The 72,089-nt window shown below is 36.4% G+C and overlaps 3 protein-coding genes and 2 long non-coding RNA genes across 18 annotated transcripts in view; 2 read left to right on the top strand and 3 right to left on the bottom strand.

Moving 5' to 3' along the window:
- Positions 1-1,523, bottom strand: part of LOC130461999 (uncharacterized) — a 2,034-nt gene extending 511 nt beyond the window's left edge. The window contains exons 1-6 of one of the 2 annotated variants that reach the window (XR_008922091.1): positions 1,352-1,523; positions 1,028-1,090; positions 769-912; positions 635-677; positions 222-350; positions 37-105 (exon numbers count right to left, since the gene is read on the bottom strand). This is a non-coding gene — a long non-coding RNA (uncharacterized lncRNA). The remainder of the gene's footprint in view (positions 1-36; positions 106-221; positions 351-634; positions 678-768; positions 913-1,027; positions 1,091-1,351) is intronic. The other variant, XR_008922090.1, reaches the window with a different exon arrangement.
- Positions 1,524-21,854: 20,331 nt separating this feature from the next.
- LOC130460784 (uncharacterized) lies at positions 21,855-23,520 on the top strand. The gene is made up of 2 exons (XR_008920899.1): positions 21,855-21,900; positions 22,853-23,520. It is a non-coding gene; the product is annotated as an uncharacterized lncRNA (long non-coding RNA).
- A 7,453-nt stretch (positions 23,521-30,973) lies between these two features.
- LOC110777790 (transcription factor EMB1444) lies at positions 30,974-39,444 on the bottom strand. Of its 13 annotated transcripts, XM_056828213.1 has the most exons (12): positions 39,078-39,428; positions 36,580-37,000; positions 36,446-36,488; positions 35,689-35,901; positions 35,471-35,558; positions 35,343-35,387; positions 35,103-35,162; positions 33,825-34,856; positions 33,625-33,729; positions 33,189-33,275; positions 31,354-31,476; positions 30,974-31,245 (listed from the first exon to the last, which is right to left on the bottom strand). In XM_056828213.1, coding segments are annotated over exons 2-12 (1,893 nt in total). In that variant the 5' UTR covers positions 36,581-37,000; positions 39,078-39,428; the 3' UTR covers positions 30,974-31,149. The 13 variants fall into 13 exon arrangements, 7 of the variants coding, with proteins under 7 accessions (XP_056684191.1, XP_056684189.1, XP_056684188.1 ...); XM_056828211.1 differs by lacking the exon at positions 36,446-36,488 and having other exon boundaries at positions 39,078-39,427; XM_056828210.1 differs by lacking the exon at positions 36,446-36,488 and having other exon boundaries at positions 36,580-36,913; positions 39,078-39,427.
- An 8,577-nt stretch (positions 39,445-48,021) lies between these two features.
- On the bottom strand, positions 48,022-58,760 carry LOC130461322 (uncharacterized). Its single transcript, XM_056829372.1, has 2 exons — positions 58,200-58,760; positions 48,022-53,886 (listed from the first exon to the last, which is right to left on the bottom strand). The coding sequence occupies exons 1-2, from the start codon at positions 58,758-58,760 to the stop codon at positions 48,022-48,024; spliced, it is 6,426 nt and encodes a 2,141-aa protein (XP_056685350.1).
- Positions 58,761-70,975: 12,215 nt separating this feature from the next.
- The window catches only part of LOC110777789 (squamosa promoter-binding-like protein 13A), a 4,544-nt gene continuing 3,430 nt past the window's right edge, over positions 70,976-72,089 (top strand). The window contains exon 1 of the mRNA XM_021982376.2: positions 70,976-72,089. This exon is cut by the window's right edge and continues 236 nt beyond it. Coding sequence (XP_021838068.1) covers positions 71,670-72,089 — 420 coding nt within the window. The 5' untranslated portion in view covers positions 70,976-71,669.

The following is a 72,089-nucleotide window of genomic DNA, read 5'->3' as shown; positions in this document are numbered from 1 at the left end:
TCAAGGATGAAGAGAAAGAGGGGGAGAGAGACCTACAACGTTCTCACGCTCTCCTAGCTCAATGTGGAAATTCCGGCTCGGCTGAACGAACAAATTCTCTCCCCTCTAAAATTCAGAAATGTAAACGAAAGAGTGACTGGCAATAAAGACTATGAATCGCATTTGATTATAAAAAAAAGGAATGCAGGTCGATTCTATCACATTAAGACAGCATTATTCACCTATGTCGTACCAGACATTCTATCTACAGATTGATGAACTGATTGGAGATCCCTTGTCTTAATATGCTTACGACTTGCATGAGAGTCATCCTCCAACTCTTCAACTCTCCGCTTTGCACCCACCACCATCTTCACACACAAAATTCCACAATAAGAAGTCAAAAACATAAATTAAACTCCAAAAAAACACTCTTTATTTCAAAAACAAAACTGAAATGCAAACCAAAGAATCAGATTGCATATCCAAATAAAAGGGGGAAATTAATCAATCAGAAACTTTTGAAAGGATCACGCAATTGGACCATTATCATATCCCCTTTTACTTGAATTAATCAATTAGAAAATTGAAATCAAATTGAAAATTAAATAAAGAATGGAAGGGTAAATTGCGATTGGAATTGTAAAATACTCACAATTATTGATTTGGAAACTTCTACTTTCTAGATCTGTGCAGAGCTGCCACGAAGACATAGACAATCAAACTGTTGAAATTTACAACAGAAATAACCCCAAATTAATAACAAAAAACAAAATTTAAGAAATTTACCTTGGTTCTATAATTTCTGGCGGTTTCATTAGGGTCCATATTCAACGAAGCTGTTAGAGAAGCTATAGTATAGGTAGCTTGCATAAGCTCTCCATACTACGCCCAATTTGGAAGCCTCGTTGGAAATATTGGGGTATTGATTTGCTGGTACAGAGTTTTTAAGCATGCAAATGCAATATAAAGTTAATGTCATGTCATAACTTGAAGTCTAAAACATATAACCAAAGAGAACACCAACAACAAAATATGATTTTCAAACCTGGTTTTCTGAGATGGCCTTCAATAGAGCGCCCCTCTCCTTCTATAATCATGTCAAATTAGCCTGAAAAATTCACAAATTTCAAGCCAGAATCCGAAATTCAATTAAATCAACAACTCAATTAAATCCGAAATTCTAAAATCAACAACTTCAATCATTCCAATTACATCCATTCCCCACAGCAGCAAGAAGCTAATTAAACTTAATTAATCTCAAATTCCAACCAAAAAATATTCAATTAATCACTCCATAGTCACCAAATCCGAAGAAGCAACAAAACTGGTGCAAAATCGAGGAAGAGAAAGAAGGGGGAGAGATACATACAACTTACATATCCCATTGATTACACGGTCAACTATACACATTGCACATTGATTAAAAGGGTAATGATTTTGGGGGAAATATAAGATGTAAACAGAGAATTAAAGGAACAGAAAGCTCTTGGAAATCAAACAATCTTAAATCCCAGAAATGCCAAAGGCAACACCAACTTAAACATTATAATTTCCACCTTCAATACAGTATAAATCTAAGAAATGCCAACGAAAACACCAGCTTAAACATTCAGGCATTCAGCTATACATAGAAACAATGCAAAACCTTTATGTAAACCGCCCAAAACATATTATAGTCTAACAAAAAACAAAAACTTAATTACAGTACAAAATTAGAAAGAAGACAACTACAACTACGGAAACGAAAGGTTAGGGAGAGAACAAACCTGTTATTTAGAAATTTTGACAGCCACATGAGTAATTATCACTCAAAATCCCATGATGAACAATTCCATACCCACCTTCACCTATCAGATTCTCATCACCAAACCCATTTGTACCTTCTTCCAACTCTCTTAACGTGTAACAATGTCCCCAACCCAAATGCGATACCTCCGGACCCGAGAACCCGTTTTGCTCCCCGCTCCCATAAGACGATGATGTGAATGCTATGATGCCCAATCAGACCTCCTCAATTTGTGACCAAACCACCGCCTTCTGGTTCGACGCAGTACCCGTTACCAAGGCCCAGTCGGACCCTCCTCAATTTGTGACCAAACCACCCCCTTCTGGTTCGATGCAGTACTGGATTACACACAAAACTTAAAAAATTTGGATTAAAACGCAAAATTTGAGATCCTTTACTGAAGGGAGGAAGAGAAATGAAGATTTGAGAGGAGATAATGTGAGACAGTGAGAGTGATGAAACGGCGGAGGAAGTAGTGAGGGGGAGACAGAGAACGACGAAGGGTTTGAGGGTAAGAGATAGAGGGTGTTTTAGTATTTTCCAAAGGGGACACGAAAAGTGTTGTTACCAAAACGCCCTCAGCTGTTCCTTTATGTAATAGAGATCCGTTTGAAATATCGGGTGGTTTTTAAAAAAATTGGAATATTGGGTTGTATGGGTATAAGTGTGATGATTGGGTGTAAGAGAAATGATTGTGTGTAAGTGATTGGAATAAACGAAGGAGAGAGAAAACAATAAATAATTAGTGTAAATGGGAGATACTTTATTATTATTAATAAAATAAATCAGATTTTCTCACCACGAATTTGTTTACCGGAATTCGAACAACGATCAACAAAAAATAATCAAGAAAATTCGAAAATTCAACCTGGAAAATTCAAACAAAAAAATAAACAAAAAAATCAACAAAATTCAACCCATAAATTCGAACAAAAATTCAAACCCAGAAATTCAAACAAAAAAATCAAGAATTCAACCCAGAAATTCAACCTAGAAAATCAACAAAAAAATCAACAAAATTCAAGAAATCAACCCAAAAAATCAACAAAAAAAATCAACAAAATTCAAGAAATCAACCCAAAAAATCAATCCAAAAATCAACAAATTCGAACCAAATTCGAACCCGAAAATCAACCAAAAAATAAAAAATCAACAAATTCGAACAAAATCAACCAACAGAAAATCGACAAATTCGAACCATAAAAATCAACAAAATAAAATAAAAATCGACAATTTTACCATGAATCCAAGATTTTGAAGATTTAGAGGTCAAATTCGACCATGAAAACTCTAGATCTAAAATTTTTATGGTCGAATTTCACCATCTAAAGCCTTAATATAGAGTGTTTTTTTCCAGAGATGGTGGTGGAGGCACAAAGGCGGAGAAGGTGTGGTGGTGGTGGTGGTTCCGGCGGAGATCTAGAGAAATGAAGAACATTGTTCTTCTTAAAAGAGGTTTTGGAAGGAGAGAGAGTGAAAAAATTGAGGGAGGAGAGAAATGAAATCAGAAGAGGGAGCGAGGGGAGGGAGGGGAGACGTGAAATCAGAAGAGGGAGGGAGGAGAGAGAGTGAAAGTGATGGGTTTATAGGGGTGGGGAAGTGGGATATAGGGAAGAGGATATTAATTTAATAATGGGGTTGGGAAAATAAATTAATTTAATATTAGGGGTTGGGAAATTTAAGTGTAATATGGGTAGAATCTTTATGTATTTTGGTAATTAGATAGAAATGTGATGGTATATTGGGAAAAAAAGTGTGGCAAAAAATAAAATAGATTCTAAATGGGTAGAACAAAAAGAAACGCTTAAGATGAAAACGGATACAACAAATAGGATCGGAGGGAGTATATAAAATTTTCTTTTAAAAAAAAAATCTTGGGAGGTGGGGGATGCCCCTACCCACCACCCCTATGATCTTTTCTTCCATAAATAGTATACAAACATTTTTTTTAAAAAAAATCTTTAGGGGGGTGGGGGGGGGGGGGCTGCCCCTACCTGCCACCCCTACTCCTTAGCTATGTTGCTGTTTGAAGCTTCTTTATGAGCGGATAAAGTACATTTTCTTCACTTCCTTTATTTTATTTTTACATTTTCTTAAACAATTATGGGTTTCAAGATAGTTGACTTGCGCGTGTCCTAGGTGAGCACTTCGTAACTTTAGAGTGTCGAGTATCAATTACATATTGGAATTGATCATGGGTTGGGCCGGACCAGGCTTTTGAAACGTACATAAATCTTTACCCTATTATAGTCCCCGAACCCGCTATTTTGGGCCAAGAATAATGACTTTTTTTTGGTCCTAGCCAAAATTTGAACCAAAATTCAATTTTGGGACGGTTAAAAATTGTATCAGAAATGCACTTCACAATTACAAAAAGTTGTTTTCCTTTTGGGTGTACCAACAATTATAGACACTTTTGTAGGCATTAAGGCCCCGTTTAGTTCACCCTATTTCTCTTTATCTCATATGATCTGAACTACTCTGATCTGAACTTATTTTTTCTGATCTGATATAAACTTATTTTTTCTGATATGACCTGAACTGATCTGATTTTTCATAATTGAGATTTAAATAAAAACTACAATTATTAACATTAAATGATTTACATGTAAAATAAATTTTATTCAAATTTATAATAATTGTTATTGTAAATTCAACATTATTTATTTGACTTTAATTAGTCACTATATAACTATTCCATATATTAGATAGGCGTGGATATGATGTATAGATCGGTTCTAATTTGGACATGATCTGGACATATCAGTTTACAGTTGGACATGATCTAGACATATCCGGTTCTAATATGGACATAATGGTCCTAACTGAAGGAAATAGTGCCCTTGGTCCAAGTATGCATTCAATGTTAAAGTCTAATAAATGCGGTTCAGTATTAATTAACAAGTTAATAATTCAGTGAGATCAAGTGAGCTGAATGCCTAGCTAGAGGCCGCTTCAGTTCAAGTGGAATTAATGATATTAACCCACAGCTTACTCTTGACTGAACCCGTAGGGTCACACAAATAGTACGTAAACGGATCAAGTATTTAATGGCATTAAATACTCCATCTATGGATATTCAGAATCGACGGATCTTGGTTTCAGTGGGAGCTGAGATCGTCACAAGCAAGAAATGAATACTCCGGAAACGATGATATTGCCGGAAACGGAAATATGGATCGTATCGGAAATATAAATATTATCCAAGTCGTAGATGTTTCCGAAAACGGAAACATGGTACGTATCGAAAAATATTAATGGAAATGGAAATATTGCCGGAATCGGAAATATTGCCGGAAACGGAAATATTGTCAGAATCGGAAATATTATCTGAATCGGAAAATAATTCCGGAAACGGAAATATTAAATATTTGTTCGAAACGGAAATTAATTCTGGAATCGGAAATATTAAATATTGTTCGTATCGGAAATGAATTCCGGAACCGGGAATTTAATCGGAAGCGCATCGTACGAATAAGCATCGGACGAGGCCTGCCGGACGAAGGCCCAGCACGAAGCCGGGCCATCGCCCAGCAAGCCAGCGCGCCACAAACGCCCCAAGCCAAGGCAGCGCCCAGGCCCACCGCAAGGCAGGCCCAGCGCGCGCCAAGGCCACGGTAGCGTGTGGGCCTCGTGGCATGGGCTGCGAGCTCGCAGGCCGCGCGCGCATAGGCGCCCCTCGTAGGCTGCCGTGCGTGTGTCTGTTTGTGTTCATACACGAATCCTAAATCTATTAGGATTTGATATATGATTAAATTCCTAATCCTAAAAGGATAAATTAATTAATTAGAATTCTAATAGGATTCTAGTTTAATTAATTCGTATCCTAGTAGGATTCCAGTTCCCTTTCCATACCTCTATAAATAAGAGCCTAGGATCATAATTTATAGAAAAAATTGAAGTATTCTAAAGGTAAGATTTTGAAGAAAAATCAGCCACTCTCTTGCCCCTAACCAGCCGAAAAATCTATACTACCTTAAGGGCGATTCTAGTTGGTCAAGCTTAAGGCGGATCCGGACGTGTTGTGGACTATCTACGGAGGGACGGCACTTGGAGTCCTAAAGACTTATTCTTGTTCGGTTCGGGCGCAGCTAGGGAGGGCACGCAACAAAGTGTATGCATCTAAACTATACTAAATGATTATGTGTAAATAAAATGCTTTCCTGGCTTTATGGTTTTTCCGCATGATTTATGTTTTGTCATATGAATCATAACCTAACAGTGGTATCACGAGCCTCTTATTATTTTCATAATCTAAATTGCATGAACATGGTTAAATTTTACAAATTTGCAAAGAATTAAAGGGGTGATTAATTTTCGTAATTAATTTCAAATTGCGTTTATTTAATTATATGTACGCAGTTTTTCGGCAGTTTCTTCGTTACTCATCCAAATCGAGTGATTTTTGTGTTAATTCCGCATGTAAAAGGCATTCTAAAATTTTGACAAAAATAGTAATTTTTGCCGAAACCCAGAATTCCCAAATTCGAAACCTAACTATGACTTTTCGGAGGTTTTAGTTTTTCGAACGCAAATGTTTGTAAATTTAAGATGTTAAATTAAATATTTGCGATTCTTGTTGATAAATCTTGAATTTTTGATTGACCTACTGTATATGTTTAACAAGTTTGAATGCCTAGCCTTGTTAATTATGCAATCTAATTTGTAATTATGATTAATTTGTTGAAATTCGAATAATTTAGAATTGATTTGATTTTCATAATTAATTAATAATTTAATTAGATACCTATGATTAAAAACCACCATAAAAATTGTTAAATTGTGTTAAATTTTAAATTTTTATGACCTAGATTTGAATCCATGATTAATCGGAAATTAATTGATTAATAAATTTTCGAATTTTCGCCCTAAAATTATGAAATTAATATGTTTTATTAATTTGTCATTAATTTTGAATTAAAAATTTTAAAATTTTATGCAATTCGCTCATAAAACTTGCACGCACAAAGCAATGGACGCTACGTGTTACCCTTAAGGGGTGTTGTATAGTGCGGGCATGCGACGACGAGCAAGGGAGCTCGTCGCCCATGCGGTACGAATGCAGCGAGCAAGGCGAGTGGCGCGCGAGCACAAGGCAGCAGCCCTGCCTTGTATCGAGTGCTGTGCGCATGTGGGCGATGGGCGATGGGCGAAGAGCGATGGCATGACACGAGGAGAGGCGCGCACGCGCGAGGGCGAGAGTTGGTCGCCCAGCGATCGCTGCTCTCCGCACCAACACGCGTGGCCTCGAGCGCTTGCTTGAGCGAGCGAGCGAGCACCATCGTAGCTGCTGCGATGCTATGGGCAGGCAGGCTGCGCGCAAGCGTGGCTTGGCTTGCTGCGTTTGCGCGTGGCTGCTGCCACGATGTGCCATGGGCCAGCGAAAGGTCGTGCACTCGACGGGGCTTGGGCGCAAGCCCAAGTGCTCGTCATGTTACAATTGTCGAATTTTAAATTTTAATTTGAGATTTTCAGTTCATGTAATTTTAATTAATTTTAAAATTAATAATTTAAATTGTTTTCTTGGATTTTAATTTTGAATATTATAATTATTATAAATTTTATTTATACTAATTATTTTACTAAAATTAAAAACCTTGAATTAATTTAAATTCGACTGAAAATAAATTAAATAAGTTGATTCAATTATAAATTTATATGAGCTTTAAATTTTAATAAAATTTGTATGTTTTCGGTTAGACTAGAAATACATTTTTATGTTTAAAATTAGTAAAGCATATGAATTTATTGGTTTAAGTGGGAGCCCCTTTTAGTCATAAACTCTTGATTAGGTCTACAAATCCTTTAAGGTTAAACAACTTGATTAGAATTAATAAGGACTGAATAATTGGTAGATTATTGGTGCCCTTGATTAATTGCTGCAAATGTTTATATGATGCATACAATGTGTTTTAACTAACCAATTATGTGGGTCATTCATGATAATGAATGGATGAATGGTATATATTGTATATGTACTGTTTTGCAGGTTATGAAGTGACTAGTATGGCCCAAATAGGATAGAAAAAATGGTCTGCGTACCATTAATTTGAATGTAATTGGTCTAAGGTACCAAATTTGTTTTTCAATTTAAATATGGTCTGCGTACCATCAAATAGTTGTAATTAGTTTTAATTATAGCTTATCCTATTTGGAGAAAATGGCGCCTCCCACGGTGAAATTCAAGACGAAGTTTCCATTTTCGAGACGGACTTTGAAGTTGAAGCTTCAAGATGAAGTCGGGCCACACTAGATCACATTTATCTTATGCATGCTTTAAGTTATTTATTGCTATTAAATATGTCTTAAATATGCATGAGATCAAGGCTTGATTATGTTGCATGATTAAGGATTTTAGTTCACTTAAAATCTAACCAACATAGTAAGAGCCTTAAGTTCCAAACTTAAAAAATTGAGTTAAAAGGTGCCATGCCAAAATAACACTTACTTGGATATCCTTTACATCGATCTTAGTAATAGTTTTCCGCCATAGCGAGGTGTTACTTATCGATACTAAAGGGGTAAGGTACACAAATAATTGTGACTACATGTTAGTTTTGGTGAAACTCAACGATATAAGTAAGGAGTCCTTTTATGTCGTGGCAAAATCGATAGGTTTACCTAATAAGTTCTTAGACGTACCTATCAACCAAGAGTAGTTTCTAGACTATTAGCAAAAGGCTTTTGCTTACCTAAAATGTTTTAGAATTGAGTCAAAATACATAATGTGCTTAATTCTTCAATGGTTTTAGGGTCTTGGAATCATTTTATTCACACCTGCCGGAACACATAAATTCGAATAAAATGCTAATAACTTGTTTGAATTGCATGATTGCTTTAATTTTCAAGTTATTATTCATGATAAATGTTTAGACTTTGCATGCTTCAATGTATGTTTTAATTATTGTTTATAATTAAATATCTTGCACCGCAGTAAATCCTTTTAGAAAGGTAACAGTAAATTTCCTCGATTGGTAGTGAATCCAAGAACGATTCACGGAAATGAGAGAAAGTGAGCAATTTAAAATGTACGTTTCTTATATCAACTTTTATGGTTGTTTTCGAATATCAAAGTCGAATGGAAAACCGATTGGTGCTTGTGAATTTAAAATACAATGTAGTTTTGAGATCATAAAGCATTGAGCTTAAACGCTCAGCTTTACCAATGGTTAACAACCTAAACATCTTTGTCCATTTAATTCTCGAATGAGTCTAGTCCCTAGACATTCGAATAGATCGATGCTTAGAGAACTTTAGAAGCTTCTGGTAAGATCATCTAGTTGAAACAAAATATTCAACATAAATTAAAATGGTAATTAAGAACCTTGTTGGAGTGACATTGGACATGTCTAACAAAGTATAAAAGTCAACACTAAAGAATTCAATTCTTAAGACTATAAGAAAGGGTACAAGAAATAGGAAAACAAGGAACAAATAAAAGGAATTTACGATTCCGTTTCTACCTATAAGTTTATGTTTAAAGAGAAGTGACCTAGAAATCAAACTTCCTTGGTATTATATACCGTTTGAGGTTCTTACTTCGGTAATAACTCAAACTATGGAAGCTAGGATACACTAATGGCCTACAAGTGGGAAATGAAGCATGGCAATGCTACATTAGTTGTAGGGTCATCTAGTTTGTTTTAAGTCCTTTCATAGGCTGGAACTTAATGGCTATTTTGTTCCACAATCAGCATACCTAATTTCTGTTTTCAAACACAGAAAGACTCACATTCAGAAGAACAAAAATAATGTTTGTTTGTTTATTTGAATGAAAGGGTCATTTACGGGTTGAGTCAATACGCTTGATTAAAACAAACAAATCTTTAACAATAAAACTTTACTAGGTTCAAATCAATCTCTTGATTTGAGTTCCACTAACCTTTAGCATTGCTGCTTAGACCATATCAACAAGTTAACATTCAAAAGCTCTATTTTGATGGACTTTTGAAAGTTGATTGATTTCTAGATCAATTTAAGACAACTAGTCTTACTTGTTGAAAGTAACAAAAGATATGAACTATTGTTAGAACGCCTAGACAATAGAGTTCAAAGCTAAAGAAAGATTTTATGACTTTATGGATTTGAGTGAATATAGGTTTATTTACTCAATGTGATATAAGTTTGAATCTGTTTGGCTAGTTCAAAGATTCAGAAGTATAAATCCCACTTGGTAAGAAATCATAAAGATCTAGGATAGATCATGTTAATGATTGCTTGAGACCAAAAATGATCATCAATGATTGTGTGTTGTAATTTCACAATCTAGCTCCATGAGATATGGCATATCTAAGTGGAATGATCGAAGTCAATTAGTACTTGATTCGATCAATGATAAATCATAAAGACTTTTCCTATAATTTCTAAAACAAAATGCTCAACTACCACCAAACTAAACCAAATTCGTCAAAGCTATTGAAAAGTAATTTCAGCATATCTTTTCAATTATATATATCTAAAGAGTTGCTAAACTCGGTGGGAGCTTAGTGTTTGTTATTCAACAAACTAAGGCCCAAGTCTAGATATATGTTTCATTGTGATTTATTCAAATGAGACACAAGGGTATTGTTTCTACCACGAATTTTTGAGAACATAATGTTTGTTTGCTCGTAATAATGTCCTTTTGGAGATTCGTTTCCAAAATGACAAGTGGGAGAAAATAGACCTCGAAAGTCTTCGAGGCAAACAACAAACATAAACGGACATTCCGGAGGCTTTTCGAAGTGCTTCAGAAAATTCGAACTTATTCTTTAAGGACTTTAGAAGTGGTTTTAAAGAATAGACATCTCTTAGAAGACTTTACAAGTGCTTCAGGAGAACAGAATATTCAAAGGACTTTCAAGTGGCTATTGATATTCTATTGTTTGATGTTCTATACCCATGTAGGCATAGAGTTAAAGTCACTGAAACTATGAGATTCTTCTATTAGATAGTGAAGAAACATGGAGTTCAGGTCACTGAAGCTATGCGATTCTTCTATTAGATAGTGAAGAAACCTACAACTTGCAGTCAAACTATTATCATGTAGATTAATGAGTTTGTGACCTGTAAGAAAGCTATGACGAAACCCAGAATCCCTAAAATGGTTAGAGGTCATATATAGACTCAAATGTTTTAAATGGTTAGAGGCCATAAAACATACTCAATGTTTTGATGACAAAAATTGAAATTTTGTTGATTTGCAAGAATAGTTTCACACCTATTGGTTGCAAGTTTGTTTTAAGATCCATCAAACATGAAATTGTGTTCACACACAAAAGCTAGATTAGTTGCTAAAGGTTACAAGCAAATTCACGATGTGGATTGTGTTGAAACCTCATGCATAATCGTATTGCTCAAGTCTATAATTCAAGCAATGATTGCATATTGGTACATATAGCAATTGGATGACAAAACGTATTCCTCAATAAAATATTGGAATAAACTATGTATATGGTATGTCATAGGATTTGTGGATCCAAATAAATGCTTGAAAAAGAAAGCTAGATTATAAAATCTAAGTACAGATTTAAGCAAGCAATTGGGAATTGGAATTGTATTTTAGTGAAGCTAATAAGTATTTTAGTTTCATAAAATGTACATGATTCTTATAGATATATAAGAAGTTTAGTGGACATATCTGTGAACTGCTTGGATAAGTAAATCCAAACAAAGCATCAATAACAACCTAAATAGTTGAAGTAAAAGTACTTATTGCCTAAAGAGCAATAAAACAGAGTTGTTTATATTAATGAGTTCTTCATTGAACTTGGGTGGATCACATGTCTGCTAACTTGATGGTTCTTCATTGCAAAATGCGTAGAACCACTATCGAAGAAAGACTAGATCACATAATAAACAAACTCAAAAGATCTTATCATCATGTCTCGAAGAACATTCGATGAAAAGGATATTAAGATTGGCAAAGCATGATAACTAAACCTATGCAACAAGTGAGAAGCAACACTCACATTGTAGCACTGGAAATCAAGCATAACTTTGAATTCCATGAACTGTTTTAAAGATGGGTTTGAGGCCCATGGTTGTAAAACATTGGGGTTGAACATTTATCATATATGAAATAAAATTTTCATATTCCATTTAATCTTGGTTTAGTATTAAATGATGAGTCCCTTCAAATTTGACGATATATTCAAGATAGACTGTCAGGACCAGTCCTGTGACTAAGAAATGTCTATCAAGTGAACTTGAATGTCAAAGGTTGAAAATGGTCCCTAGTCGGAGTTTTCTATAAAATTGGACGCATAGAAAACGTTAGACGACTAGAATGCAAGATGACTAGTAGTTCTGTTTCTTGAACTATGTGGACATGGAAATGTCATAATCATTTGCATAGATACTTACTTTGGGAAGACTAGTATCGGACAGACCTATGAAACTTTACTGTAAGAGATGAAAATCTGTCATAAGTAAATTTCATTAAAATTATTAGACACTAAATCCTCAATACCTGAGTGATTTGAGATTACTTATTTGAAAACTCGTTGCTTTGACGTTGACCAACCGTCGCACCGTAAAAGGAGGCTATAAAGGCAACGCTCAGGTAACCACCTATCAAACGAAGTCTAATCTCAATATCGCAAGATTGGGATTGTCCTCCCATAAATCGGGATGAGATGCTTAAAAGTTGTACAAGGCCACTCGGAGAGCTAGAAACTGTGAAATGCATGGCCGTGCTCGGATGAATCATAGGTTATGATTATCTGTTTATTTGATCAGTTGAACTCTGAAACCGAGAAACACCTCTGGACATAATAAGGATGACAACACTTACCTTATGTTCAAGAGCAAGCATCGAGCGACAAAGGAATTAGGAAATGCACACTTGTCCCTAAGGACAAGTGGGAGACTGAAGGAAATAATGCCCTTGGTCCAAGTATGCATTCAATGATAAGTCTAATAAATGCGGTTCGGTATTAATTAACAAGTTAATAATTCAGTGAGATCAAGTGAGATGAATGCCTAGCTAGAGGCCGCTTCAGTTCAAGTGGAATTAATGATATTAATCCACAGCTTACTCTTGACTGAACCCGTAGGGTCACACAAATAGTACGTAAACGATTCAAGTATTTAATGGCATTAAATACTCTATCTATGGATATTCGGAATCGACGGATCTTGGTTTCAGTGGGAGCTGAGATCGTCACAAGCAAGTGAATACTCCGGAAACGATGATATTGCCGGAAACGGAAATATGGATCGTATCGGAAATATAAATATTATCCAAGTCGTAGATGTTGACGGAAACGGAAACATGGTACGTATCGGAAAATATTATCGGAAATGGAAATATTGCCGGAATCGGAAATATTGCCGGAAACGGAAATATTGTCAGAATCGGAAATATTATCGGAATCGGAAAATAATTCCGGAAACGGAAATATTAAATATTTGTTCGAAACGGAAATTAATTCCGGAATCGGAAATATTAAATATTGTTTGTATCGGAAATGAATTCCGGAATCGGGAATTTAATCGGAAGCGTATCGTACGAATTAGCATCGGACAAGGCCCGCTAGACGAAGGCCCAGCACGAAGCCAGGCCATCGCCCAGCGAGCCGCACGCACCAACGCACGCCTCGACCAGGCCCAGCGCAAGGCCAGGCCTAGCCAAGGGCGCGCGCGCGAGAGCACAACAGCGTGGGCGAGCGCTGTGCGCCTGTCGTGGGCCGCAAGGCTTGCGCGGGTGCACGGCTCGTGCAAACGCTTGTGCGGGAAATCCTAATCCTATTAGGATTTGTGCAAAGATTAAAATCCTAATCCTATTAGATTGGTTTTGTTATTTAGAGTCCTAATAAAGTTCTAACTAGCAAATCCACATCCTAGTAGGATTACAATTCCTTTTCCATACCCCTATAAATAGGTGCCTAGGGTCACAATTTATGGGTACGATTGAAGTATTCAAAGGGTAAGTTTTTGAAAGAAAAATCAGCCATACACTTGCAAACACATAGCCGAAAATTCCTAAGCACCTTAAGGGCGATTCTAGTTGGTCTAACTTGAGGCGGATCCGGACGTACTGTGGACTATCTACGGAGGGACGACATTTGGAGTCCTAAAGACTTGTTCTTGTTCGGTTCGGGCGCAGCTAGGGAAGGCACGCTATAACATGTATGCATCTATTCTATGCTAAATGATTATGTGTAAATAATATGTTTTCCTGGCTTTATGGTTTTTCCGCATGATTTATGAATTGTCATATGTATCATAACCTAACACGAAGTTCTTCAGAAAATCCGGACAGGTATTCTTTAAGGACTTTAGAAGTGGCTTTAAAGAATAGACATCTCTTAGAAGACTTCACAAGTGCTTCAAGGAGAACAGAATATTCAACGGACTTTCAAGTGGCTATTAATATTCTATTTGTTTGATGTTCTATACCCAAGTAGGCATAGAGTTCAAGTCAATGAAACTATGAGATTCTTCTATTAGATAGTGAAGAAACCTACAACTTGCAGTCAAACTATTATCATGTAGATTAATGAGTTTGTGACCTGTAAGAAAGCTATGACGAAACCCAGAATCCCTAAAATGGTTAGAGGTCATATATAGACTCAAATGTTTTAAATGGTTAGAGGCCATAAAACATACTCAATGTTTTGATGACAAAATTGAAATTTTGTTGATTTGCAAGAATAGTTTCACGCCTATTGGTTGCAAGTTTGCTTTAAGGATAAAAACCATCAAACATGAAATTGTGTTCACACACAAAGCTAGATTAGTTTCTAAAGGTTACAAGCAAAGTCATGGCATGGATTGTGTTGAAACCTTATGCATAATATTAATGCTCAAGTCTGTAAATCAAGCAATAATTACATATTGGTACATATGACAATTGGATGACAAAACGTATTCCTCAATCAAATGTTGGAAGAAAACTATGTACATGGCATGTCATAGGATTTTTGGATCCAAATAAATGCTTGAAAAAGAAAAGATAGCTTATGAAATCTAAAGTACAGAATTTAAGCAAGCAATTGGGAATTGGAAATGTATATTAGTGAAACTAATAAGTATTTTAGTTTCATAAAACGTACATGATTCTTATAGATATATAAGAAGTTTAGTGGGAGTAAAACTCAATTGGTCCTATGTGTATCACACACATATCTCTCTATTGTGAAATAACATTCAAATGCTAATGACTTAGATTTGAAATTATTCATCAATGATGGACCATGGCGAAACTTAGTACATACTGGGTATTAGGATCTATTTACAAAGATCTTATGATATTATTTTGGATTAAGTAATGGTATTTACTAAATCAAACACGAAAGACTCCATTGGAGATATTCGATCCATATGAATAAATCTAAGTAATGAATGTTTGAACTATGTATAAGCATTTACTAAGTTAAACATCAAAGGATCTAGATGAGATTCTTAACCTATATTATATGTCAAAGAATTTAGCTGGTTTTAGTATCTACTGAAACTACAATGAGCTAAAGTTACATGAATAGAATTCAATTGGGAATTATTCTGCAAAAGAATTTATCATGTATAATATAATATGAGGATCACCAAAAACGTATCGTATGACTTTAGGCATGACGAACATATACCAATCTCTATTGATCTAAGTAAAGATTAATTAGATTGAGATCAAGAAAAACTTATGGTACTTGAAAAGGTACATAGGAATAGTTCTTGATTCAAGGAAATAAAGATATGCTAAATATTGATGCTACACGCATAAACACTGGCAAATGATCAAGCAAGGTTCCTTTGGAGTTAACCATTGACAAAGACGAGCTAAAGAGCATCGTGTTTTGAAATGGAAACATGGATTGGAGACCATGAGTTGTTGCGTGGGAAATTAAATATTAATTTCTATGTTCTAAGATATAGTTGGAAAGTTTTCCACATATTTGTGAACTGCTTGGATAAGTAAATCCAAACAAAGCATCACTAGCAACCTAAACAGTTGAAGTAAAAGTACTTGTTGCCTAAGAAGCAATAAAACAGAGTTGTTTATATTAATGAGTTCTTCGTTGAACTTGGGAAGATCACATGTCTGTTGACTTAATGGTTCTTCATTGCAAAATGCGTAGAACCACGAATGTAGCAAGAAAGACTAGATCACAAAATAAACATACTCAAAAGATATTATCATCTATCTCGAAGAACATTCGATGAAAAGGATATTAAGATTGGCAAAGCATGATAACTAAACCTATGCAACAAGTGAGAAACAACACTCACATTGTGGCTCTGGAAATCAAAGCATAGTTTTGAATTCCACTAGTTGTTTTAAAGATGGGTTCAAGGCCCATGGTTGTAAAACATTAGGGGTTGAACATTTATCATATATGAAATGTATTTTCATATTCCATTTAATCTTGGTTTAGTATTAAATGACGAGTCCCTTCAATTTGACGATATATTCAAGATAGACTGTATGGACCAGTCCTGTGACTAAGAAATGTCTATCAAGTGAACTTGAATGTCAAAAGTTGAAAATGGTCCCTGGTCGGAGTTTTCTATAAAGATGGACGCATAGAAAACGTTAGACGACTAGAATGCAAGATGACTAGTAGTTCTGTTTCTTGAACTATGTGGACATGGCAATGTCGTAATAATTTGCATAGATACTTACTTTGGGAAGACTAGTATCGGACAGACCTATGAAACTTTATTGTAAGAGATGAAAATCTGTCATAATTAAATTTCATTAAAATTATTAGACACTAAATCCTCAATACCTGAGTGATTTGAGATTACTTGTTTGAGAACTGGTTACTTTGACGTTGACCAACCGTCGCACCGTAAAAGGAGGCTATAATGGCAACGCTCAGGTAATCACCTATCAAACGAAGTCTAATCTCAAGATTGGAATTGTCCTCCCATAAATCAGGATGAGATGCTAAAAGTTGTACAAGGCCACTCGGAGAGCTAGAAACTGTAAAATGCATGGCCGTGCTCGGATGAATCATAGGCTATCATTATCTGTTTATTTGATTAGTTGAACTCTGAAACCGAGAAACACCTTTGGACATAATAAGGATGACAACTCTTACCTTATGTTTAAGAGCAAGCATCGAGCGACAAAGGAATTAGGTAATGCACACTTGTCCCTAAGGACAAGTGGGAGACTGAAGGAAATAGTGCCCTTGGTCCAAGTATGCATTCAATGTTAAAGTCTAATAAATGCGGTTCAGTATTAATTAACAAGTTAATAATTCAGTGAGATCAAGTGAGCTGAATGCCTAGCTAGAGGCCGCTTCAGTTCAAGTGGAATTAATGATATTAACCCACAGCTTACTCTTGACTGAACCCGTAGGGTCACACAAATAGTACGTAAACGAATCAAGTATTTAATGGCATTAAATACTCCATCTATGGATATTCAGAATCGACGGATCTTGGTTTCAGTGGGAGCTGAGATCGTCACAAGCAAGAAATGAATACTCCGGAAACGATGATATTGCCGGAAACGGAAATATGGATCGTATCGGAAATATAAATATTATCCAAGTCGTAGATGTTGCCGGAAACGGAAACATGGTACGTATCGGAAAATATTAATGGAAATGGAAATATTGCCGGAATCGGAAATATTGCCGGAAACGGAAATATTGTCAGAATCGGAAATATTATCGGAATCGGAAAATAATTCCGGAAACGGAAATATTAAATATTTGTTCGAAACGGAAATTAATTCCGGAATCGGAAATATTAAATATTGTTCGTATCAGAAATGAATTCCGGAACCGGGAATTTAATCGGAAGCGCATCGTACGAATAAGCATCGGACGAGGCCTGCCGGACGAAGGCCCAACACGAAGCCGGGCCATCGCCCAGCAAGCCAGCGCGCCACAAACGCCCCAAGCCAAGGCAGCGCCCAGGCCCACCGCAAGGCAGGCCCAGCGCGCGCCAAGGCCACGGTAGCGTGTGGGCCTCGTGGCATGGGCTGCGAGCTCGCAGGCCGCGCGCGCATAGGCGCCCCTCGTGGGCTGCCGTGCGTGTGTCTGTTTGTGTTCATACACGAATCCTAAATCTATTAGGATTTGATATATGATTAAATTCCTAATCCTAAAAGGATAAATTAATTAATTAGAATTCTAATAGGATTCTAGTTTAATTAATTCGTATCCTAGTAGGATTCCAGTTCCCTTTCCATACCTCTATAAATAAGAGCTTAGGGTCATAATTTATAGAAAAAATTGAAGTATTATAAAGGTAGATTTTGAAGAAAAATCAGCCACTCTCTTACCCCTAACCAGCCGAAAAATCTATACTACCTTAAGGGAGATTCTAGTTGGTCAAGCTTAAGGCGGATCCGGACGTGCTGTGGACTATCTACGGAGGGACGACACTTGTTTGGTTCGGGCGCAGCTAGGGAGGACGCGCAACAAAGTGTATGCATCTAAACTATACTAAATTATTATGTGTAAATAATATGCTTTCTTGGCTTTATGGGTTTTCCGCATGATTTATGTTTTGTCATATGAATCATAACCTAACACTAACCTGGACATTATTTGGACATACCGATTCTGATCTAGACATGATCTGTAGATCGATTCTGATCTTGACATGATATGTACATATCGGTTCTGATCTGGACATGATCTGCAAATACCGGATGTGATATGGGCATAATGGTTCTGATTTGGACATGATGGTTCTGATCTGGACATAATGGTTATGATCTTAACATGATCTGCAAATATCGATTCTGATCTGGACATGAAATGTACAAGTTAATTTTGATCTGTACATGATATGTATATATCCGATTTGGACAAGACCTGTATAGATCGTTCTGATCTGGATATGATCTGTACATATCGTTCTGATCTGGATATGATCTATACAGATCGGAACTAATCTGGACATGATATGGACAAATTACTTATGACCTGGACATGATCTGATCATACCGGTTCCAATTCGGACATGACCTGTACAGATCGGGTATGATATGAACATATCGATTCTGCTTTAGACATGATCTGTACAGATCAGTTTTGATCTGGACATGATTTATACATATCAGCTCTGATTTGGACATATCGTTTCTGATTTACACATGATCTGTAAAAATCGATTTTGATCTGAACATGTCAGTTTTGATCTGGACATATCAGTTCAGATTAAGATATGATATGTATAAATCGGTTCTGAACTAGACATATCGGTTATAATATAAACATGATCTAATATGCTCTGACATAATTTTTTCTGATTTGATCTGAACTTATCTGATCTGATAAAATAATCTGAAATAAGTAATAAGTTACTGAAATAAGATGAACTAAACTGGGGCTAAGTTAACGATGAACTTGTTTCAATTAGTACTTCACATCGGGGAGTCTTTCCTTGGGACCGGTTGAGGCCCAACTCCTAATATTTTTCTTAAACAGTTAGTTATATATATTCCTAAAATATACATATAAAATCTTGTGACATATTTATTAAATCCACTCATATCGAACACGAGGTTGGATTTTCAAATCTTGGTTACTCACATTTTTTTGGCCAATATCTGCCACTGGTTCAAAGAAAGTATATATTACATATTGAATTGTTTAGTTGTATGAACTACATGAACTATGCTACTGGTTGATATAAATAGGAGGCTTTGGATTTTTTAGACTTTAGTAGATTATTGACCCTAACATTTATGTCTTTGGGTCTGATAAGTTTCTGTATTTGTTGACCCTAACATTTATGTCTTTGGGTCTGTCGTAATAGTCCCCTAGTCTCTGTAGAACCCACAAAAATGCATGAATTAAATAGTAATACAAACTAGGCAGCTCCTAATTCCAAAAAACCTTGAGGCTTTCTTTCAAAATGGAATTCTGCCGAAGAACATTAACCCTTGTTTGTATTGAGTGGAATAAATCTATAATGTGGGGATTACATTTGATATAGAGGTGTAACAACAGGTTGTTCCCTTTACAAGAATATTTCTACAAGCTGACTAAGCACTAACTAATCTAATCCCCTTCAAGTTTACATGTATAATCATTATGCATACTGTGAAAATAAGCTCTTAATAAACATTAATGTCAATTTAGTTATGTTCATTTTCATCAAATGATTGCTTCCTAATTGTTTCATCCTTGCATATTCAACTGAAGCACGAGTTCTCTTGGGATCCATCAGTAGCTAAGCTTGTTAAGAAGGGATGGAAATCGAAGGTGAGTAGGCGCCTTACTGGCATAGTGTCAAAGGTGTGCAATGAACCTGGCTACGAAGCTGAATGGTGTCCTCCTACCGTAAGGGAAGAAATGATTCGGATTAGATCAGGAGAGGAGAACCAAAAACAAGCAGAGCAATGTAAGAAAAATCGGAATGGAAATGGAGACCATAAGATTCACCATCGACAAGGATCCATATCTACAGACGAAGTGAGGCTAAAATTGGTAATGCTTTCTTTCAAACACATAGTGCATCTTTCTTTAATTTATATAAGATTTGTTATGTTCAAGTTTGATCTTTATATCCTGGTTATGTAGTTTTGTTCATGTTATAATCTTTATGTTTTAGTTATGTATTGTTCTGGAATTTATTTATTATGATGGTTTTAGTTCTGCCAGGTTTCAGTTGTTATTTACTCTTTGCTTTTTTCCGCGTTGATGTATTTTTTGTACAATTTAATAGGAAAAGAAGCTGGGATATCATCCATCTCCATCCGAGGTTTACTATGAAACTCATGCGGATAGTGGCGGATATTTCATGAAATACCCTCGAGTTTTGGCGTAATTCACCAAACGCCCATCAAGTTTCGATAATACATAAAATACCCCTATTCCAAAACTTAATGCACCAAGTACCCTTATGACGTCATCAACCCTAATTAACCAACTTAATCCACCCATTAACCCATTCTCCCCAATTAATCTACTAAACTCCTAATTGACCCACTTTTCTGTTTTTTTCCTTCTCTCCCCCCTTTCTTCTACCAGTTATTCCATGGCTGCCAATTTCCTCAACCCCTCAACTTCTCTGAAACTCCATTTTTGTGTTTGAGAAGATTGAAAATGAAGAGAACAAGAGGAGAGAGAAAAAACGATTACAATTTTTTTCTCCCTCTTTTACGTTTTCTGGCAACAAATTAAATGAACACTTTTCATATTCTCTGTCTTCGAGCTTCCATGGCAACACCCAACATTTACCTCTCTTCTTTGAAAATTGAATTTGAATTCCCAAATTGAAGAACACAATTTCTGAAAATTGAAGAACAAACTCAAGAACAAGAGAAAAAGAATATGAAATTTGTGATTTAATTCCTAAAATTTAATAGTTAATCTACAAATTCGAATTCTAGTTACGTTGCTCTAATCTCCCTATTCGTCGTTGCTGATGTTCTCCATTTAATAGCTACTGTTGCTGCTCAATTGCTACTGCTACTGCTCGTTAATTGAACCCAACAAATATGGTATGCCAAAGAACGAAAAATAAGAAGAGAAAAACTAAAATTAAAAATCTGAAAAACAAAACACCATTTCTAATCTACGAATTCTTAAATTGGTGCTACAGTAATCTCACACCTATTGTTGTTGATATCAATATGCATCCTCATCTCCAAATCGAATTATTTCTCTTCCTTGATTCGTCGATTTAATTGAGTTTTTTTGTCTTTCAATGGGGTTCACAATGAGGGAAGGGGGAGGGGGAGGAAGGCGGCATTGGGAGCTGAGCTATGGTTAATGGGATGGTGGTGATGGTTGGTGGTGATTAGTTCAGCAAAGAGAGAGAAAATAAGGGGTCGAAAAAATGGTTGTGATGGTTGGCTGGTTGATGGGTTCTTTCTAGTCAGTTAATGGAAGAAGAAAGGGGAGAGAGAGAAGAAAAGAAATGGGTGGGTTATTGGGTTAATGAATGGGTTAACTAGGTTTTTAAATGGGTGGGTTGATTAGGAATGTTAATTAGGGATTATGTGGTTTAATTAGACGTTAAATGGTTTATTATGTGGTTGATGACGTCATTAAAGACATTTGGTGTATTTAGTATTGAAATAGGGGTATTTCGTGCATTATGTTTTGGAATAGGGGTATTTTATGTATTATCGAAACTTAATGGGCGTTTGATGAATTACGCCAAAACTCGAGGGTATTTCACGAAATATCCGGGATAGTGGTGGTCGCTTTGTTAATGCTAAGGCAGAAGCTGTGTGGGTAAGTATCGTGGAACACAACTCTAAGATACCACTTCTAAGCTATGTAGTATGAATGTACTCCTATCGTCTTAGCCTTGGATTTACTTTATAAGTTGTGATAACACCCGGATGATGATTATTGGATATTGGATAGTGAATCAATTGAATGTTGGAAATTTAAACAGGTTAAATTTGACGTAATTACCTAAATTGAATTTTAGGTTGTCCATATTTAAGGGAAGTGCTGCCGAAATTTCCAGTCATCACTTGTTCTGTTTGTGTCTATTAGTAAAATTTCAGTCATCACTTGTTCTGTTTTGTGTCTGTTAATGAAATTTCGGGAAGTATGTGTTACAAGTAATGAGTCAATTGGATACTATAGCACTGAGAGTATGTTTCGATATCTGTACAAGCCTATATTGGATATCAGACTCAGAGATAGCAACGTCTTTAACTTCACATGTAGAAGCCCCTGGTCAGTTCTGAGCCTTATGTAGAGAACTTTAGGCAGGAATCTAAAAGCTTATTTGATGGACTAATTCGAGCGATAAATCTTCTGCAGGAGTTGTTAATGTTACAGGTCCCTTAGTGTAGATGCAATAACCATGTGCAGTCCAAATTTATCTTCTTCTTATTGCTTCAGTTGTTTGAAACGGGGTCTTAGTGAAATCAAAGTTTGTTGTAGTAGTCATCTAGGTGCCGAAATCTATCTGCCTGGTTATATGGTTTCAAAATTATCCATATTTTAACTTTGCTAGTCATCATCTGTTTGTGTCCATATTTAAGTGAAGTGAAGCCAAAAACCTAAAATACAACAATGTTAAGTTATAGTTTTCTATTTGTGTCTGTTAGTGCTGAAATCAGAGTTAGGAGCTCAGCGAACAACATCTAAATTTTATTTTTGATGTTACAAATATTGAGTAATAATCAGACACATAATCATGTTTCTTGGTGTTTGTGTTTTTTGGCAGAATGATTTTAAAAGTAGAAAAACCGCAAATCTACAATGTGAAGTTGAGAATCGAAAGACTGAAGATGAGTTGTTCCTTGAAGCTACGGGAGGGTGGAGTGAAAAGGGAAGGATATTTGGTCTGGGGGCAGCTGCTGACTCTTTCTATGAGAGACCCGGAGATAGGAGAACCAAAAAATCACGAACAAATTATGCGATGGAACAAAAAAGGGAGCTTGATGAAACTAAGGAGAACCTAGCTGAAACCCAAGATAACCTTGCTGAAACTCAAAAAGCACTTGCCGAAACGCAAAGAATTGTGGAGGATCTTCATGAACAATTTCGACTTATTGTGCAAGCCAACAATCTCTCGACCACTCCTACTTCTACATCCTTGTCTTGAGTTCCTCTTATTTCGTAGATGGATGACTGCAACCTTGGATTGAAGATTGCTTTTTGGATTGAAGGTGGAATTTTTGTACATGCTGTGAAGTCTGATGTTATTTTATTTAGCATGCATAGTACTTATGTTCTTCTAACATAGGTCTCAAGGCATTATATTTTGTAATTAAAGGTACTAATTGTTAACCTTAGTTAATTAGAGGGGCTGTTTTTGCATAGTGGTACCAGCTCCTCCACTTGTTGGCTACTTTCTAAGCTTAGTTAATTAGAGGGGTTGCTTTTGTAGTACATGATGTTACCTTTGGAAATACTTGAAAAAATTCTGTTAACATTATCAATTATCATTTTGTGAGCTTCTTTTGTTTATGTTTTAGTTTTAATATTTAATATTTAGGTACATTTAAGCTTGTGATTCTTTAAAATATATTTCCATTAAAACGATATTTAGGATTTTAATTTCTGAACTACAGCGACAGAAACTATAAATCCGTAGCTTAAGGTGGAAATCTAATATACTGAAGTTAGAGACGGAAATGTAATCCGTAGAAAAATTCAGAGACGGAAAAACAAATTCCGTAGCTAAAATCAGAGACGGAAAACAAAATTCCGTAGCTGAATCTATGGACGGATTTCCATAAACCGTCTCTAGATCCAGCTACGGAAAAATCATTTCCGTTTCTAGAAGCAGAGACGGAAAACTTGATTCTGTTCCTAAGTCTTCGCAACGGAATCTGGAACGGGTTTCTTTCCGTCGCTCCTTTAGGGACGGTTTCCTAGCCATCCGTCCCTATATCCATTTAGCGACAAGCTTTTTACCAACGGACGTATTCCGTCTCTATTTCCGTCCCTAGCCTTATTCAGCTACGGATTAGTTTTTCTAGAGACGGATATTTTCTGTCGCTATATAGGTTTTTTTTTGTAGTGCATCCACTAAAGATTGTGTCATTCCATTTTTTTTTTTCTCCCTCTATCCCTTAATACTCGCACTATTTTGACTTTTTGCACTATTCACATAATTCACTTTGACCCTATTTTATTACTCCGTATAGTATATGAAAATAAATGTTAGTATATAATATATTGTCGGATTAATCTTAATATATAATTTCAAAATATTAATATTTTTATAAGTTTTTATAATATGTAGTTAAAAATAATGATGGTCAAAGTTATGCATTGACAAGCGTGTTCAGTCAAAACGGTGCGAGTATTAAGGGACAGAGGGAGTACTTAATCAAGAGTTGGACCGAGTTGGTAACTAGATTTGGTTTAGCACGCGGGAGTGGTAAATGCGGAGTAAAGTAGTGAGGATTAGATAGCGAGAAACATATTAAAAACAAATCGAGGAAATTGAGCAATCTTTTAAGAACGATAAAGAGTAAAATCGGATAATTCTTAAAGAAGGAATGAGTATTCGATAGGCCCCGTTACAAATATAAATGGACTTTTCAATGATGTTTTGGCCTAATAGGATAGATTGTCAGTTCAAATTCCCTATCTTCCATTTATAATTTATAATCTCTATTCTATAAAGGAACTCGCGAGGTCATTTTCTTAAATGGTCTTTTTTGGTGTCCCCCTATGGAATAGACTAAAATACCCTCAGCAAATTCGCAATTAATGTAATCTATTTAAAAGCTTATTATTTTAGTAATTTTTAAAATTTACTCCGTGGTATTTAATGCAAATTAGCAAACCAAATAATATTATGCATAGAATCTTCCCTATTGCCAATTTGATAACAAAAAATCAACAGAGAATTAAATAATTTCTCCAACAAACATAAAAGAAAGTAAGGAAATAAAAAATTATGAAAATCAATCCCGTAATATCTCATTTTCTTTCACGAAAATAATAAAGCATGTCAATAGAAGTCAAAAGAATACAAAACATTCAAATAATATTACAAATTAATTATAATTTTCAAAATCTCTATTCTATATATTGAAAACTAAAATTATTCAAATCGCTTTTTTCATTCGATTTATTGTAAAAGTAATAGGAGTCTAAATAATTCTAAGAAAAAAAAATTGAATAAAACAACCGAGTTTATCCTAAAAACCCCACCACCATTTCTCTTGAAGTCGCGCTAATACACGTGAGCAATATTCTTCTTCCAAATCAATGCACAAGTTAAGAAAATAAAAACATAAATTGTGTTATTGAGATTTATCATTACCGACGATAAAAATCACACATTGGATTGTTATAGATCTTTTTAACCTTTTCTTAATTTTCCAGTCAGTCATTTGTCATGAAATATTTGAATTGGTATTAAACCATTAATCAAGATATATACAATTTGAAGAAGAAAAAAAGTAGTATTTCTACGTTAATAATATTTAATTTCTTAATGTTAACATACACATGTATTCTAAAATACATACTCCCTCCGTCCCTTAATACTCGCACCGCTTTTCTTTTCGGGCCGTCCCTTAATACTTGCACCGCTTCTATAAATGGAAATTTTTATCAATATTATATTATTTCTCACACTTACCTACTACCCCACCTACACCCCTATTCTTTATAAAAATAATTTTAAAATCCATATCCTCCACTCACCACTCTCCACCTCTTACACATTTCCCCTAATAATATTAAAAAATTTCCCACTATCAACTAACACCATTAAATTAATAAGTTAATTCAAATACCTTAAACTCCGCACCGGTCAAACCGGTGCGAGTATTAAGGGAAAGATGGAACACATCGTGTTAATAAAAGACTAGTGGTATAGTTCATTTGCGGAAAAAAAGAACAAGGGATTCGGAAAAACAAATATAAAGGACCTAAAATAAAGGTATACCGTTAAAAACGGAATATAGTACATGTTGTACATATGAATGAAAGTGATATATTTCCTATTGTAGGCAAGCAATTGATGTTGGTGGTGAATCGCCTATACCGCTATACGAATATAAGCGTACTGCGATTTTTTAAAGCCAAAATTGACGTAAGAATCCCACAAATTCATTGAACAAGAGTAAATTGCGCTTCTTAATGGAGAACAATGGATTTGACATTGCAAAATCACTTCCAATATATGATTAATTTCAATTTTGTTAATCATGGTATTCTCTTTAATAAGTTTCTTAATCTAATTGGTTATTTGGAGGTGATATGATTAGCGATTAGCTCCGCACGAGGCCTGAAACTAGGTTAGTCGTCTCTACAATTATATTCATTCTAACGAGTAATTAAGGAGAACACCTAAACAAGTTATTACAAGATATAAACCAGTAAAAATTACATGGATGAGAATGACATGAGGCCCACTATAATAAGCCTTTCGCCTAAATTGTAATTTGGGATGCATCATGCATGAAGAGATGGATCGAAACTTCTAGACAAGACCTAATTGGTAGGTGCAGTCTTGTAGAAAATAAACAACTTTGGATTGATTGTTCATCGTGACAGGTTGTAATCAATAGGTGTAAATGACTAAATTAGTTTATGATTTTGAAGGTAATTCCTACAAGTAAATAGTAGAAAGCGTCTTACATATCTTTATTGTTACACATTTACATGTCCACGTCTCTTTTATGTGACTCTGATTCTTTTACGGAGTATACTGTATTGTCAACATCTATCATCAATCACTCCATTGTTGGCCCTATTTCACGATCACATCTTTAAATAAGTCACATACGCATACACCCTATACTGACCTCGACGTTTCCAACATCGTATACGTTTCCAACATCGTATACGTTTCCAGCATCATATACCTTTCCTTTAACTAGTTGTTGGACCATGCGCTAGCGTGCACGATCTCCCAAGGTTTTGTAGAATTGTTTCGTAAAATGACATTTACAAATTTATGGCAAACGCTAGGAAAACAAAGTTAAAGCCCGATTTGCTCGGAATTGATAATGTGCGATTATAAATACGTTTACACAAGAGTGTCATCGATATTTTAACATTCCACATGCAACATTAATCTCTCCGAAATTGTTATTATACCATTCCACATGGAACATTAGCGTGATTAGGTCGAAAATGGAAGGGGGAGCATCTAAGAGAAAAACAAATACAAAAGGAAGGGTGAAAATAGACATTAGACTATTGATAAGAAATTAAGAATAAGACAACAAAAAAAACAAACAAGGAAATTGGTAGATCATTTTAATTACTTCGTTTTGGTTAATTTAATTAATTAATTAAATTGTTTTGGATAATTCAATTAATTATTACTCCATTTTTCGCTGAAGATTTAATTAACTACTTCATTTACTTGTACGGTTGTACCCACTTTTACAAGTTAAGTTTAATGAAACTTTGTGGAGTTGTGCAAGTGTGCACTTCAATGACCTTGGAGTGGGCTGAATTACATTTGTCAGGCTACCCAAAGTGGGCTGCGCATCTCCGTATACCTGGCCCAATTATTCCTATCCTCTACCGCCTTCGTAATCGTCCTTGCTCTTCGTCCGTTGTTTTTATCTGTATCGTTTTGACTTTATATTTGCCTAAAATATTTTTGTTATTATACTACATTTGTTACAACCATTAACATTTTAAATTATTTGTTAACGAACTTTTGCAAAGTTGATAAAGATTCACAATATTAATTGTATAGATGTTAACTAGTTTAGTTGGTAAAGTATTAAGGGGATGGTACTCAAGAACTGAGATCGAATCTCGCATCATTTGTCGTCTTGTCTTTTATGGCTCTATCTACACCAAAAAAAAAAAAAGCAATATTATTTTTATGGTACAATGACCTCTTTAAAACCATTTATTGATTGAATGTACCATGGAAACATTGCTAATAAATAGGACCACGTTGATTTTAAGAAAACAAGTGAAAGATAAGTAACTTGTGAAAGACAATATGATATGTTTCATTTCAAGTCTGAGTAGGTATCTTTTTTCCCCCTCTTTAGCCTCCCTCCCTTCTGTCCCTTCTTGCTAAGTGCTAACCACGTTTTTCTTACTTTATAATTTTATTTTTAGTAAACAAGTCTACAGCGGTGATATATAGAACAATAAAATATCCACACAAAAAAGGAAAACACAAAAAAAATAACAAAGTTAGCAACATTGTTATAAAGGCAATTATTGCGACACCCCACGTCCCCACGAAGTATACAAAGACTAACAATCATTGAAATTTATAGAAATTTTGTAACACCCACGAGTCAATCAATCGAAAAAGGAAACTTAACAAGAGTACTAGACCATGCTGCCATAGAATTTCAAGTCCTTTTGAGTTTTGTACCATTTTTTTTCTTCCGCAAATGATCCACAAGCTAGGATAATCTAGAGTTTTGTACCATATAATAGTGAATAGAATTAGGAAGCATACATTTACCATATGATAGAGAATAAAATCATGTACATGCTTCCTAAATGGTGTAAGTTTTATAATCATTTTCACGAGTTTTGTTCAGTTAACGTGGCAACATTAACCAAAGAGTAATTATTCATGTGGGTATTTTTGCTTTAATTTAGGGGCTGGTGGAGGGAGAGATAGATAGTATAGGATCGGAGTAAGACAATTATTAAATACGGAGTATAAACGTGTCTTATAAAGTGAAGTGAGAGATAATAAAATATGAATAAAATAAAAATAGAGTAATTTTAAGAAAAATGCGGATTGAAACAAAAAGTGAAAAGGTAGTACTCTGTAGTTTATTGTGTAAGAGAATATTGTGTAAGAGAATAGTGAAAAGGTAATACTCCGTAGTATATTGTCTTATATTGTGTAAGGGAATATTTGGTTTATCTTTTGTAATCGTTGTATAGCTAGAATTTGTATATTCATGTTACTCAAACCGAAAATTGTATTGTTTTCCCACATAAAAGAGCTTGAAGGTTATGAGAAGAGACTTATACGTTTAATGTATTCCCTAATCACTATCTAACGTAGTTTTCCAATAAAAGTTATATATAGTGTGGTTGCTTTAATTGATTCTATGTAAATTTTAGGTTTACAACGTACGTTGTAGTCATTTATGTAAAATTTTAGTTTTCCACGTGAAACAAGGGGTATTATTTAGTAAAGAGCTATAACATAGAGGCGCAATGTAGAAAAATCTAAATTTAAAATAATACTATTATTGCACCATTATATAAATAAGTTTCACAATTATCGCACCATTTTCATTTTAGGAAATATTCCATCTCTTTCAGATTAGTTTTTGCACTTTCCATTTTCATCCGATCCAGAATTCTAGATTATATAATTTTTGGGAAGGTTCCACAATTATTTTAATGCATCTCTCTTTCCAGTACCATAAAGTAAGGGACTTACTCTTTCTCACATTACATTAAATAAACACGCCACTATCTATTTCTCAATAAATAATACCCACTATTTACTTTCCCATCTACTTTTATAATAAAATAATACTCCATATTTGATAACCAAACAATAACTTATCTTCTAAATCTATGTGTCATGATAAGTGTCAAAACTAATACGGAGTATGGGACGAAGATAATACAACATTTACTTTCACGCTACAAATACTTAATATACCCTTTCATCTTTACATTTGTTAGACTTATTCAGTGCTTATATTACATGAGCAAATTTGTGTTTTGTCTTTCTCTTTTTTTCTTCTATGCGCTAAATAAATTTTTGTACAACATCTATATGATGCAATAATATTAAAACGGAGGAAGTATATCACTCAGTTCTTTTATCATTATGTTAAAATTATGTTAAGTTAATGTCATTTTAATACACTCATACACAACTGCACAAGTGGTCTTTTCATGCCATCACGGAGTACACGTGTCCATAATTCAGGCCTTAAACTTAACATGTCGGATTATTCCATAATGTGGCCAATAAATATCCGAATTAATATGTTTGCTAATGGTTTAGCTGTTGTTGAAGGGATCCATCATCCATGTCATGGAAAGGCCCACCTAAATTAAATTGAAGAAAAGCATTGTTGTTTGCATGGCCATGGTGTCCCTTTTACACCATCTTTCCTCTTGACTTGTAGCTTTCAAGTTTCAATCATACAAAAGTTAGTTGAAGACTTGAAATGATATATTTGACTTGTGTTCATATACAATGAAATATCTAAGTAATTATTTGATTCACTTGAAAATACACGGGAAGTAATATTTCGTGGAAAGTGAGAATTGTGCATGGTCTTGTTTGGTTTTGAAGAAAATGGGAAGATACACTTTATAGAAAGCTCCACTTTATAGAAAACATGGAGAATATTTACAAAAACAGTAATTACATACGAAGTATAATATAAGTTCAGACAAAATAAGTCAAATACAATAAAATCTAAAACTTATTCAACTTCACTTTTATTGTACGTAAGGAAACTACGAATAATCTTACACTACGTACATAGTAATAACGACCAAATGCGGCTATTGTTAATATACAAGTAACTTACACAAACTTTAGCATTTTCATAAAAAATATATGGTGAAATATAAACATACCAAACGACCCATAAAGGTATATGTAGCCTACTTTTCTCCTTAAGACCAACTTACGTTAATTAAAGTAACTATGACAATTTTTCCGTCAAAAATAAAAACTAAATCAATCTCCATCTCTTGATTGGCTGGCTAACTACAGTATTAGCACTCTAATTAGAAACTAATTATCCCTTCATTAAGTAAAGAAATAAGACAATAAGTTGATAATGTTTGGTCACCAATCACCATGCATCCATTTCATCCAGATGAATGATGTAGTTGTATTAAGGCCTCTAAACTCGCTACAAACGTTAATTAATACGTATAATGGCATCAATCAAGATTAAAAAATCAACCGTTGTATATAAGTACTAAGTAGTACTCTGTACAACGTTATTGTACATAAAAAACACAATAGATCTTTCAATGTTTATGTTGTTGTTAAGATGTTAACGAATTTAGATGTCTTCTTCTCATGTTCTTCTTCACAGTACCTCTTCTTGATCAAGGAATGTACAGTTAAGGACACAGTTGGTCTGCAATCCAGTTCCCATTTTTCTGTAGTATTCGCATTAGTGGCCAGAATATGTCCAATCTGTTAAACCCCTTCGAACCCTGTAGACAACGCGATTATTTCAGTAATTAAGGACTTAAAACAATTCTAAAAGTAACTGATAGATTCTAACATAATTACTATAGTCTATAAAGAGTAATGTTTAGTACTTCAACAATGAAGCTTGCCCACTTGTTACCCCGATTTTCCATTGTTCCTTTCAAGATGGTCAGCTTCAATTTATGCATTACTTCAGCCATTTCAAAGAAGACTCCATCATCAGTACAAACCATCTGTTAAACAGGTAGAAAAGCGAGTTTAGTTTAGTTAACAACTGTGTGTCTACATTATTTAGAGCGCGCTAATCTATACCTAGGGGCCATTTGGTTCACACGAGGTAAAGGGAATGGAATCAACAAAGGGTATGGAATGGAATGGAAAGACAATCCCTATATTATCACAAGTTGTTTGGTTTACAAAATCAAAAGGAAACCATTCTCTCCACCACCCCTTACCTCAGTCACTCCACCGCCACGTACCCGACCCACCGCGCCGCCCATTCCAGATCTTCTCCGTCGCGAACCCTACTCCACCGCCTCCCCACCCACCGTTCCTCGCAAACCGCCACTCCACCGCCTCTTCACTCACCCACCGCGCCCATTCCAGATCTTGCACCACTCCACCGCCTCTTCGCCCATCCTCAAAGAACGCCGATCTTCAAAGCAGGCAAGCCATCCCACTCCGCCGCCTCCCCTCCCCTCCCTTACGAGCACCGCCAGCCCACTTCGCCGCCTACCCTCCCCTACGAGCGCCGCCCATTCCCCTCTTTCTCTCTCCTCTATTTTTCATCTTTCTTTTAGATCTAATTTTCCGGCGAGATTAGGGTTTATTTTGGGTAGTTGGGGTCAATTTCGGTGGTTCAATGCTTGGTTTTTGTGATGGGTAAGATGATTTCGGTGGTATTAGGGTTATTTTGGTTGTGTTATGGTGATTTCGGTGGTTGTAGAGGGCTGTTGGGTGGTAGTATGGTTGTTTCGTGGTGGTTTCGGTGGTGATTTCGTGGTTTCGTGGTGATTTGGGTGGTGATGGGTGGTGGTACGGTGGTTTTACGATGTTTTCGGTGGTGTTGGGTGGTTGTACGGTGGTTTCACGGTGGTACGGTGGTGTTGGGTGGTGGTACGGTGGTTTGGTGGTGCTGGTGGTGGTTCAACGGATTTTTGGGGGTTTTGGTGAGGTGGTTGGGACCATGAATAGGTGGTGGTGTGGTGGTCAAGGATGGTCAAGGATGGTAGTTAAGTTGGTTGGGTGAAGAGGAGTTTGGGGTAAGGGTGATTCCTTGGGGGGGTGGGGAATCATGGTAGAGGGATGTTGGGTAATCAAGTGGGTAAAGGGAATGATTGAATTGGTCTAACAAACAACAAGAAAGGGAATAAAGGTAGTTGATTACCTTTCCCTTTCCTGAATACCCCCAACCAAACGCCCCCTAGTATTTAAAAAAGAAAACCATATATCATTAGATGACATGTGTCACCATTCTTTCATAGATCATTAGATGACATGTGTCACCCCATTTTTCATCCATAATTTTTTTTCCCAATTTTTCATTTGTTATATAAAGTATTTTACAGTTTCAACACCTCTTTCCCTTCATCTTCCTCTTTCAAGATCAATTCACCATTTAGTTCATATATTCATTCAACCTCTTCCACTTCATCTCCCTATTTAACATTCAATATTAATATATCATCTATTTTATATATTTTTAAATTTTAAATTTAACTCACATATAAATCATATATTCCCACTAATTAAATCACAAACCCGCAATAAAATTAACACTTTAAAAGATGGCTTAATTACCACTAATATAACTGTCAGTTCAAAGAACGGGCTCAAAAGCTAGTTATAGGTTAAGAACTACTACTAATTATAGGTTATACCCTGTATCAGAAATTGGCTACTAATCATCACAATGTCAAAAACTAGTACTAATTATAGGTTATACCTGTATGAGAAATTGGCTAGGGTGTTCCAAATCTTTGACAATAATAGGGCATGCCTCAAAGTCATTTCCACCTTGTACTGTTGCAGCCTGCATAGTAATCAAAAGAGTTCAAACATGTCATTCAGAGTTGGGAAATTTCCACATTCTTAAAAGGATATAGGGCCAAGAGAAGATGCTTATATTTGCGAAATCAGGCAGCATAGGAGCAAGCATCACTCCTCAGTCCTCTGCTTCATCCAATTCCCAATATAAAATCCAGTTGTCGCGAGCATCAATTCTTCCAAGGACAATGAAACTTGCTAATGGTAAAACATGTGAGTATGGTAGTCTCTGTACCCTGCTCAAAGTTGTTACCATGGTTTCCAACATGCAAATTTGGAAATTTAAATGCTTATATATATATTATATAGTACCAGAGTTTTAATAGTTCATGTACCTTTTCTTCAGATACCAACTTCTTCACCTTTTCTGCTTGTTCATTCACACTTTTTAAGAACATCATATGCTTTGCAGTTTGGTCTAGCAGCCCATCAATGCTACACTGTGAATCCAAAAACATCTCTGCACTTTTCAGGTTCTATTATGTCAAACAAATAAAAAAACAGACAGGGTATTATTATTGTTAAAGATACTGACTTTTTCACTATCTGGGACTAATTTGCGCAACACTTTGAGTCGATCTTGAATGAGTTGTCTATCTCTTGGCCTCGGTCTGCTGCGTTTAGGCTTCTTAGAATTCTTATCAAGAAACTCAGAAGCAGGTTGTTGGCGTTTCTCATCTACAATAGTTGCACTTTCTAAGCTCTCTAATGAAGGGGCTGAAGTCATACCAAACGTGCTTTCGTAGTCTGACATAGTGTTGCAAAGAGCTGTTTCTGGTAATGAGGTTACAGACGATTTACTAGTATTACAGAAACAAAAGAGAGTATCTTCATATGAATTTTTGTACTGAGTAGTAATCACATCTTCCAAAAGCTGTTCTTGCTCACCGCCTTCTTCAAATGGTTCACTTGATTCCATTGCCGAAGAACCAAATCCTTCCTCAGAGGACACATTTTCCTTACACGAGTCACAATCTTTGTTTATTTTGAAAACTGGCCGCAGTAATACTTGCAGCTCACAGTCTCTAGGGAAATCGTTGAGATTTCTGCTGTCAGTGTGATTTACTCTGAACCTAGTTGCATCTGAATCAGAACATATCTCAGCAGATGAGTCTCCGGATAGTCTAGTATCATCAAATTCTTCTTCTGGGAAAGAGAACATCCACATTGATGTTGCCTCTGGTATATCAGAAATAACAAGCTCGCTTGTTGTATTTAATTCAACATTGTTATCAGTAAAAATATTCTGATCATCATCAATAAAGAATGACAAATCCTCGAGCTCAAGATAATTTTGTTCCATGTAAGGAACAAGTTGATCATAGGCGGTTGGTAAATGACTTTCTATGAATTCAACATCATGAATTGTATTGGCAGTATCCTCATCCATTCTTTGTAGATTGTTGCAAGGGAATGGTGATTCAGCATTGTTATCGGGTTCTGGCATCAGAACCAACGAGCAAAGAAAAGAACCATCATCATAACTTGGGAAGGGGATACTATTTGTAGAGGCAAGAGCGAAGAACCTATCTCGAATATCAGCAGCTACTGCCAGACTTTCAGCAACCTAACAAGTTCACAAAGAAGGTATAAGTTTGAAACTGCTAAAGAAATGATAGATATTCTGTAAACATTTTTCATTCATTTATATCCTCAGACACTAAAAATTAAGACATCCAATATAATATCCTTAATGTGAGTTTATAGAAACAATATAAGATAGAAAAAGCAATCAAACAGTTTAATCCTAGTACACTAATACTAATCATGTATGTTTATGCAAGATGTAACACTTTTAATTAATGATATTCACCTTATCAAATGAGCCCAGTTGCAAAACTCCATATGGTAACAAAGGAGCTAGTAAGGTTGTCTGCACGAAATGTAAGCGAACAAATCAACCAAACTTAGAACTAGGAAGCAGGTTATTCAGATTGGGTTCAGTTCTAGTTAATTTAGTTTAGTTCGGTTTCAGTTTTGGGGTATTAGACTATTAGTCATTGTTTTGCAGGCAAACTAATAGTATCCATAACTTTTGGTGAAATCAACTTACCTTGATTCCAGCTGCCATAGGAAGAAGCCACCCATCCGCAGTACCCTGCTCATAATAAAAGCAGAATTTTGTAATGAAACTAATGTTTTGTCAAGCTAATAAAAAATAAAAGGTCACAAATCACTCACCTCTAGTTGTGAAAGAAATTTGACATATTCATCATCGTCTGAATAAATCCAGAAATCATTCTCAGCAAGTGCCGCTCTTCCCACCACCCTGAATAATACAATACTTGTATAATAAGATTTATATGTAACACATATTCCAACAAACGAACACTCTTAAATGATAGTCACATACAATTATATCTTTACTTCCTAAAGAAAGTGCAAGAAAAAAATCATACCCCTCTCCTAGCAAATATTGACAACATGACATATCAGCCACCGCGAATCCAATAGGATAATCCAAGGGATGTACTTCATCACATATGTTTGTTCCAAATTCTAAACTTGGTACAACTTCTTGCCTTGAGTACAACAAAGGATCCCTTAATATGCCTTGACATTGATGTTGTGACTTTTCGAAGTCATAATACACATCTTCACATATCAAAAACCTAACAAAGAATTATATTTTAGTGAGAAGGATTTGATATAGCCATTGAAAGCAATTGAAATGATCTAATGAGTGATCAATAAATACTTCCCCTATCAATAAAATTAACAAGTACACAGTATAGGGTTTGTTTGTATAAAACTTATGACCACAAATCAAACTCAATTCAGTATATGTCTCTAGATTGTAGTTAATTGTTGGATTTTTATGTTTTCTACTACCATTCTGGATTTGGAATAAGTTGTCATATGATCTTAATTCCTCATAATTGTCGATATAACAAACCCATCAAAAGAAAGGGAGAAAGGAAATTAGAGAGTGACCTAAGACTTTAACATGCTCTGTTACCATGTTAGATTAGTATAAAGTAAATATTTGTTGGTCATCTTATTCTCATTAGATGGAAAGATCTTCTTAACATGCTCTGATACCATTTTACACATCGTAAGTTTCTTCATATATACTTCTATGACATATCTAGGATGATATAATTCTATCACACAATATGATCAACCAGAATAACTACTATTACATATCAAACATACCAAAATAGTATGTGAGTAATCGGGAGTGTATTGCAATCAACCACTGTAGAAATTTCAATCATTATAAGCAAAAGAAAATTTTGACATGCATGATACACCATATATATATATATAGAGGAGGAAATATATCTTACTTGTAGTTCTCTAATTGTTGAAGCTTCCAAAAAATAGCATAGCTCCATTGTGAATTACCGGTGCATAGATTATTGAGGAATTGCCTTAATGCAACCGTTTCCATCAACAGTGTTTTAATTGAAAATTTTACTTTGTATTATTTCTGAAAATAAAACTGAACTAACCAAGACATCAAATTATGTTACAATCATCCCCGTTAGCTACCACTGTATGAAGCACCTCCAGCTTGTCGAACTCGAAAACTAGCCCTTCGTTTTAGCAATGGCCACATCCCAAGAAGCAACCAACACATTGCTAGGTTTAACTCACTTTTTTTAAGTAAATCTCCATTTACTGTGTTGTTCATACAATATTAATCCTATGTTAAACTTACTGGTCAAATCGAACAACCTTTACTTGCTAAGCTGCTAAATGAAGGATCTGCATATACAACCATACAAAGACGTGACAACAATTAGCTATAAACTAGTGTGTGGCCCGGGCGTTGCTCCGGGTTTTACTTTTAGTGGGGTTTACTTTTTGTAAAAATGTGCCCATTTTTAAAGATTGTATTTTACATTTATATGGGAAAATATAACATAAATTATAGCTAGTTAAGATGGTGGGAAGTGAAACTTTAATCCATGAGGTTTGATGTTCGATCCTTGCTACGTGATTTTTTTTGGTTGTCAATAACATGTCACGATGCATATTAGTGATGACGTGGAGTAATAAGGAGGAGGCATACGTGACACATATACGTTTTCATAAACGCCTTTTAATATAACATATCATGTTATAGATACCGTGTACACACACCTGTGCGGCGACTCACATATGCAAAACATAGAAATTTTCAACACTCAAATTAATTATGTAGTCATGCATATATATATGCGTCATATCATAGCAAACCTAATACTCCCTCCGTCTCTTTTTGTTTTTTACGTTTGGTATTTTGCACGTGTTTTAACGGCTAATTAATGTGCATTGAGATTATGCTTAGTTTTTATGTAAACGAGGAAAATTACGTTTATTTATAATGTTTTCACTCTTATCAAAATTCTGATATTGGAAAAATGAGAAAAAGTTAATGTCATAATGGAAAAGTGTGAGAGATTAAATGATCCAATGGATTTAATTGGTTAAAATAATAATTGGACACAAATTTTGATAGAATATTAAATCATTTATGTGATAATATAAAAGGAAATGTAAAGAACATTTTGAAACACCCAAAAACAAAAACGTAAAAAACAAAAAGAGATGGAGGGAGTAGTTTTTTTTTTTTTTTTTGGATCTAGCACATTTCATGTCTCCATTGTGCAATGAGTAGGTATGACATTCACATACAACTCACAGAAACTTGTGACTTTATGAGGTTGACAACTTAGAAACAAGAAATGGCACAATGTCTTAGAAGCGAGTTAATTGGTTTATCTTTCACGGAACGCAGTAAGATATTACTCCCCGTCTCTTTTTGTTCTTTATGTTTTCCTTTTTAGGTATTTTAAAATGTTCTTTACATTTCATTTTATATTATCACATAAATGACTTAATATTCTATCAAAATTTGTGTCAAATTATTATTTTGACCAATTAAATTCATTGGGACATTTAATCTCTCACACTTTTTCATTGGGACATTAAAATTTTCTCATTTCTCAATATCAGAATTTTGATAAAAGTGAAAACATTATAAATAAACGTAATTTATCTTATTTAATTAAAAAAAACTGAGGAATCTCGATGCAAATTAATTAATCGTTAAAACACGTGAAAAATAACAAACGTAAAGAACAAAAAGAGACGGAGAGAGTAGATCAAATTACATTTACATCATTGACTTTATGCTAAAAGATCGAGATGCATAAGGGGAGATTTAATTTGACGTTGCTTATATGGCTAATTTTTTATACTTCGTATATAATATCATGGGCTACTTTTTATTAGATGGAAAATATCATATGCTACTTAATCAGAAAGGGGTTGATTCTATGAAGTACAAACAAATTATTCAAAATGGTAATGATAATAAAAATAATCATCATTTGAAGTTTACCAAAACAAGATGTTGCGATGTATATAGAAACATAGAGTGGTAGACTATTGTTTTGTATTGCAATGAAGTATGAAATTGAACATTTCAAACCTCATTACAGCAAGAACAAAAATGGTGATTTCCTAGAATTAAGCTTAATTAGATCCATCTATATAACACATTTATAATCATGCATAACCAATTAGGTTTTGGCTAGTAGGCCTATGTTTAAAACTCACCGCTCGTGTATGATAGATCACAAATTTAAATATATCCTCCCGTTTTTGTAATATGTATTACAGAGTTTAGCCACTATTTCACGAAAACTAAACAAATTTAAGGATCTATTTTGTTCAAATTATTACAAATATTTCAAAAAAATAAGTCTAGATCAAATACGTAATACACCATATAATTTTAGATAAATTTAATATATAATTAAATTTAGATAATTTTAGACAAAGAAGTAAAGATTACCGGATTTGGTGAAGCAAGATTCTTCAAAACCAAAGACATAAACGTTCTTTAATCCAGTTGCCGTCCATGTTTGGCAAAGCTTTGAACTTCAAGATTACAACTTATAGATAATATTATTATCAAATTAAAGTGTATGAAATCTCGTCAAAATAAACGGAGCCTTAATCAGGATGAGACCGGGTAAGATTTAATTAAATTGATTTAATTTGTAAAATGGAATCTGAAAAGATTCAGAATGAGAGAGAGAAAGATGTTAGAAGATGAAAACTTTGAAGAGAGTTGCTAAGTTTATAAAGAGCATGTCGTCCCATAGTTTAATTTTGATTTACTACTATAGGCTGCTCGGTTGCGAGTCGCCGCTTAAATCTTCTGTTATTGTTTTTATTTCTATTTAAATTGGTGTGACGTAAACTTGACAGAACTTTTAAGGATTTTATATTTAGTGATGACCTGTGAATCTGTGATACATTTAATGTGCCCATTTTCTTTTGTCTTTTTCAACTTTGTTTTAGAGTATTGTATTTTTCAATGTGGATGCTGAGAAGATCTCAACTTACTATTTTCTTTTTTTTCTTTTCCTTTATACTTTCTTCGTTTCTTTTTGTTTTTTATATTTGTTCTTTTATTATTAAAGACTAATTAAGGTGCATTGAGATTCCTCTATATTTTTATATAAACAAAAAAAAGTTATGTTTATTTATAATATTTTCAGTTTTATCAAAATTCTAATATTGAAAAAATAAGAAAAATTAATGTTCCAATAAAAGAGTGTGTGAAATTAAATGATCCAATGAATTTAATTGGTTAAAATAATCATTTGACACAAACTTTAATAGAATATTAAAGCATTTATGTGATTATATAAAAGAAATTGTAAATAACATTTTGAGACACCCAAAAAGGAAAACGTAAAGAACAAAAAGAAACGGAGGGAGTAACTTTTAATTGCTTGTTCAGAATAAAAACTTCATTATCTCTTTATTGGAGAGGCTATTTACCCATTTAGGACAATTTTAATGGTGAGATACAATGTGTTATTACTGTGCTCTGTTCTATTGGACTTATTTTGACTGAACTTATCTGAACCTATCTGAACTTAATTGAACTTATATGAGCTTATTTTATCTGGAAAAAAAACTTATTTTGTCTAAAATAAACTATTTTTGTGCAAAAATGTCTGAAAAAAACTTATTTTTGCTGAACTTAATTATACTGTCTAAACTTATCTGAACTTAACTAAAGTTATCTGAACTTAACTGAATTTATCTGAACTTATTTTGTCTGAAGTACGTCAAAATAAGTCGAACATAACATAGCCTAAGTTTTCAATATCAAATTTCTAGCCACAATTGATTTAAGAGTTTGGAGCTATGTTTTTTTATTTCGCGGGAAAAAATCATTTATTGATGAAGCTTTGTGCGGTGTCATTCTACGTCTACAATCAATCAAATCAAATTTAATTCAATCTCAAAGCTACAACAGATCGAAAGATCTCCTCATTGAAGTTTGTATCAAATAATAGAGATGTGAAAAAGGATATTCATCATTGTTAGATCTCATCCACAACGATTGTGATTTTGTCGGATAAAAATTTCGTTTGATCCAAGTTGTTTTGCACGGAGTATTTGGTAGTCCTTATTTCTACTAAGTATTATAGATGTCATATGACTATTTGTAAGGAACTAATTTTACCTTTAAAAAAAACTTACTAATCAAAACTCGTAAACAAAAAAACTCACTAATCTAATCTAATGAGTAAGACTCTGTTCATTCGACTTATTTTCTGAATTTATTCGAACTTAATTTATCTGAAAATGAAGGATATCTTGTTTGTGTGTGTAAATTGAGATTAAAGGAAGTAAAACATGGGAGAAAGGAAGAAAATCATGGAAAACAACAAGGGTAAATGAAAATGTGGGCCCCACTAACATATTTTTGGACGAAGTACGTTAAGTGGCGGTGAAATCTATTTTTTTTAGATGTAAAAATACAACTTTCATTTTAGTAGTTGGGAAAAAAATTGAGGTTTTTTAGGCAGTAAGGGAACAATTCCTCTCAAAAAAAAAAAGGCAGTAAAGGAACAAAAAAAACTATGTTATGGAGCCAGGAAAAAATAACAATTAGCACAACTGATAATAGCAAAAACAAACATTTATATACATGTTGGTAAATTCTTCCTAATTTCTCCATTTATGTATTAACAACCGTTAATTTAAGAAATTAGAAACGGTTTATCTAACCTAATGTATTTGAACAAATTAGCACATCATTGTCATATTTGTGAAATCATTTAAAGGCCGATCATCATTCATCACCCAATATATGTGAGAGCTCTCCAACTAGATATCCGCTCTCTCTACCCTCATCTCTCTACAAGATAATATCAATAACCGTTTTCAAAAAAATCCAACATTGATGGTTTGTTCAAAAGAGCTTTTCAATCTCTTTTTTACTACTAGTATTTGGGCACATACAATGCCCCAAATTATCATGTGAATAACATTTAATTATTGTATGCGTTAATGAAATTATGTTTTAATATTTCACAAGATAATTTCTCTATATTATATCAATATTAATTTTGCAAAGATAACACGTAAAAGGTCATAGCTTATAATGCTCTAGTGTAGAAAGATGAGGTCACATGTCATTTTTTAAATGAAAGTGGATTGATAGCATGGATTTATGAATTGAGATAGAGCGTCACGTGGCATACAAACGTTTGTAGAAAGGTCTTTTAATATATATATATATATATATATATATATATATATATATATATATATATATATATATATATATATATATATATATATATATATATATATATATATATATATATACATACATATATATATATATATATGTAGGGTGATGATAAAGGTCGCAAGTTGCGACAATATTTAGTTGTCGCAATCTTACGTGTCGGAGTTTAATTGGTACATATAGGCGCCACGTATGTTATGTGTCATCAAAATATTTTTACTATCAATACAATATTTTTACTATGTAAATATATAAATAAGGTAGTCGGTATAAATAAGGAAACAAATTAGAATATTATGATTTTCCTACCTTTTTTTCAAACATGTATAAAAGATTATATAAGTTAAATATTTTAGTTTCCAATTTAAATCATGACACATAAGCGTGCCATGTCATCATTATGACACGGCTTAAAGGTCGCATGTTGCGACCTTTATCATTTTCGATATATGTATTCCCATATTATATTCTTTGTGTTCCGGTAGGATTTGGGAACGGTTGGAGATGTCTTGCTGGTTGAGTGCTGCTGTTATCCTGATGATATCCTGCGCAGATAACAAAGATGAACTAGCCTCGAGGGTGATTCGAGGATCCCCCCTCCGATGCTAAAGTCAGGTATGATGAGTGATAAGTATTTTGGTTTTAGTGGAAATGATTGTGTTTGCGTACCTTTTGTCATAAATGAAGCCCATATATATAGGCGCGGGTCGGGCGTACGGACAAATGGGTCCTACCCGATTGATAGCGACCCATTGACTTCTTGGTTTGGTCACGTGCCTCCTCCCTACCGGCTTGTAAGAGATGCTGGTAGGGAATAATAACTGCCGTTAAGGATTATTTGCCTTTATCCTTACAGTTTGGCGATGCTACCAGCCAGCTGGTAGCATACCCGTACAACTAGCCCCCTCAGAGTGAGCATATCTGTCTTGACTGATGTGCTTGCTCTGAAAATAGTGCTCTCCATACAACTAGCCCCCTCAGACTGCGCGCTTTCCGCGAAATGCTGGTGTGTTTATGTGTTAAGTGCTGATTAGCTTTCTCGTAGTGAATACCACCTGTAATTTCGCTGAAACTAAGCAGATAGGGTGTCCTGCTCCCTCTTACCGATATGCTCCTTTGGGGATGCTTGGACACTGACTGGTCCCCTTGAGATTTTGGATGCTGACTAGCCCCCTTGAGGTTTTGGATGCTGACTAGTCCCCTTGAGGTTTTGGATGCTGACTAGCCCCCTTGAGGTTTTGGAATTATTTAGGAAGTATTTTGAATTTGTACCGCTTAAATTTATTCCACGTGTGATGCATCTGCGTGCTATGCGACGCGTGTCGCTTTATCATTTTATTTCAATGGCTGAGATTTGCTCTGTCCTTTCAACTGCCTTTAACTGTCAAATCGCCCGTTTTCCTCGATTTTTGACTATTTAACTTTCTTTTCTTAAAACGTCAAAACACTTTCGCTCTTTTCTTCAAACTTTTCTCTCTCTTTCTCAAATCTTCTCCTTTGTTCCTGCGAGTTATTTTTTCGGCGCTGTTTCTGTTGCTGACTGTGGTGCTTGCGGAAGTGTTGTACCTCGGTTCTGGGCTGCTAAATTTCCGTTGTGCGAGAAGGTATAGTCTTTTTTGTTTTTGTTTCTTCCTTCGTATTGGTTTATATTTGGGTGTAATGTCGGGTGAGCGAGATAGTGATAATGTGTTGAGTGGGGCTGGGTATGACGATGCTGACCCTGCGTCTACCTCTGAGGATGTCAATTTTGAGGATGATGATAAACCGTCTGCCTCTGACTATTTTGAGCCGTCTTACGAGGATGCTGCAAAGGAATTACAGGCTCATATGCGCAAACAGGTACGAGCCGACATTCGTCATGATTTGAATTTAGTAGATAACTGCGAAACAATCCCGGCAGTGGATGCTCCCTCTATTGCCCTTGAGTACGAACTTCGATCATGGACGCAATTTATGGACCCTGCCGGTAAAGGATATGGTGACTATGGCACTAACTTTGGCAATGTTGTTGTGTCTTTTAACCAGGATGCCATCAGGGGTGCCCATCTAGAGGACGTGGCTGGTGGGAGCCGTCAGATGGATGAAGGGGAGGTTAGCAGTCGTGCTAACGATGTTGCGGGGTCCGATAACTCCGCCGGTAGTGGTGGGGGAGATGATGAGGATGTAGGGGATTCAATTTTGGAGTCTGATGATGATATTGGCCGGTTGTGGGATGATGGTGAAGACGTGACCTCTCTGTGTGAGCAGGTTTTGAGAGAAGGGGATCTGGATGTGGAACCAGATTCCGATACGGAGGAGATGAGCTACAGGGTTGAGAGTCCTCCTCCTGCTGGTAGTGCCGTTTACAAAGCTAAAATAATCAAATCTTTCCGTGATAGGGCTATCAAAGACGACCATCCGCGCTGGGCCAAAGAGTATTTGAAACTGCCCAAAGGGTACCGTCTCGTGATTCCTGCTGAGGGGAGTGTGATTTTGGATTGTCCTCCTGATCATATCGGCGTGTATGCCCATCATCTAGATTTCGGCCTCCGATTTCCTCTTCATCCTTTTATAGAGAAGGTATTCCGGGCTTGGAATGTATGTTTGGCGCAGGTAACGCCTCAGGTAGTGAGGAATGTTGTGGCTTTTACCTGGCTGCTATCTTTTAAACAATGGCCCCAAACCATTAACCTGTTTAGGCGGCTGATTTGGTTGAAAAAGTACAAGAAGAAGTCTGGATGGTGGTCTTTTTACACCAAGGCAAGCAAAATGACAGTCAACCCCAAGCTGTCTAGCTGTAAAGATTGGGAAAAGAAGTTCTACTGGTTGAGAGTGCCTTCTGATTTCCCCATTCGGACTCGCTTTCATCTCCCCCGTCCTCATATGAACCATTACCCCATTCGGGAGTTGGGTTTCAGGGAGAAAAGGGCCCACCAGTTTGTGTCCTGTTTTCATGTTGACACCGGTTTGCAGAAGTCTGTGACCGTTCCTAAGTACTGGTTGCCTCCTGCTAAGTATATTTTGGGAAATGGGCCGCTGTCTGCAGTTGGCTTGTGCCACACCCATACTCTTGGTATGGTCGTGGGGCTGATAGCTATATCCCCCTCTTATATTGTTTAAGTATGCTTTTCTTGTTTTGTACGCATTTGCTGTTTGTCTTGTGTTTAAATCTTTTGTTTGTTTTTTCTTACCAGGTCTGCATACTCTCAACTTTGCTATTCTCGGTTTGGGCAAAGACGGTCGTCCTACTACCAACAACCCTCCCAATCCGAAAGGCGTGTTTTCTACTCTGTCGACCTACGCAACCCAAGCCAACAAAAAGCGTGGTTCGACTCGGGAGGAGGTTGTGAGTGAGTCTCCTGCTAAGAAGACAAAGAGATTAAGCTCCATACCAGCTCCCAAACCGCTTTCCATCCGTGCACCCACTGGAGTTGTTTTCAAAACGACTCATACTGCTCCCGACAACCCTGCTCCAAAACCTGTCTTCAAGACCGTCCATACTGCTCCTGACATGGCTGGTGGTTTTAAAAGTTTGGATTGCGGTCGCGGTGCTGCCCTTACTGGAAGGCGTCCTCGCGATCGTAACCAACCCTTCACTCGGGTGAATCGGTCTCGAGTGGACGGTACTACACAGCCTGCCCCTGACAAGTCTCAGCAGAAGTCTCCTGAGAAGGGTATTGAATCAGCTGCCGATGCGAACGTCGCAGGCCAAGGGGGTGATGCTGTTGAGAATGTTGAGCCGATAGCCCAACCAGACTTGATGGTTGTGGATCTTATGACTCCAACCCGCCAGAATCAGGAGCAAGAGGTTAATGATACTGATGTTGCTGGTATGGGCCAGAAGACTCCTCCTCTCATGCCTCCTACTCTTCATACCTCTTCTGGGTATGTTCGCCCTAGCCAGAGCGCTGGTACCAGCTCTGGTCTGAACATGGGTGTCTTCGTCCGTCCTGGAGAGTGGATTGAGAAGACTCCGATTTGCTTAACTCCCAGGAAGATGAAGTACTTTGAGGTTCCTCCTGGTGAGCCTGACGAATCCTGGAACCCTAAAATTGATCTTCTTCGTGGTGAGTCGATACTCACCGATGACTGCAAAGGAGGTGGTTGCATGGGTTGGAGGGCTTTGAAGGATCTGGCTACTCCTCGCGACAATCCTGCTGCTGAGATTGACGCGCCGGCTGCCCAACATATGAATGACTTGCTCAAGGTATGAAATCGGTGCTACTTTTATGGTATGCTTTTTGTATATATATATATATATTTGTTCAAGGTATGCAATCGGTGTTGTTTTTTGACGATTTGTCTTTTGTAGGCCTGCAACTCCGCAGTGGATCTTGTGAAGCTGTACCTCTGCTATCAGGAGCAGAATGAAGACCTTCAGAAAAGGCAGGCTGAGCTGGAGAAGCAGGTGAATGACGCCAAGCAAGATCTGGACCAAAAAACTTCTGAGCTGAAAAGGGTGAAGCAACGCAACCAAGAGTTGGAGAATGTTGCGAACAAACTGGAGGCAGAGGAGACCAAAAACAAAGAGCTGTCTGAGAAGTTGCTGGAGGCGGATGAGAAGGCCAAAGCTGCTTACAAGACCGGTGCTCGGGATGGTGCCTTGCGATTTTCTCGGTCCCAGACCTATAGTAAGCGTATCACGGATAGTCATAACGGTGGCTGGTTTGCTGCCCACCGTTGTGGCGTTCATGGTATTGGCCTTACCAAGGAGGATTGTGAGGATATTGAGTATGCTTTCCTGGTGGAGGAAAAGCACAGGGTACCAACCGGTTGGGAGTCACAGATCATTCCGGAGGAGATCATTCAGAATGCTGATCCCTTGACTCTCCCTCCCATTGAGCTGAAGGAAGAAGACTACCTGGATCCTGCCCTGCCGTCTTCCAGTACCAACCAGACGGATCATCAACAAGTTTGAAGGTGCGGGCAGTCATCACCGGTATCATCCTGTGGTTCATCTGGCGTTGCTGTTTTTAAAGATTAGTTTATTTTTTTAGACGCACTTTTGGTATCAGCTGTTTGTGGCACTTTTTGCCCTGGGATATTTTATGCTTGTTTTTGTAAACTTTACCTTGTGCCATTTTTGATCAGCTAACAAATGTCAGTTTTGGTGTTGGCTGTCGAATTTGCTTTATTCAGATGGTGTTGCTCTTATGCTTATGATATTGTGTTGTTTATTTTATTTTTCTATTTTATGCTTGCCCTCATTTATGCAATTGTGCTGTTTGAATCTGGTATTTTACCCCGAGTCAGCAAGCTGATAGTAGCCTTGCTGACTTACTTTGAGGGTTTGATTCGTATCACCCCGAGTCAGCAAGCTGATAGTAGCCTTGCTGACCTACTTTAAGGGTTTGAATCATGATTTTTGATTATACATTACCCCGAGTCAGCAAGCTGATAGTAGCCTTGCTGACCTACTTTAAGGGTTTGATTCGTATCACCCCGAGTCAGCAAGCTGATAGTAGCCTTGCTGACCTACTTTAAGGGTTTGAATCACGATTTTTGATTATACATTACCCCGAGTCAGCAAGCTGATAGTAGCCTTGCTGACCTACTTTAAGGGTTTGATTCGTATCACCCCGAGTCAGCAAGCTGATAGTAGCCTTGCTGACCTACTTTAAGGGTTTGAATCACGATTTTTGATTATACATTACCCCGAGTCAGCAAGCTGATAGTAGCCTTGCTGACCTACTTTAAGGGTTTGATTCGTATCACCCCGAGTCAGCAAGCTGATAGTAGCCTTGCTGACCTACTTTAAGGGTTTGAATCACGATTTTTGATTATACATTACCCCGAGTCAGCAAGCTGACAGTAGCCTTGCTGACCTACTTTAAGGGTTTGATTCGTATCACCCCGAGTCAGCAAGCTGATAGTAGCCTTGCTGACCTACTTTAAGGGTTTGAATCACGATTTTTGATTATACATTACCCCGAGTCAGCAAGCTGACAGTAGCCTTGCTGACCTACTTTAAGGGTTTGATTCGTATCACCCCGAGTCAGCAAGCTGATAGTAGCCTTGCTGACCTACTTTAAGGGTTTGAATCACGATTTTTGATTATACATTACCCCGAGTCAGCAAGCTGATAGTAGCCTTGCTGACCTACTTTAAGGGTTTGATTCTTCTGCTTTGAATTCCTCGACTTTCTTTCATTTCATGGACCATAACAGGCCTGGCTCAATCGGCCTTTTTGGGTTAGTGACTACACATAAAACTTTCTAAGGACGCTGGCGTTCCATGAATTTTTTAGTGCTGTTCCACCCATATCCATCAGCCTAAAAGCTCCTGGTACGATTTCTTCCCATATCTGATAAGGCCCCTCCCAGTTTGGGGTTAACTTCCCTTGGACCTTTGCCTTGCCTGTAGCTGCAGTTCTGCGGAGCACCAGGTCTCCTACCTCAAGCTGTCTGTGTTTTACTCTTTTGTTGTAGGCATTACTTATGCGCTGCTTGTAAGCCGCCGACCTGATTTCTGCTCTGAGTCTGATTTCTGGTAGAAGATCCAGCTCCTGCTTTAACAGTTGATCGTTCTTGTTTTCTTCATAATGCTGGATCCTGAATGTAGGTAACCCTACTTCTGCTGGTATCACTGCTTCTGATCCGAAACATAGACGGAATGGGCTCTCTCCTGTTGCTTCCTTAACGGTGGTTCTGTTTCCCCAAAGTATCTCTGGAACAATATCGGCCCAACCAGCCTTATAGTCGTCTAGCTTCTTTCTCATTGCTGCCAGTATCTGCTTGTTGGCAGCTTCTGCCTGTCCATTGCTTTGGGGATGACAAACAGAAGAGTAGGCAAACTTGACTTTGTACGTACTCAAAAAACTTTGAACTGGCGAGCAATCAAACTGTACCCCATGGTCCATCACGATTGCCATCGGTAATCCGAACCTGGTGATTATATCTTTCCATATGAACTTTTTGACCTGATTTGCAGTTATCTTTGCCACCGGTTCTGCTTCTATCCATTTGGTGAAATAATCGACTGCCACTATCAGAAATTTTCTTCCACCGGATGCCGTTGTGAATGGTCCCAGAATGTCCATTCCCCACTGGGCGAACGGTATTGGATTTAGGATTGGCATGAGATCGTTTGCAGGACGATTGATGACTGCTGAAAAAACTTGACATTTTTCACATTTCTTGACGTACTCCTGTGCGTCTGTTAGCATTGTCGGCCAGTAGTATCCTTGCCTTTGGCATTTCAGTGCAAGGGTTTTTCCTCCCTGATGATTTCCACACACTCCTTCATGTATTTCTTCTATCAGTCGTGCCGATTCGTATGCTGATATGCATCGTAACAGAGGCAAGCTAAAACCCCGTTTGTAGAGTTGGCCTCTGATGATTACAAACCAGCATGAGTTTCTAATCAACCTTCTTGCTTCCGTTTTTTCTGCAGGCAGGGTTCCATCTCTCTTGTATGCCCACAAGGTGTCATACCATTCAGGTTGGCTCGTGATTACCATGACCTGATTTCCCAATACTTCAGTGCTCCTTCGATGCATGACTTCCATCATTACTGATTTTACCAGAGCACTTGAGCTGGCCAGTTTTGACAGGGAGTCTGCCAACATGTTCTCTGATCGGGGTACTAATTTTATTTCGAAGCTTTCCAACTGTGCCACTGACTGTTTAAGCTTTTCGGCGTATCGTTTCATGGATTCTTCCTTCGTTTCATATTCTCCTGAGAACTGGTTTGCTACCAGCTGTGAGTCGGTTGTAAGCCTGAGCCTACGAGCACCAGCTGCCGTGCAGATCTGTATGCCAGCGATTGCGGCCTCGTATTCTGCCTCGTTGTTTGATGCCTGGAAAGAGAACTTAATAGCATACTCGAACTGGTCTCCTTCTGGTGAGGTAACTATTACCCCTGCTCCTGACCCTGATTTGGTGACCGAGCCGTCTACTGCTACTTCCCATATTCCTTCCTTTATTTCCTCCTCCTGGTATGATGCTTCGACTATGAAGTCAGACAGTGCTTGGGCCTTTATAGCCATTCTGGGTCGATATTCCATGTGAAACTCTGATAGTTCAATCGCCCATTTTAGGAGTCTACCTGATGTGTCCATTTTTTGCATTGCTTTTTCCAGTGGGTAGTTTGTGAGGACTTGGATCCCGTGTGCATCAAAGTAAGGTCTCAGCTTTCTGGCTGCAATCAATACTGCCAACCCCAATTTTTCTATCAAGGAGTACCTCGTTTCTGCTTCTTGCAGGATGTGGCTGACAAAGTACACCGGTATCTGTGTTTTATCTTTCTCTATGATCAGAACTGCTGCTACTGTGTGTTGAGAAGCAGATATGTATAGCTGCAGCGTGTCCCCTTCCTCTGGTCGAGCTATTGTGGGTAGGACTTGCAGGTGCCGTTTTACTGCCTCAAAGGCTGCTCTTTCTGTTTCTCCCCACTTGAATTTCTTGTTTTGTTTTAACACGTTGAAAAAGGGCAACGCCCTATCTGCTGATTTGCTAATGAACCGGGTCAATGCGGCCATTCTTCCTGTTAACTTTTGCACGTCTTTTATGCAACCGGGTTCTGGTAGATTCATAATTGCATCTACCTTATCTGGATTGGCATCGATTCCCCTTTCGCTTACTAGGAAACCCAGGAACTTTCCTGATCGGACCCCGAATACACATTTCTTGGGGTTTAACTTCATCCTGAACCTCCTCAGAGTTTCGAAAGTTTCTCTCAAGTCGTCGATGTGGTCGCTGGCCAATCGGCTTTTAACTATTGAGTCATCCACATATACCTCTATGTTCCTCCCTTTCTGGGAAGCAAATACCCTATCCACCAACTTCTGGTAGGTTGCTCCCGCATTCTTCAGCCCAAATGGCATAGCCTTATAGCTGTATACCCCTGAATCTGTGATGAAGGCGGCCTTCTTTCTATCGGCTTTACACAAGCTGACTTGGTGATACCCTGAGAAGGCATCCAGGAAACTCAAAACAGCGTGGCCACTTGTTGAATCTACCAGCCTATCGATTCGTGGCAATGGATAGCAGTCCTTGGGGCACGCCCCATTCAGATTGGTAAAATCTACGCACATTCGCCAACTGCCATTTGACTTTTTTACCATGACTACGTTGGCCAACCATTCGGGGTAATCACAAACTTCTATGAACCCTGCTTCCAGCAGCTTTTCCACTTCTTCTTTTATTGCAGCATTTTTTTCACTGGAGAAATTTCTCTTCTTTTGCTTTACCGGCCTGACTGACTTGTCTACATTCAGACGATGCACTATGATGTCTGGGCTGATACCGGGCATTTCATCTGCAGAGAAGGCAAAGACATCTGCATTTTCTCGTAACAGGCCGATGAGATTGACCTGCTGATCTGCCTCCATATCGGCACCTATTCGTACCGTTCTTTCTGGAACTCCTTCTACTAATTCAATTTCCCGAGTTTCTCCATCTGCAGCTGGCCTTGGGATGCAAACCGGCCTTTCATCAAAATTTTCCATGCTCAAATCCCCTCTCTTTCTTTTGGTTGGCATGTTTGCTTCTCGGGCAAGGTTGGTTTTCGGCACCATCCTTCCTGGTGCCTTTATCGCTGTTAGATAACACGATCTGGCAGTCTCCTGACTGCCATGTACCCTTTCTGTTCTTTCCAGATTTGAGAGATATATCATGGTCAAATGATATGTGGACACCACCACCTGTGCGTCATGAATGAATGGTCGACCAATTATTACGTTATACGCTGCTGGTACTTTTATCACCAAAAAGTCGACCATTAAGTCCCTGGCTGATGATCCTCTACCTACTTGAACCGGTAGACGGATACTGCCTTCTGGATAGACGCTGGCTCCGGAGAATCCGATAACAGGATAGCTCACCCTTGTTAACTCTCCGTGATCTATGTTCAGCTGGGTGAAAGCTTCCCAGAATATGATGTTCGCAGAGCTGCCTCCATCAATCAGGCATCTCTTGACGGGGAAGTTTGCTATCTCGAGTTCCAATACCAGCGGGTCATCATGGGGATATATAATGCCGCGACAATCGTCCGAGGTGAACGTGATGACCGGTAGGGGGATTGGTTCCGGCCATTTCCTTGCGCTATGGTAACTCACCAAATGCCTGTGCTCCTCTAGATTTCTTATTGCCCCGCTGACTGTACCTCCATGCACGGGCCCTCCAGAGATCACCCAAACCGTGGGTCTCTTTCCCCTATCGGCCCCATCTTTGCCTGTTTCCGGTAATGACCGGATTTCTTGCCGGGATGGTGGTGCCTGCTCAATCCTACCAGTGGGCTGTGCATACCCTGGCTGAGTAGGTGTATATGGGGCATGACTATGCGAACTACCCTGCCTGTTATTTCCTCCCTGGCCTTCCTGTCGAACCCTGTACTGGGATAGGTATCCCCTTCTTACCAGCTCTTCGATGTTATCCTTGAGCTCTTTGCAATGCTCCGTGTAATGACCATGATCATTATGAAAAGCACAAAAGTTCTTATTGTTACCTGGGGCATCCATCGGTAACGGTTTTCTCCACGCTGCCGATTTATTTACTGCGTAGATCGTGGCTCTGGCGGTGTTCAGGGGAGTGTACACCTGGTAAGCCCCTACCGGCTGTTGTCTGTTCGGATATCCTCCTCTCTGCTGATGGCCCTCCTTTCTACCGTTATCTTTCCGGTAATTGTGTTGCTGTATGGGAACATGATCCTTCTTGGCCGATTGTACTGCCTGATTTCCCCCCATAGGTGATATTAGCATCAGCTCATCACTCCTGATATACTCATTTGCTTTTCTCAAGGCCTCCCCCAGCGAGGTAAATGACTTTCTTCCCAGGTACCTTTTGAACTCGCATTCCTGCATCCCTCTCAACAGAGCCAAGACGGCTATTTCTTGCTGTAAATCTGGTATTGTGATGGATTCGTTGTTAAAACGAGTAAGGTATTCTCTCAGCGGCTCCTTCGGCCTTTGTGAGATTGACATCAGCTCTCCAGATGTTTTCTTTCGTTCAACCTTGCTAATGAACCGCCTCACAAAGTCCTCTTGGATCTGCCGAAAACTGAATATCGATCCGGCCGGCAACTTCTTATACCAATCGGCTGCCACCCCTGATAATGTGGTTTGGAACACTTTGCACCACATGGCATCTGAGTCAGAATACAGCATCATGTGTTGTTCGAAAGCGGTGGAGTGATTTTCGGGGTCTGTGGTTCCGTTGTATTTGCACGTCGGCATCTTTACTTTCTCCATAGGTTGCTCCAGTATACCCCTGCAGAGTGGGGAGTCTTTGGGGTGTATGGTTCGCCTCATCGGCTCCTGATGAGGTAGATATCCTTCATATCTATTCCAACCTGGTTGTGGAGACTGTACGATGTACTCTTCGTGATACGGTGTCGATTCCCTACCAGCAGGAAACGACCCTTCTTGCTCTGACACCGACTCCCGGCGTCTAGTGGACATTTCTCTGCGCCGAGAGCTATGCCTTTTTCTTATACCCGGATTTTCACTCTGTACAAGTATTGGTTCAGGTTGTGCTGGCAGTACCACTTCATGCTCTAGGGTTTCGTAGAGATTTCTAACCGGCATCACACCCGGGCGATTGCCGGTAACCACGATCTGATTTCCCTCTGTCCTCCTTGAGGACAGTTCAACCATTGCTTTCATGACGGCCGACGCCGTCAGCAGCTGTTGTGGTGTGAACCTTTGGGACAACGCCGAGAGGTTGCTCTGAATCTGTGGGGGTGATGGGGAATCCTGTGCCCTTTCTTCCATGGACGTTTCGTCCTCTATGATCACGTCGTTCGGGTCTTCAAAACCTGGGGGGGCAATGCTTATCTGTGACTTGAGTGTTTTTGGGGGAGGATCGGTAAGTGGTGTGACTTGGCTGGTTGAGACAGGTAAGAGAGAAGGTTTGACTGCGGGTTGTGCTACTGATGTTGGTGTGATCACTGCTGATTGTAGGAGATTGTTGTTTTTTCTAGGTTTTTTGTTGTTGGTATCCATGATGGCTGATTTACTTGACAAGGTTGGGAAGTCCCCTCCTTCTAGCGCCAATTGTTCCGGTAGGATTTGGGAACGGTTGGAGATGTCTTGCTGGTTGAGTGCTGCTGTTATCCTGATGATATCCTGCGCAGATAACAAAGATGAACTAGCCTCGAGGGTGATTCGAGGATCCCCCCTCCGATGCTAAAGTCAGGTATGATGAGTGATAAGTATTTTGGTTTTAGTGGAAATGATTGTGTTTGCGTACCTTTTGTCATAAATGAAGCCCATATATATAGGCGCGGGTCGGGCGTACGGACAAATGGGTCCTACCCGATTGATAGCGACCCGTTGACTTCTTGGTTTGGTCACGTGCCTCCTCCCTACCGGCTTGTAAGAGATGCTGGTAGGGAATAATAACTGCCGTTAAGGATTATTTGCCTTTATCCTTACAGTTTGGCGATGCTACCAGCCCCGTACACTTTGTTTATTCAATCTAATAATTAATTGACTTTCACAAACAAAGTGACTCTCACTTGCCAACAAGAATCAATTATATATCGAAGGTGTCTTGGCAAAAGCTACCTTAAAAGTGTCTTGGCAAGAGCTACCTTAAAATAATTCTCAATAAAATAAACTACTCAAAAACCTCATAACTAAAAGCCTCAATATTGCCAAGAAACAATTCTTATTAGAGATCTATTACACTCAGCTCGTATTGCTTTTCAAGTCCATGTTTATGCTGAAGCGTATACCGTGCCAACGTTATTCACCTTTATAGGGAGTAGGATATTCTCTTGGTTGAATCTTCGAAGGAATTTGTAATGACGTAAGCGCTGATCGCACCAAATATTTCTTCTCTATCAAAACTACTCAACTCTCATTAGTTGAATCTTCGAAGGAATTTGTGATGAAGCACTTGTAAATTCTTTCCCTTATAATTCGGCCTTTTTATTATTTGTGTATGGTATCATACACGTGATTTAATAATTAACTAGTATTTGGATCCGGATGATGTCCCGGCCGGGTTAGTACATTAACAACATTCCCATTTAGTTATATTACTCCCTCCATTCCTAAATACGTGTTCATTTTGGATATTTACACGGTAATTAATAAAATTAAATGGTGTGTAAGAGGTAATGATTGTGAATGTTTTTTTGGGGAAAGGAAAAAGTAGATAATTGTTTATTACTCCCTCCGAACCTAAATGTTATTCCCATTTGTCATTTTACGCGGTTATTAAGGAAAAAGAAATATTATAAGATTAACTATTATTAATGTAGTTTTATGGGGAATTGTTGCTTTTTGATTCCATTTTCACAAGAAAACAAAATAGTTGAACCAATAAAATTTAAGGAATAAAAATGACAACTCATTAATCCAACCAAACTTAAACCAACCAATGAGACTACAAGGTTTTTTATTGATAAATCAATAGAATTACAAAGTTAAAATTACAAGGAAGAGATTAAAAAGGAAATAAAAGAAATGGGAAGATTATTTTGGAACACTAAAAAAGGAAACGGGAATAACATTTAGATTCGAAGGGAGTAATAAAGTATATATAAAAGTGGATGTGGTGATTGAAAAGTGGTAAAAGTGTAGAATGTGTAAGAAAAAGTAATAATGATATATAGAAAAGTGGGAAAAGTGTGTGGAAAAGTGGGAAAAGTGTATGGAAAAGTGGGAAAGGTGTATGTCCAAAAATGGAAACTGGACACTTATAAGGGAACGCTATTTATGGGAACTGGACACGTATTTAGGAATGGAGGGAGTATTGTTTTTTTTGCAATGATAATATCAAACATGTAATAGATTAGTGGTAAAAGCTTTGTTGTTTGAACTCAAGGACAAGGGTTCAAACCTTACGCAAACCACCATGTTTGACATTTTTTATGTATATGAAGATTATGTAAAGCGAACGACCTATAACTAGAGTGCCACGTGTTACATATGCTTTCTTATAGACGTCTTTTAGTACATAGTATAGATTAATGTAAACAGAATTTATTTACTTAAACAATGTGAATTGTATTTATTAATCTAATATTTTCTTCTGCCGAAAAAAAAAATTGTGGGTGATTTAACGGCCAAATTAATTTAGTGTTTTCACCTTAATCCAGAAAATTGAGAAAGATTTAATGTTCAATAGGAAAGTGTGGGTGATTTAACGACCTAATGAATTTAATTGATTTAAATAATTATTTGGCACAATTTTGACAGAATATTAGGAACTTTTATGTTACTCCCTCTATTTCTAAATGGTTTTCCCATTTTCCTTTGGCACACATGTCAATGCACATTTTACATCTTTAATATCTCTAGTTACGTGTTATTAAAAATTATAAAATTTTCATATTGTTAAAGTACTCATTGAGAAAAATCAAACAAGACCCCACATGACTATGTTTTTTTTCTTATATATTGAACGTAATTCATAAGATTCTCTTACATTGTGAATAGTGTCAAGATTCTAAATGTGAAAAAAATTTAGATTCAGATGAAATATAATATAGAAAAATTTGTTAGAAATGACCTTTTATAATGACGACTTTGTGATAAAGGACCTTATATAAAGAAAGTGGTAAATTGGGACCTTAAATTACATTTAGGTTGTTGACTAGGAGTCTAACTAGGACCTATAGTCAGATTCCGACCATTAACTTGGTTTTCCGGCATTGACTTCCATGAGCAAATTCGATTTTCTCCTTTTTTTCCTCCCCAACCACCATGTCCAACAGTCCACCATCATCCGATCCCACCAGGCCACCACCATCCCACCACTGGCCACCCCATTTCCTACCTCTTTCTCCCTCGTTACCTGGATTATCTCTTAAATAGATACACTTGCTTTTTCCGGCCGTATTTATTTAAGAGATACACTTGCTATTTTTAATAACTTATCAACCCCACCATCTAATTAAATAATCTATCTACACCCCACCACCACCCCCACCCCCTAAAATGACATGGTCCCCCACTTGTTTTACTTATTAAAATATCTAACCAACCCACTTGTTTTATTACTTTATTTCATTCAATTTTTTTTCTTAATACCCGTGTCCGACCAAGTATATCTCTTAAATAAATACGGGGGGAGTATTTCAAGTGTAAAAATTAAAATGAGACACTTACGTAAAGAATTAAAAGGATAGTGGGAGTAGGATTTTAAGAAAGGATTCGATACCAAATAACACCATTTTTAAAGGGTTTATTTTTCTTATATACATGGGGTACTTCGTACTTCATCGGGATCTATTTTAGATGACACAATTTAACTTTTGACACTATTAATATAATCTACTTTGACTATTAATTGTGATTTATACTTAAGAAAACATATAGTCATGTGGAGTCTTGTTATAATTGTCTCACTGTATAGATTTATGATATCAACTTTTTATAATATTTACCAATTGATAATACAAAATATTAATCATTGAAATATTGCATTGACAAATATGATACAAAATTTGTATCATCTAAAAAAGAACTAAGCACTATTTAGAGATGCACAATTGGCAATCTATCATTTAATGATTTAACTACGGAGTACTTTTTAGGCATGGGCGTTACCTGGAGTTACTACATTAATAACATTCACATTTAGTTATATATTTGTGTTTGCAATGATAACATGAAACATGTAATAGCTCAGTGGTAAAAGCTTTATTGTTTAAACTTAAGGTTAGGGGTTCAAACTTTACGCAAATCATGTTTGATATGTTTTTTTTTTGTATATGAAGATTATAGGGAGCGTACTGCCGTACTACCCATAAAGGAGCACCATGTATCACATATACTTTCTTATAGATGTCTTTTAATATATACGTAGTAGGATAGATATATATCCCTAATTTTCAATTTGTAAAAACTCTACGAGTAAAATACTGATATTGTGAAAGTATTAGGACAAATCTAACAACATTTTATAATAACATTTTATTTTTATATATTGGTAAAAAAATTAAAGTCAAACACAATATATTAATAATGTCAAATTCAAAGTGGTGCATTTAAAAAAAAAATATGTAGGGAGTAACTAACTCTCACACCTAGATGGACCTCTTTTTGTGATAACCTTTTTTTTTTTTTTTACATCGGATAAACGTACATTAATGAAAAAGTTAACAAGCTACAACATTCACACACTAGTTACACTACCTAAACTTTGGGGGCCATTCAAGACCCTAACATATCCAAAGCTACTAAGTTGAGCTTTACTAGCTCTTACAAACCACTGAAAATACAACCCCATAAACATTACAACGATAGTCGACGCCTTGCTTGTTGCCTCTTGATCATTGGAGCCATCTTGCACATCCCCATTCCCTTTTCCGTTTGAGATGTAGCTTGGGCAATGAACACTGAGGAGATCCCCTTTAACCTTGTGGAACTTAAAGAACGAAGAACGAGCCGGAAGAGTATGAAATTCGTGAAATGGTTGAAGTAACCTTGTGGGCAAGCTCACAATCAAACTGAGCCACTAGTGGCTCGGCACCCTCATGAATGGGTACTAAGAATCTCCCTCGTAACCAAGAGAGACTCAAACCAGTGAACATGCTATGAACCCCCAAATTTTTCATCTGGGGAGCAGTTTTCGGATAAGAAATTTTGAAAGTGAAGAGAACACAACTCCTCACTAACCTAAAGAGAACAACCAACCCCCGCGAACACCAAACACCCCTACCACAGACACTCCTATGATCCTCTTCCTCCATCCTAGGACCTAAAATACCACCTTCGAGGGTAGTATAAACCACAGGACCCAAACCACAACCTACATAGACGGATTCTATTTTGAATCCAAACAGGGTATCACCTATCCCCAAAACTACAAAAACTCCATTCCTCAACATCAGACAAAACCACCATGGACATCCAACAATTAACAAACAATGGAAAAACCACAAGGACTTACACAAATCAACTATCCCATATTCCCATAACGCGCAAAACAAACCACTAAGCAAAAAAGAGAAACTAACAACCAGACAATTATTAAAACTAAACATAAGGACACTAAACAAACTCTAACTCACGAAACAGAGAGGTACGGCCACAAATTGAGCTAGGCAAGATCAACCCAAAAAACTTAAACTAACCTTTACCTTTACCCTCAAAGTCGGGAGATTCGACACTACAAGACGACGGTGAACACCTTTATCTTCCAGATCGGGGTGGTTCGACACTACAAGACGACGGTGAACGCCTTTATCGTCTAGATCGGGGTGGTCCGACACCACAAGACGGCGGCGATTAGAAACTTGGGAAAAGACAAGCCAAAACTCACAGAACACACACAAATTCAACAGAAAAGAGCACAACCCAGCTAGCGTTTCCAATTCCAAACAAAACCCTAACCCTAAACTAAACTTTACCGACAAAACAAGGCGGCAGCGCTTAGGATAGAGATGGAAGAGGCGCGGAGGTTGAACTTGGCCCGATCTTATACCTCCCGGCGATCAAAAGCTAGAACAACACAGCCCGGAGAGAAGAACACGAACTAAGAGGGGGTAGAAGCAAAACTTGGTCCCTCTTTCAATCCCTCAACCGGGAGAACACAACCCTTTTACAGGCGAGAAACCTAGCCTACGACGACAAACTACTTCCGCCGGAGGGACACAAGCTCGCCGGCGGCCGTTAAAGCCTCGACCACCAGCGAGCTTGCGACGGCGCTAGGATTTTGCTTGTTTTTGGGCTTTCTTAGAGGATAGGAAAAGTAGAGAGAAAAAATTTGTGATAACCTTGAACTTAAAAACTGTCATTAAATTTGATGGAAATGCTAAGAGTTGTTTAAGTGTTTCAAATTTTGTGTTATGTTGAAATTAAGTCCTCAAAAATTATATGTGAATGCCTCGCATATAACGAGGAGAGATGAGTTCACTTTGTAAGGCTAAGATGAAAATGTCTTTAATACGGAGTATGTTATATGGTTTTAAGGTTTTTTTTTTTTTTTTACATCATCGAAGTATATACTTCCTCCGATTTTTAGTACTCGCAACGTTTTTTATTTCTACATTATTCACATATTATACTTTGATCATTGTTGGTGATTTATATGTAAGATAAAACATATTCACGTGAGATCTTGTTAGATTCGTCTTAATGTGTATTTTCAAAATATTAACTTATTATAATTTTTGCTTAAAGAGAATTAAAGTTATTAATGATCAGAGTTGTGCATTGGCATGCGTGAAAATGACAAACGTTGCGAGTAAAAATGAACGGATGAAGTATATAACTATGTGCCAGAACAGACACTAAGAATAACACATGCTTCATGGTGCAAAAAAAATTCGGTAAAACTCTACTTTCTTGTGTAAGTTTCTATCATTTTCTTATTTTTTCTGACGGGGAAAAACAATATCATTAATAATCAGTAATACGACATCTACAATGATAAAATAGATCTGCATACCACAGATCCAAACAAAATACATAACTGTTACAATCAAAACAATTATTATTCTGAATCCTACACATCTCATACTCCACCGCTTCTAGCTTAACGCGAGTAGTGATTTTCGATGTTTTCGCAGCTTCTCAAGTAGAGCTCTTCGCCCGCACGAAGTGTTCCGATCGACGAGTTGATGATAAACCCTAAACCTGTATGAATCCAAATCTCCTTCCTATTGAAACCCTAAAAATAAAATTCCCATCTATTGATGAGAATCAATAACCTAGAAAAGTTTAGAAAAAACCCATAAATTGGTAACAACCCAAGAATAAATTGGGAACAAAAAATCAAAGGAAAATAAACCAAAAAAGGACAAAACATGAAGAGAAAACAATGAAAAAACAAGAAGAATGGTCGGAAATAATCTAATTTCCGAAGAAATTAGACTATTTTTTGCTTAGACGACCAAGGAAACTGAAACCTTAGAAGGTGAGAGAGAAGGGAGAAAAGGGAGAGAGATAGAGGAGAGGGATTCACCTATCCTTTTCTTATTAATAGTTAATGTATGGAAAAAATAATATTTGTTTATGAATTGTAGAACTAATAGATACGGAGTACCACGTAATAATAATTTTTTTTAAATGATTTTTGTTAATATTTTAGTCAAATTTGTGTATTAAAATGGAAAAATACTTACTCAGTATTTTGGTCAATTTATTGTAATAGTACTATTGAATATTTTGGTCAAATTAGCAAGCATATGAAATAGGTACTCCGTAATACGTAGTAGGACGGGGATCGCATATTAGATGATTAAATTATTATGTTCAGTGTTTATTAATTATGCAATAACTTTAAGAAAAGAAATAATATTTCAGTTAAATATCTTATTAAAAAAAATGATTGTTGAAGATTTGAACTCTAGTTTACCATGTTGGGATCTCCTCTCCATTTTTTTCCAATCTATTTCTTATCTTAACCCTTCTCTAATTCTCCCTTTATGCACTCACCAACTGTTAATTTAAGAAATTAGAAACGGACCGAGAAGATCGTTGGTTTAACCTAGTCTATTTGAACAAATTAGCACATAATTGTCATTTGTCCGGACTCCGGAATATTTATGAATTTATTTAAGGGTGTGTTCGGCGATAGCGTTTGAAGCAGTAGTAGCTAGCGTTTTGACTTGTAAAATTTAGAAGTGTTTGGTGTGGTAGCGGATGAGGTAACGGTTAGCGGTTGGGTAACTTTTGTCAAACGTTAAAAATAGTAGCGTTTGAAGGTAGCAATAGCGTCTGATAAAATAATAATAAAGTTTTAATCAATATATATAGATTTTATTGTATTTTACAATATCAACCGCTACTTTTACCAAACACTCATACTAGTTACTGGGCTACTTTAACAATTAACCGTTAACCGCTACTATTTACCGCTACCCACTACTTTAACAATTATCCACTACTCAATCGCTAAACGCTATCCGCTATTGCTAATTTTGTCGAACAGAGCCTAAAGCCCATCACGTTACAATAATAGGAAGCCAAAAGATGTGTCGTACACAATTTAGCACATCCTTGTCATATTAGTCAATGTTTGTGTACTGAAACATACACTCTGCCGACGATTTGCCTTTTTGCTCCTAATTAAGGACATTCTCTTTGTTTAATCTTTCAAGGAATCTGTAATGACGTACTTAGTGATTGCACCAACCTATTTCTTCTTATTTACTTCTCTATATAGGTCTTGTTCTCTTCAACTTCAATGACCTTATTTTTAAATCGTATAAGTTCAGATAAGTTCTTACTTTGTATAAGTTAAATAAAGTTCTATAAGTTTCAATGAAGTCTAATAAATTTTAATAAGGTCATATAAGTTCCCATAAGCTCTTAAACAAAATTTGTAATATTATGATTAATTATTTGAATTGTTATATTAAATATATCATATTTATATTAAAATAATTTTTCTTATACTATTATATTATGGATTTTTTTGGTATTTACTACCTTATACATACACCACTTTTGTATTTACACCAATTTTTATTTTAAATTACTAACTTAAAGTTCCAGTTTTTTCAGTATTTACCACCACTTTACAGTTTTTCTCATTTTAAAATTGAGATATCTCTTTCGTTTCTTAATAATTTTGAGTGATTCATAACTCATTATTCTCATTTATGTGTAAAGACTCCATAAGGATCTTGCTTTTAATATTTTATAAAAGAAAAAACTAATTATATTATTTGTAAATTTTAAAATATTTAATGAATTATTAGACGAATTGTTTTAAAATATAATATCATTCACAATGAAATTCCTATAGAAAAAGAAAAATAATGAAATTTGAATCACTTTAAACGATTAAGAAACGGAAGAGATATCTTATTTTTAAAATGAGATCACTGCAAAGTGGTGGTAAATATTTTTTTTTTGGAAGTTTAAGGTAGTAATTTAAAATAAAAATTTCACAAGGTAGTTGTTGAAATCAAGCAGAAATCATGAACTGAACACAGAGAATTTGGTGCTCAAACAGCCATTGAAGAAGCTGTGTAAAAGCTTATATTTAGAGAGAGATTGAGTGTGCTGATACAGCTTAGGAATATGCTCAACTGAGCGTACAAAGAAGGAAAGGCTAGCTATATAAACTACCTGAATGCAATGCTGTCATAACCAATCAGCTTGCAGGAAATAAACTAACAACCAATCATAATCATCCTAGGTGGCATAAGCTAACAAACTAGCTGACACAATAACAGAATCTGTTATGAGGGAAATAATCAAGTGAGACCAGCTCCACCTTTGTTATTGTGTGGATGACTTGCTGATGAAGTTACAGCCACTGATGCAGTAGATGCAGTATAACCAACACCCCCCCTCAAGCTAGGAGGTGCAGGAGAGACTCCAAGCTTGGAGAGAAGATCATAAAACTGGGGTGAAGGCAAAGCCTTTGTGAACACATCTGCCAGCTGTGAAGTAGTAGGCAAATAAGTTAGCTGAATTAGTCCCTCCAATACCTTATCCCTTGTAAAATTGCAATCTATCTCTATATGCTTTGTTCTTTCATGAAAAACTGGATTCTTAGCAATGTAAATTGTTGATTGATTATCACACTGTAAGGTAACTGGTTTCAAATCAGTAACACCAATTTCTGCTAGCAATCTCACCAACCAAGTGATTTCAGAAGCTGCAGCTGCCATGGCCCTATACTCTGCCTCAGATGAACTTTTGGACACAGTGCCTTGTTTCTTTGACTTCCAAGAAACAGGTGAGTTGCCAAACAAGAGAATGTAACCAGTGATGGATTTTCTGGTGTTAGGACAAGAAGCCCAATCACTGTCAGAAAAAGCTTGCAAAGTTAAGGTATCAGCAGCTTTAAGAAGAATACCTTGCCCTTCTGTACCAGCCACATACTGCAGTACATGATGAAGAGCTGCCACATGAGGAACCCTGAGTAGGTGCATAAACTGACTGAGCAACTGAACTGCATAACAAAGGTCTGGTCTAGTATGTGTCAAAAAGTTCAGTTTGCCCACAAGAGTTCTGTAATGTTCAGGTTTATCATAAATATCCCCTTCATCAACAAGAAGTTTGGTGTTGATAGGTAAGGGAGCTGCAGCAGTTCTGTGCAGATCAAAATCACTTTCTGCAAGGAGGGATTTAGTAAACTTTTTCTGAGTAAGAATAATCCCATCAGGTAGATATCCAACCTCAATACCTAGGAAGTAATTCATGACCCCCATATCCTTAATACTGAAAACAGCATGAAGATGTTCTTTGAGAGCAACAATAGTAGGTAAGTGATTTCCAGTCAACAGTATATCATCTACATATACTGCAGCTAAGGTGATATGTGGTCCAGACTTCTTAATGAACAATGAATAATCATTCTTAGATTGAGTGAAACCTTGATGCAACAACTCATGGTGAAGCTTAGCAAACCACTGTCTAGAAGCTTGCTTTAAGCCATAGAGAGACTTCTTGAGTCTGCAAACCATGTTGTCTGGATTAGGAATGCCCTCTGGTACCTTCATGTACACTTCTTCATGTAAATCACCATGAAGAAATGCATTGTTGACATCCAGCTGATAGATAGTCCATTGCATACTTGCTGCCAAAGCTATAATGCATCTCACAGTGGTCATCTTCACAACAGGTGAAAATGTTTCTTCAAAATCTATGCCATATTTTTGTGTATATCCTTGTGCAACAAGTCTGGCTTTACACCTTTCCAAAGACCCATCAGCCTTAAGTTTTACTTTGAACACCCACTTGCATCCAATTGGTTTCTTTCCATTTGGGAGAGGTACCATATCCCAAGTATGATTGTTCAGTAATGCCTCTATTTCTTTCTCCATAGCCTCAATCCATTCTGGGTGAAGTACTGCTTCTTTGTAATTCCTTGGTTCCATCAGGCTATCAATAAGACTTACTAGAGCATGATAAGTAGGTGGCAAGCTAGTATATGAAACCAGATTGCACCAATGCCTAGCAGTGTGACAGTGATAGTCTGCAAGATAAGAAGGTGGCTTATGATGTCTGCTGGACTTTCTGAGAGATGTATTTGTACGATCCTGTGTGGAATTAGAAGGAATGTGAGAAGTAGAAGTAGAGAAAGATGGTGGAGAAGAAGAGTGTGGAGAAGAAAGTGGAGTGGTATGAGGAGAAGTGAAAGGAGAAGAAAGAGTGTCTTGAGAGGAAGTGTCTGTGTCAGTAGAAATGTTGACACTAGAAGAAATATCAGTAGGAGTGGAGAAGGGAAGAATGAGATTTGGATCAGGAAGAAGAGGAGTGTGTTTAGGGAGATAGATTGAAGGTGGAAAAGAAGTAGAAGAAGAATCTGTAGTTGGTGTGTGATGAAAAGGGAAATGTGATTCATGAAAAATCACATCTCTGGATATTGTTATCTTTTTGGTAACAAGATCTAGAACCTTATAGCCTTTTTGTGAAGGAGAGCACCCAATGAATACACATGATGTTGCCTTCTTGTCAAACTTTGCCCTATCTACCTTGGAGGTAGACACATAACATAAACACCCAAAAGCTATTAGATGATCATAAAGAGGTTTATGCTTATGAAGCTTTTCATATGGTGTCAAGTTTCCTATACTCTTCAGTGGCATTCTGTTTATCAAATAAGTTGCACAAAGTATACAGTCTCCCCAATATTGTATAGGTAATTTGGACTGGAAATGCAGTGCTCTAGCAGTTTCAAGCAAGTGTCTGTGTTTCCTCTCAACTACACTATTCTGTTGTGGTGTTCTGCTGCAACTGGTTTGGTGTATAATACCTCTATTGAGCATTATTCTTTTCATTTCACCCTCACACAGTTCCAATGCATTATCTGATCTAATGCAAAGAACTTTGGTATCAAATTGTGTCTCTACCATTTTGAGAAATGAATCAATCACAGGAACTGCATCTGTTTTAGATTTCAAAAGATGGGTCCATGTTGTTCTTGTAAAATCATCTACTATTGTAAGAAACATTGTACAACCAGTATGTGTCTTGTTCCTATATGGACCCCATGTGTCCAAATGAATCATCTCAAACATCTTAGTAGTTTTGATACTACTAGTAGGAAAAGAACATCTAGATTGCTTAGCTGCTGGACAGATTTGACATATGCTACTATTATTATTGAGAGTTCCTAGACTATCAATAACATGCTTCATCTTCTAAAAAGGCACATGTCCTAGCCTTAGATGCCAAACCTCTGCTTCAGTTTGACTTGAAGTTGCTGCTGTTAGACATGTTGGTTCTGGAGAATTGATGACTGCATCTTGACTTGATTGTACACTGTAAAGTCCAGATTTCACACTACCAAGAACCTGTGGCCTTTTCATTAAATGGCCCTGGATGTAACATTTATCAGCAGTAAATGAGATAATGCATTGAAGATCTGAACATAGTTTGTTTACAGACAGCAAATTGTAGTGGAACTCAGGTACATGCAATACACCTTTCAACTGAATGTTCTCATTTAGTGTCACTGTCCCTTTGTGATGTACATCTACTCTTTTACCATCAGGTATAGTTATAAACTCATCAACTGCTACTGGTTCATAGCTATCAAACATGCTTAGACTTGTGCACATGTGGTCAGAAGCTCCACTGTCTAATAACCAGCTAGAATGAGAACAAGTAAGAAAGCAATAAGTTGTACCTGCCATGTATGCATGACCAGAATTTTCTCCTTCCTCCAGATTAGGTTCTGCAGTAGTCACTTTCTCATTCTGTTGTTTGTTCAAGAGACTCAACAGCTGTGTACACTGTTCAGGTGTGAGAAATCCAGGTGAATTATGTTGTGGCCGGTCTCTATCATACTGTTGTTGTTGATATTCTAACATCATATCATCTCCATAACCTTCTTCTGTGTATGCAGCTGCTGCCACCTTTTTATCATTTTTGAATCCCTGAAATCCTGGTGGAAAACCATGCAGCTTAAAACACCTCTCAGTACTATGCCCATTCACTTTACAGTGATCACAATAATAGCTTGAAGTAGGCCTTCTGTAAGCTGGTGTTCTGTTGTTGTTGTATGAGTTGTTATTTCTGCCATATGCCTGTTGTGGACCTCTGTAATTTCCTCTGTTATTGAAATCATTGTATCTCCTTCTGTCTGCTGCAAAAGCATGACTCTCATGATGCTGAATTGAAGGCATACTGAGTTCTCTTTGCTTTTCTTCTTGAGCCAACCTTCTATAGGCATGTGATATAGTTGGAAGTGGTTGCATCATGAGGAGATTACCTCTTGCAGTGGCTAAATGCTCACTCAATTTCATGAGAAATTGCATAAGTCTGTGATCCTGTTGCATCTTAGCAATCTTCTGTGTCAAATTACATGTGCACATATTACAAGTGCAACTAGGCAATGGATTTGCAGCACTCAATTTATCCCAAACTGACTTGATTTCAGTAAAGAAATCTGATATGCTTTGTGTTCCCTGAGTAACTTCTGAAGCTTGTTGTTCTAATGCAAACAATTGAGGTCCATTAACATATCCAAATCTATCTTCAAGATCCAACCATATTTCTCTGGCTGTGTTAAAATACATTACACTTTTTGCAATGTTTGATTCTAGGTTAAACAATAACCAAGATATCATCATGTCATTACATCTCATCCAAGCTGGATATGTAGCATCAGTCATTTCTGGTTTGTTTATAGTTCCATTTACAAACCCTAGCTTATTCTTAGATGACATGGAGATCATCATGCTTCTTCTCCAGTCACCATATGACTCACCTTCTCCTTTAAATTTCACAGAAATTAATTGATTTGCAGTATTGTCTGTAGGATGTAAGTAGAAAGGGCTAGAAGGATCTTGATTAGGATGAAGTTGTGTTTGTGCCATTGTAAAAGAGGATCTAAACTGATTTTTGTGATTTAGGAAGTAAAAACAGTAGATTATGATCTCAAAAACTACTCAGCAGAAGCACAGATGGTGAAGAAACAAAGAATCTACTGCAGGAATTTCAAACAAAGAATTTCAGAGAAGAGGAAACAACAGACCTCCAAATTTGCAGATTGAAACTTCGGATTTTGAAGAAAAAAATACTGGAATTCTGGAATCAACTAGAATTACTGGTTCTGGATCTTTAACGCCTGCTCTGATACCATGTTGAAATCAAGCAGAAATCATGAACTGAACACAGAGAATTTGGTGCTCAAACAGCCATTGAAGAAGCTGTGTAAAAGCTTATATTTAGAGAGAGATTGAGTGTGCTGATACAGCTTAGGAATATGCTCAACTGAGCGTACAAAGAAGGAAAGGCTAGCTATATAAACTACCTGAATGCAATGCTGTCATAACCAATCAGCTTGCAGGAAATAAACTAACAACCAATCATAATCATCCTAGGTGGCATAAGCTAACAAACTAGCTGACACAATAACAGAATCTGTTATGAGGGAAATAATCAAGTGAGACCAGCTCCACCTTTGTTATTGTGTGGATGACTTGCTGATGAAGTTACAGCCACTGATGCAGTAGATGCAGTATAACCAACAGTAGTAAATATGAAAGTGATGTATTTTTAAGGTATTAAATACCAAAATTTCCTTATATTGACAATAATAATTATCAATGATACATAAGTATTAATTAATATGTTATTATTAATTACTCTCAATACAATTATAAGGAAAAAACTTAATAAACACTTTTAAAATTACGCGTACATCACAAATCAATGGTCGTTTTTTTTTTGTGGGACGCAAATAATCATAATATTAGTTATTTACATTAATTCATTAATTGAAAGTAATAACTTCCAATAATCATAATATTACTTCTTTACATTAATGCATTAAGTGAAATACTCGTAGGGAGTATCAAAGAGTTATTTTTTCGTCAGTGATAAAGTTCCATCACGGAGTATGAAGAGGTTTATTTAAGAGTTAATAAAAAAAATACAAATCGGTCAAATTTGTACTTGAATTTTATAAAATTTGGATAATTATTACAGAGTAATAATTTATATTATTAATAATAACATAATTACAATATAATTATTAATATAAGAACTAAATATATTTGAACTTATAGGACCTTAAAGAACTTATAGAAACTTATAGTACCGTATTTGACTTATAGGACCTTATTTAACTTATAGGACTTTAGAAGACCTTAATCGACCTTATTAAATCTTATTTCTTTATTTAAAATTTATTAGATTATCAATATTCTAATGGCTAAAAGTTAAGTAATAATCTAATAAATTTTAAATAAAGAAATAAGATTTAATAAGATCTTATAAGGTCCTCTAAAGTCCTATAAGTTAAATAAAGTACTATAAGTTCTTTAAGGTCCTATAAGTTCCTATAATTTAAATAAGTTCAGATAAGTTTAGGTCTTATAAGTGTGAGTAATTGTGTGCCACGTCGAAAGATGAAGCAAAGAGTTTCTAGTATATGATCTAAGTGGGCTACTCCTCCTATTGCCAATTGGTTTTAATTTCAATGTAACGCCACTTGGGTTATGTTAGTGGGTTTCTGTTTTCTCCTTAATTCCTCCACCTGTCATAACATTATATATATTTTTAAAAAGGTATTCTTATAGATAATAGAATTCTCTTACAATAATATGTAAGGTAGACTTTTAGTCGCATTAAGTTTCATAATACGGAGTTTAATTAACACTGATATGTTATAACTCATCTATGAATATGATCAATGAAATCATACTCTAATTCACCGTTTCTTGTATATAGTTGGACAACTTGTTAGGTTGGTTAACAAGTTTGAAACTCGTTGTAATTGGACTAGATTATGATAGAATATGGGAATTCGAGTGTACAAATTAAATGCTCCAAAAAGACTTTATAAACAATGCATGGTGACCACAAGATGTAAGACTAAAAGTAAAATGTCCTCAATGAAGGAGACACCACCTTATGTTCTTCAAGAGAGCTACAAATTAAACTCACAACTAGTTTGATGCCTTACTACACTGACCACCTTTTATTTTATTTTGTTAATAACATCAATTCGTTTAATAAAAAATTATACAATATCTTAAAGAAATCAAAATCTAACAAATGCTAAATAATGTAATAAATTTAGTCCAATAAATGTACTTTTTTAATCAAAACTATAATCGACTAGTCAATAGATCTTGCACTGTGAGGCACCTCTCACACAGATGGCATATATTGCATATACAGTCATTCACTAGAAAGTCGATTTAACAGGTTGTTGTAGTCGTAAAGATGATTTACATCCAATTTATCTCGATTTCTTGTTTCTTTGCTTAAAATCAAATAACCATTATCTATTTTTTATTAATTCAATTTGTATGTTTTTTTGGTGCAAATGAGCCGTAAGGGAAATATAAATTACAAATGGGAGGATTCGAATTCGTGGCCTATTGTATACAGACCCTCATTCTTAACCACTATACCAAAACATCACTGATTAATTCAATTTGTATGTATTGTTAGATTTTAAATTATGTTGTACATGTCGTATGACTTTCAATTAATAGTATCACACTCACACGAAATGATTAATAGTGTCACACTCATACGCAATGACACTAAGATCATGTTTATCAAACACCAACATTTTGGTTTTCAACTTAATAAAATATAATATTTAACCTTTTTTCTCCCCCCAACACCAAACCAACATTAACACATTTAACAACATTTACCAAACACCAAAAATATCATCTGTTTCCTACATCATCCACACCACCCTACATATATTTAACAAAATAGATTTAGGTCATTAAAATCATTTTGCAATTAAAAGAAAAAGATAATCAATATCTCTGGTCCTCGTATGCCACATGTTAAACTCTCTATACAAGATATTGGTTTTCATTTGGTGTTTATGAACACCAATTTTTCTTTTGTTTCATTCTCTTTCTTTCTTTCTCACTTATCTCCCTACCTATTTTATTACTAGTCTTATATGCACGTGATACGTGCGAATATAAGAAACAGATTTGAGTTATTACATTTAAACCTGAATAACATGTAAAAAATATAATATGAATGCGATGCCTGCGAATATAAGAAACATATAAGTTAGATAAAGCCAAACGCATATAAATAGATAGATTAAAATGGTGAGAATTTATCTAAGGAGCTAGATTGATTGAAATATTCTTTTGCGTTTTTCCTATTGGATAAGTTGTCATTATATTCTGTATTCTATAAGTGGATGGTATTTTAATAATCCAAGGGAGACACCAAAAGTGAATTTACTAAAATAACATCACCTTTCACTTATGTAATAGAGATTTTTTTATTTAATTCTCTCACCAAAATACCAAACTAAAGTGTTTGATAAACATGTTCTAATCGGATACCCTAACATGAGCCCTTGCCGGGAAACAGACACTAAAACATGGCAAAAACGTCAAAGGTTGGTATGGACATTGGATTTTCTCCATATCTTTTTCTGACAAAAACAGCTGCCTAAAAGGTTGTGGAAAATTACATCTTCACTGATAAGGAAAGAATTCAGCAAAGCTCACTGCCCTCTTCTTCTTCTTTTACAATTTTCTTTCCACTATAAAAGTGGCCAGAAAAACCCTTCATTAAGCTTCCCACTTGTAAATTTGATAACATAACACCAAAAAAACGATCTTTTTGCTTCATCACTCCATCAAAGTGCTGGTAATCTCTTTTAATTTGCTCTTTAAGCAAGTTATTGAGCTCTTTTTCATTGCTCTTTGTATTCCAGTAATTGGGGCCATTGTATCGGTCTGATTGTTTCTTTGATGGGTTTTTGTTTGCTATCTGGGTTCTCTTGATTTTGCTTTTTCTGTAATGGGTTTCTTCAGAAATTTGATTTGCTGCAAATTTTCAGCTTCAAATTTGAGAACTCTGGAATTTAGTTGCTGAATTGCTGATTATCTTTAATGTAGGTTGGCAATAGTGCCAAATTTTAGCTAAATCAAGCGATTTTGATTGTTTGGTGCTAAAACATCATATTAGGGGAATTGTATGCCAAGATTTTATTGGGGGGGAATTTGCATGTGGTGTTTGGCATTTTGATTTTGCTGCATATTATGGAATCCTGGTGCTTTGATTCACTAAATAAGGGTTTTGTATCAGATGAAACAATCTCACCATCTGATTCTATTATTAGAAACAAAAGTGTATTAATGGGATGGGAATTCAAGCCCTCTTTTAGCTATGAGGATAGTATGTTAGTCTCTAGTCAACAATCCGTCGAAAATGGTTGTTTTCCTGAAGTGGGTATTGCAGAAATGATAAGAAAACAATGTCCTCACGATTCAACAAGGAATGTGTTAGAGGATAATGGTAGTATTGGAGATTTGTATAGTCCCAGTTTGGTCACTTCTAATGTCATTTCTGGAAATGATGAATCGAGTTCTAAATTTTCAAGCTCGGTTATGGACTCGAGTAGCCGAGAATCATCACTAATTGATTTGAAATTGGGTGGATTTGGTGATATACCAAACTCT

Source organism: Spinacia oleracea, chromosome 5 (genome assembly GCF_020520425.1).
Source record: "Spinacia oleracea cultivar Varoflay chromosome 5, BTI_SOV_V1, whole genome shotgun sequence".
Taxonomy (NCBI): domain Eukaryota; kingdom Viridiplantae; phylum Streptophyta; class Magnoliopsida; order Caryophyllales; family Amaranthaceae; genus Spinacia; species Spinacia oleracea.
Note: the sequence above shows the minus strand (reverse complement) of the source record. Positions and strands in the feature narration are given on the sequence as shown.

Coding starts and splice junctions, on each gene's coding strand:
- LOC110777790 (XM_056828211.1), bottom strand. CDS start 36,683: ATGGAAACGGTTGCATTAAGGCAATTCCTCAATAATCTATGCACCGGT. Junction 34,857..35,102: donor AACTGGGCTCATTTGATAAG/GTGAATATCATT, acceptor TGAACTTGTTAG/GTTGCTGAAAGTCTGGCAGT. Junction 33,730..33,824: donor TAGTCCCAGATAGTGAAAAA/GTCAGTATCTTT, acceptor TTGGATTCACAG/TGTAGCATTGATGGGCTGCT.
- LOC130461322 (XM_056829372.1), bottom strand. CDS start 58,760: ATGTTTAGTTTTAATAATTGTCTGGTTGTTAGTTTCTCTTTTTTGCTT. Junction 53,887..58,199: donor ATTGTGAGCTTGCCCACAAG/GTTACTTCAACC, acceptor TTATCTGCGCAG/GATATCATCAGGATAACAGC.